The sequence below is a fragment of the Amblyraja radiata genome, chromosome 3, assembly GCF_010909765.2.
Source record: "Amblyraja radiata isolate CabotCenter1 chromosome 3, sAmbRad1.1.pri, whole genome shotgun sequence".
Taxonomy (NCBI): Eukaryota; Metazoa; Chordata; class Chondrichthyes; order Rajiformes; family Rajidae; genus Amblyraja; species Amblyraja radiata.
Window position 1 is genome coordinate 2,635,398 of NC_045958.1, and position 72,089 is coordinate 2,707,486.

A 72,089-nucleotide genomic window follows, 5' to 3' on the forward strand; every position below is an offset into this window, starting at 1 on the left:
TACAAGAATCCACATCAGAAGCACCATCAGTGATCACCGAGATCAAAACCATCCCAGAGAAAGTGGTTGTGACATCAACTGTGAAATCTCCAGCAACTGTGGAAACGGAGATAACAGAGAAAGTTTCAATCAAACTGCCACCTTCTCCTGAAGTTGAGAGTCCTGGTGAAGGGTTAATAACTTCCAAACCAATTGTTCAATTTGGTCCTGATTTTTCAACATTAGAAATGAGCTCTACTCTTTTACCAGTAACTAGTAAAACTCTGGTCGACACAAAAACTATTCAAAGCACTGTTTCTGTTACACGTGAGACTGAGGTGGAATTTTCTGGATCTGGTTCGTGGGAGGTACCAACAGAGAAGGATGGTTTGTTGGTTAAAGTGCACACACAGACCACAGACAAGTCTGCATCAACAGTCGTGGTTGGCGATAAGGAAACCAGATACACGTTAGCTCCAGTCACCAGTGAAATGGAAGAGATTTCTCCTCATGATACAGTTACACCAGTCATTGGAAAAGCTTCATCGGAAATACCATCAGTGATCACTGAGATCAAAACCATCGCAGGGAAAGTGGTTACAGCAGCTACTGTGAAATCTCCAGCAACTGTGGAATCGGGAATAACAGAGAAAGTTTCAGCCAAATTACCTCCTCCTACAGAATTTGAGGGTTCTGGGAAAGAACTGATTACTGCCGAAAAAATAGTTCGATTCCACCCCACTATTTCAACGATAGAAATTAGCTCTACTCTTTTACCAGTGACTAGTAAAACTCTAGTGGATGTGGATGTGGAAGCTCTCCAGAGCACTACTACAGTTGAGCGTGAGACTGTGGAGGATTTCTCTGGCTCTGGCTTGCCTGAGGCACACACAGAGTTGGATGGTTTGCTCGTCACAGTGCACACACAGGCGGCAGATCAGTCTGCTTCAACAGTCGCTTTTGGTGATAAGGAAACCACATACACATTTGCCCCAGACACCACTGTAATCGATGAGATGTATCCATCTACTTCAATGACACCTGCAATTGAAAGGCAGTCTCAGGGATCTACAACAGAAGCACAATCTGCAATCGCTGAGATCCAAACCATTTCGCAGAAAGTTATTGAGGAACCATCTGTGGAACATCAAGCAACAGACGTATCTGTATCTGGAATAACGAAGAAGGACCTGGAAGACTTTGTGAGTTCGGGCGTGGAGATGTTTACAGATAAGCAACCAATTCAGTGGTCCTCTCCAAAAATGAGCAGCCAAACGTTTTTGGATGAGGAAGTTACAGCCACACCTGGGATAGGCAAAGGAATTTTCACACTTGGGCCCAGGACCCACACCGAGGCAGAGGATCTGCTGGTGAAAACATATTCACAACCGGACGATAAGTTTCCGACGCGTGGTTTAGAGAGCGAAGGTAGGTTTATGTCACTTTCAGTCGCAGGGGAAATGGTGGATGGCGTTCGCCTTGAAACCGTCACGCCATCATTTGAACTAAAGTCTCAAAAATCCACATCAGAAGCAACAGCAGCAAGTGCAGTGTTGGAAAGCAGGCCGGGAACCACGGCGACAGAGTCTTCTGAGAGATCTCCAGTGATTAGATTACCCACTGCAACAGACCAGCATTCACAGGAGCCATCACCATTTTCAGTCGTGAAGAGTTTTGATGAAGAAACATTTGGCACTGAATCATCTGCCAAAGATGTTACGGAGATTTCGGTTTCAAAATTGAGTGGCACTGTGACATTCTTAAGTACAAGTGTTCTCCATGCTGATGTTACTCCAGCAGAGGAGGAAGGCATGTCTGCTAAATCAGAGATATCTGTAAAATCCACAACTGAAGGATCCACTCCAACAATGATAAAGACAGCCTCCGAGATTCAGGCTGGGGAAGATGAAAGTTCAGGGAAAGACATTTTTACTATTACAACTCTGCCATTAGTCACGGGCATCTCTGATGAAGATAGCAAGGCTAAGGAAGGTACTTTGATATCAGAGGCCACCCAGCAAATTTCAGTGACACAAAAACCAGCAGTGATACCATCCACAGATTCCTTAGTTAAAATTGCAAATATGAGCAAGAAAGCAATGATTGAGCGGAAGCCTGAGATGGTTACGCCAACATTGGTGTCAGAAGAAAGTACTGAAGGAGTGGAAGGTGGACTCAGCCAGACTTCAGAATCAGAACACTCTGAAGAAGGAGCGGATAGTACAAGTGAAGAAGACTCAACTGAGAGGACAGTGCTGATAACTAAAGATTCGATGGAAGTAAGCTCAAGCACAATTGTCCCATTACGTGTCCCATTACGTGAACAGGTTCAGCCAACCATTTTCACTGCAGGACCACAAGAGAAAACTGAACTTTCTAGTGAACCAAAATTGCAAGCAACTGAAGGTTACTACAGGCAGTCAACATCTCCCAAGGAGCAATTGAGGGCTGTTCATGAGGGAAGCAGAGAAACAGTCGTCTTTTTTACCGAGGAAACGAGTTCTTCTAATTTAACAGAGGTAAAGTCTGACATCCAACCTGCTACTACTTATGTCCCTGATCTGACCGGTGAAGTGATTTTATCAAAGGAACCTCCAATAGTTGTTAGCGGTATTCACGTCAACCAAACAGCGGAAATTACTGAAACTCCTGTCCTAACAGTAAGTGGAAAAGATGGTTTTCAGCCTCGGGTGGTTCATGGGGTAAGCGTCCAAGATGGCGGTCATTTAAATTACACACAAATCATTCAGAGCATTGAGATTGGTCAGATAGATCGTACGAAATATGGCCATATACGACGCAATGGTAAAGAAAAACTGACAGAGGATCAACAGGGTACAATGGAATCTGCAGTTGAGACACCAGGGTCACCAACAATTTCCAGCGATGATGTAGATGAACTGCCGGGAGATGAAAGTACTGATGGTCCTCATGAATATATTAGTGTCATTTATATTAATGGGAAGGACAGTGGGTTGAGCATTCTGGACCAACAGGAAATCAGAACCACCACAAAATCAGATGATATCATTGATGCTGATCGAAATTTAGAGGATGTTAGAGAGGAAATTGAAGTAAAAATTGTGTCTCCAACTCATCTACCAATGGATAATGTGTCGCAAAGTTTGGAAAAGATCAAAACTGAGGAAGTGAAGTACAATGACACTGAAGACTGGAGTAAATTCATTAAGACAGACGCTGATGGATCAGGAGATCTGTCTACACCTTTAATGACAGTAACACAGGAACAAACACAAACAGTCAGTACAATGGCTTCCTTTGATAAAATCAGACCAAGTGTGCATGAACTTCATACAGAGAAGGATACCTTGATGGGCACAATTGTACCAGGAAGAGTTGCAGACACCTCTCAAGAAATAGTGTCCACTTCATTCATTGAAGATACAAAGGAGAATGTTTCACAAGCCGTTTCTGGTAAAGAAGAGATGCTCGCAGCAACTGTGAGGACTACTCTGAAGGATGGAGATGGTCCAAGTACATTTTCAGAAACCTCAACATACTTAATGGTCAATGGTACAGAGTACTCAAGTGTTCGGCCCGCAACTGAGCAGGACATGCCCATTGAAGCCTTTGGTACATTCAAAGATGAATTTCATGGAGATAGCACTGTAAGAACTGAAGGTAAAATATTTAGTGACATGCCAGTTAAAGCTGCCACATCTACACCCACCTCATCTGCAATTGTTTTTGAAATGATTACTAGAAAAAGTCTGTCCATGAAATCGACTTCTGTGCCCACAGCTGAAGAGCAGTCGGTAATATTGACACACAGACCCAGAACACCTGTGGAGGTATCCACGGATAGTTTTATCTCATCGCCTGCTGAAGGTTTTGTTCGTGAACAAGAACATACAACAAAGAGGGTCTCTGACGAAAAGCCGGATGAAGAATTGAAAGGCACACAAGCCACAACACTGGGAATGAAAGTGGAAGAATCGGTAAGTTTGTCAACAAGTGAGGATACAGGAGCAAGTCAGATAATAACGCTGCCGACTATGATTCATGAAGCGGCTTCACAAATGGCAGGCAGCAGGACCGAGGAGGGGATAGATGATACAACAGCTTTATCCGAACTTGATGTGACATTGCAACAAATGGGAAGGTCAACAGAACACTCCATTCCCCTTGAAACATTTGAGAAAGAATCGCTCAGAACACAAACAACAGCCTATATGGTAACTGAGCAAGAAGTGTCTTTGCATGAAGCAAAGAGACCTGCTAAAGAACATGGTGTTGGAACAACAATCGATTCCCAAGGAGTCACACTTGAAGATGTAAAGGCTTCAACGACAGAAAAAGTCTATGTGGAGATCTCTAAAGAGACCGTGGTCAGTACTTCATCTTTACGGCCATCTACAGAACGTAAAGCTGAAAAGGATGTAATGGAAGCCGCCAGGGCCACAACAGTTCCCCCTTCTATATATCAGAGCTCGACAGGGAAGCTGAAGACATTGGAACAACAGGATCTCCAAAATACGACAGTCGTGTCACTTGATAGGCAAACAAAGTTAATGGAAATCCTGACTACCCCATCGTCATCACCGCCTGACAGATCAGAAGATCGGAGGTTAACACAAGCCCCTAAACTCTTGGCAAGAAGCACCGATGTCACTGAAACAGAATCTGACATCAAAATGACGGAACCAATGGTGGCATCAACAGTTCATCCGGCAATTATTTCTGATATTGATTATTGGGACTTTAATAAAACCGGTGAACATATACCTGGAAGCGGGCCGGACAATGGAGAGGCTGTTCATATTCCAGGTATGAAATATAACGTCGAATATTTTATTCTTCCGATTTTTAATACTAAATGGTGAGGCAGAGAAAATATGGTGTGGAATCTGTTATGAATAAATATCACTTTGCTTTTGTAGGTAGTTTATATTTCTTTGTGTTTTTAAAGGGCATTTTCCAAAAAGAGCCATTTCAGTGCAGAGCCTCATTCACCAGGAGTGGGGTATTTGGAAAAGACGGAAAATAGGAATTACATCACTATTTTCCTAATCAGTGCTCGCTGCAGGAAAGACTCTTGCTTCAGAATTTATTATACATTCACATCCCCATTTTGTTTTACAGAGAAACTTTAGTTTTGGTCTGGACCACTCTGCCAAATGAAATACTTAACAAAAATAGCACACAAGTAGAATTAGTTTTGTCTTACATAAGTACCTAATATAGTCTAGGTGTAACATTGATGGAAACTGCAGCAGAACCTATTAAGTGGACTTGCCTCTTAGAAATCATAGTTTGGGACTTTTAAGCTGGTTGCTTGTCTGATTTTTATACATGATGCCAATTATAGCTTTTGATTGTCCTATATAAACTGAATCACAGGGATTCATTTAACTGTTCACATACCAAAAATTCAGCTAAGTCTCAACATAGCAGACTGTGCAGAGTCAGGTAGGATCTATGGAGAAACAGAAGTCAGTGAGGTCTGACAAGTCTATCTCAGGACTGCAGGGTCCTGCAAAAAGGCCACCACTTAAAAAGGAACAGGACAGGGGAAAGATAAATGAATTATTTTTTTTAATTCACGCAGGAAAGTTATTAAAATTAGTGAAGTGCCTGGATGGGAATCATGGTGAGAAAGAAATGATTAAAGGAAGATGTACAGTTTTGGTCTCTGAGGAAAGACATTGTTGCCATAGAGGGAGTACAGAGAAGGTTCACCAGACTGATTCCTTGGATGGCAGGACTTTCATATGAAGAAAGACTGGATAGACTCGGCTTGTACTCGCTAGAATTTAGAAGATTGAGGGGGGATCTTATAGAATCTTACAAAATTCTTAAGGGGTTGGACAGGCTAGATGCAGGAAGATTGTTCCCGATGTTGGGGAAGTCCAGAACAAGGGGTCACAGTTTAAGGCTAAGGGGGAAGTCTTTTAGGACCGAGATGAGAATTTTTTTTTCCACACAGAGAGTGGTGAATCTGTGGAATTCTCTGCCACAGAAGGTAGTTGAGGCCAGTTCATTGGATATATTTAAGAGGGAGTTAGATGTGGCCCTATTGGCTAAAGGGATCAGGGGGTATGGAGAGAAGGCAGGTACAGGATATTGAGTTGGATGATCAGCCATGATCATATTGAATGGCGGTGCAGGCTTGAAGGGCCGAAAGGCCTACTCCTGCACCTATTTTCTATGTTCCTATGTCCAAGCTAGTGAATGTGTAAACTCAACATTGTTAGAGGTCTGGTGGCTCGGGATTTCAGAATTGATTCAACAGAGGCTTCCCAAACCAAAGATTAAACCAATGCCTTCCATCAAACCAAACCAGGAATACTGACACATTTCCCCCACACTGTTGGCACTTAATGCCGACAGAGAAATTTGAAAGTTGCCCTTTTTGGCAAATGTCCCTTAAAAACACAAAGAAAATTGTACAAACCTGACGGCTGCAAAAAGGCTGCTGGAAAGATGTGGTTCTGTGTCAGGAATATTACTGGACGTTATTTAGGAGCCGAAAATAGAAGATAGAAAAAGTGAGAGAATACTTTTGTAAAAAAGGAACATAGAAATATCGAAAATAGGTGCAGGAGTAGGTCATTCGGCCCTTCATGGCTGATCAACCTAAATCAGTACCACATTCCTGCTTTTTCTCCATATTCATTCATTCCGTTAGCCCTAAGAGCTCTATCTAACTCTCACTTGAAAACATCCAGTGAATCGGCCTCCACTGTCTTCTGTGGCAGAGAATTCCACAGATTCACAACACTCTGGGTGAAGACGTTTTTCCACATCTCAGTCCTGAATGGCCGACCCCTTATTCTTAAACTGTGACCCCTGGTTCTGGACTCCCCCAACATCTGGAACATTTTTCCTGCATCTGGCGTGTCCAATCCCTCAAGAATGTCATTTGTTTCTGTAGGATCCCCTCTCATCCTTCTAGATTCCAGTTAATGTGAAGCAAAAGGAATCTTCAAGTTACAAATTATTTATTTGATTTTTTAATGCCAAAGCTGATATCTTTTTTCTTTCACCATTTCTCTCTCGGTGCCTGAACTGAATTCACCCTCTACCTCAGTCATTTTTTCCCACTTTTTTACCATCTTCAAATCTCTTGAATCAATGTGGGATACTGACTATTCCTGTGTCATGATAAGCTTAAAATATTACTTCAGACAATCTACCTAAAAATTGGTCTCCAAAGTAGGAATTTTAGATAAAACCCATGCAAGTACAAATGCTTAAATACTTTAGCACTTAGTTCATTTAAATAAACATTTGCTGCTAATAGCTAGCCAACCTAAATTAAAACAAAAAACATTTGGTCAGTGCCTCTTGAAGAAAAGCCATGTAAAAAAAAAAGAATTTATTAACCCCTTGGTGTCAGGTTAATTAATACCAATTTGCCAAATTGATACTCCAGTAAATAGGAACTAGATCTGAGAAGCATTCTTACAAACAAATTCATTCATCGATTTTAATGCAATGTCAGTCCCTTTCTCCTCTCCCGTCCGGCAAAAGGTACAGAAGTGTGAAAAAGCACGCCTCTAGATTGAGGGACAGTTTCTTCCCAGCTGTTATCAGGCGACTGAACCATCCTACCACAACCAGAGAGCAGTCCTGAACTACTATCTACCTAATCGGACTCTTTAAGAAAGAACTGCAGATGCAGGAAAAATCGAAGGTAGACAAAAATGCAGGGGAAACTCAGCGGGTGGCAGCACCTATGGAGCGAAGGCTGAAGAAGGGTCTCGACCCGCAACGTCGCCTAATCCTTCGCTCCATCGATGCTGCCTCACCCGCTGAGTTTCTCCTGCATTTTAGTCTACCTTGGACCATCTTTTATCATACCTGCTGGCTTTACCTTGTACTAAACCTTATTCCCTTATCATGTATCTATACACTGTAAATGGCTCGATTGTAATCATGTATTGTCTTTCCACTGACTGGTTAGCACGCAACAAAAAGCTTTTCACTGTACCTCGGTACACGTTAGAATAAATGTAACTAAACTAACTAGTTTGTGACATGTCATTAGATTGTCATTTTTATTCGGATCTTTTAGTGAATTAGTTCGCTGGTTAAAATGTAACTGCACTTACTCATTTCTCAATATTTGCATTTGTCACAGCACATTTTAACCCATGTGAAGAAAGCCCCTGCCATCACGGAGGAAGTTGCTTCCCACGAGAGACAAGTTACATCTGTACCTGTTTGCCTGGATTTACTGGGGAACACTGTGAACTAGGTAAGAGCAACAGTAAACACCGCAATAGCTAAGTGATGCTCAATGTCGTGAAGCATTTTTATGAGAAAGGTTTAAGGAACATTTGGTTAGACAACGAGCAAGAATAGGAATGTTGTTTTAAACATACTTTCAGTAGGTATGCTCCAGACATTATGCAGCAATTGGATCCTCTTTCCAACAAAACAGGAGAAAAACTCCTAGTGCATTTAATGTAAATTCTATTAATATCACACGATTAATTTTTCTTCCTCATATGGAGATTGGATGCACAAATTGTGCTAAATGTTACAGACTTAGTTGTGCAAAATGATTACAAAATGTCTTGAAATTTAAAACGGGAAACAGAAGTATTTTTTTAAACATTACTTTAGAACTATGTACATACCTCAACCAGTAATTATTAATCTCACTTCCATGCTGAATAGATTTAAGAGTTCCCTGGCACTTGCATCCACATTCTGATCAGTGAAGGATAGGCAGGGGGTTAGCATAGCATAGAAAATAGGTGCATGAGGAGGCCACTCGAGTCAGCACCGCCATTCATTGTGATCATGGCTGATCGTCCCCAATCAATAACCCGTGCCTGCCTTCTCCCCGTATCCCTTGATTCCACTAGCCCCTAGAGCTCTATCTAACTCTCTCTTAAATCCATCCAGTGACTTGGCCTCCACTGCCCTCTGTGGCAGGGAATTCCATAAATTCACAACTCTCTGGGTGAAAAAGTTAATTGGCTATATTTAAGAGGGAGTTAGATGTGGCCCTTGTGGCTAAAGGGATCAGGGGGTATGGAGAGAAGGCAGGTACAGGATACTGAGTTGGATGATCAGCCATGATCATATTGAATGGCGGTGCTGGCTCGAAGGGCCGAATGGCCTACTCCTGCACCTATTTTCTATGTTTCTAAGTCACATATTTAAGTCAAAGTTTGAGACTATTGCTGTGTTACGAACTCAAACCGCATTTTATGTGCAAAGCTATGTTAGCTAATGGGGAATGCATTTTTACTACTTATAAAATACATTGCAAAGCAAAGTCTTTTTTCTTTGCAAACCAGCATCTGCAGCTCCTTGTGTCTCCATTACAAAGCAAGTACATTTGTGCATCATTTCTGCCCATGCCAAATTATTTTATGCACAAGTCATCTTTTTGTGCAGTATTTTCTTTGTTGGTTTTGCAAATAGACCTTTTACAGTCTGAGGTAGTATCAATTTTTTTCAAATGCTTCTTTTTGTTTATATGATCAGACTCGGGAGAGTCAGCCAAATTTTCCTGTCTGGACTGCCATCCTAATTAATTAGGGTTGCTTCTGGTTTTGAGGAAATTGGTCTAAATCTTCAAAGAAGCCACTTCCTGAGTCGTACTTTGAAGAAGTAGGTACAATGTGAATACTTTGATTAATGATATCATTTAGTAGGCTTAGCATGCCGTAGCGATTGTGACAGCATTGCTGTGTTTAATTAACCACGGACCAATATTACCAAATTATATTTCATTCAGATGTTGATGAGTGTCAGTCCAACCCTTGCCAGAATGGAGCCACGTGTATAGATGGCATCAATTGTTTCAGCTGCGTCTGCTTGCCAAGTTACGCTGGTGCTTTGTGCGAACAGGGTAAGTCAAAAAGTGTTATGAGTTAAACAATACCATTTTTTGCAGCGAGGCAACGGAACCAGAAGTTTGTGCATCTGTCAAAACTTGTCTATTTTCCATCTGCGACATATGGTGTTCGTGATGAAAGGCAGCATTCTCGTGTTGCCAAGAAGTGGGTGGGGCAGAAGGAAATACCAGCCAAGTGCAATTCATCATTTTAATTCTTAATCGTGATGTGTTCAACAATACCGTGGCAGTTTTTTGAAACAGGTTACAACATTACGCCTGAATGCTTGGCAAGCTCGTGTCAGGGACTTGGCCATCGACATTGTAATGAGCTTCATGCCACTTTAAAGTCTGGGACAGGTATTGTTATTTTTACGTGATAGAATTAACATGACAGAGGAGGTTGTTGAGGCAAATACAAAAAGAATTAAAAAAACACACTTGGACTGGGTTACGGATAGGAAAGGTTTAGAGGTATACAGGCCAAATGTAAGACAATGGGGGTAGGCTAGATGGGACATCTTGGTTGGCATGAACGGATTGGGCTAAAGGGCTTATTTCCATGATGCATAGCTCTATGACTCTAATTGTACAGTATATGAAGCCTCAGCTACAAAGGTCAAAATAGGATTTATGGATTTATGAAAGGCAGATCACATTTGACTAAGCTAAATGATTGCATTGATTAATTAATGGGCGAAGCTCTTGAAAAACTATATTTAAAGGAAACATTTGAAAAGCCTTTAAGTGTTTAAGAAGGAACTGCAGATGCTGGAAAATGGAAGGTACACAAAAGTGCTGGAGAAACTCAGCGGGTGCAGCAGCATCTATGGAGCGAAGGAAATAGGCAACGTTTCGGGCCGAAACCCTTCTTCAGACTGTGGCCCCCCCATCAGTCTGAAGGAGGGTTTTGGCCCGAAACGTTGCCTATTTCCTTCCCTCCATATATGTTGCTGCACCCGCTGAGTTTCTCCAGCATTTTTGTGTACCTACCATTTGAAAAGCCTTGTTAGCAACAGATCGAAGGAACTGGAGAGTGTCATCTTAGATTTTTTTAAATATAAACATAGAAACATTAAAAAAAAGGTGCAGCAGGAGGCCATTCGGCCCTTCGAGCCAGCACCGCCATTCATTGTGATCATGGCTGATCGTCCCTGGCTGAACGCGTGCCTGCCTTCTCCCCATATCCCTTGACTCCACTAGCCCCTAGAGCTCTAACTAACTCTCTCTTAAATCCATCCAGTGACTTGGCCTCCACTGCCCTCTGTGGCAGGGAATTCCATAAATTCACAACTCTCTGGGTGAAAAAGTTTTTTCTGACCTCAGTCTTAAATGACCTCCCCTTTATTCTAAGACTGTAGCCCCTGGTTCTGGACTCGCCCAACATTGGGAACATTTTTCCTGCATCTAGCTTGTCCAGTCCTTTTATAATTTTATATGTTTCTATAAGATTACCCCTCATCCTTCTAAACTCCAGTGAATACAAGCCTAGTCTTTTCAATCTTTCCTCATATGACAGTCCCGCCATCCCAGGGATCAATCTCGTGAACCTACGCTGCGCTCTCAATCACAAGGATGTCCTTCCTCAAATTAGGAGACCAAAACTGTACACAATACTCCAGATGTGGTCTCACCAGAGCCCTATACAACTGCAGAAGAACCTCTTTACTCCTATACTGAAATCCTCTTGTTATGAAGGCCAACATTCCATTAGCAAAATGGCTTCAGAAAAGCAAGGAGAAAGTTGTGGTAAATTATTACTTAACAACCCATTTGGAGATGAGAGTGTTGCTTCTTTCGGTGATATAATGATGTTTTCAAGGGACTGTACATTAGCCAGTAGGATGGTAGGGAGAGGGGGCCGAAATCCCTTGCGCTTCAGTCTGACCAGTGGGCCACGTTTCCAGACACAATGGAGGCCTCTCCGTAGTTCCCAGGTACTGCACTTACTGTACCTGCTGTTTCTGCGAACCTGCGCTGGAACGGGGATTCCCTCACATACGGCAGCTCCAGCTCTGTTGCTCCAGGAAGATCCTGCCCGTGTTTCCAGGTACAGTACCTGTGATCCCCAGTCGGGTCGGGGGTTCCCCAGCGATGGAGGGATTGCTTACAGTCGGGGGCTCCCACAGCTGTGGGAGATCGCGATATCGTGTGATTTGGAGAAGGTGGGGTTCTCCTGGGAGACATGGAGGTGTGATGAAAGATTTATAAGATTTAGGCAAATAAAGAAAATCTCCTCCCATTAGCTGTTGGTAGAAGGACTAGGAATCAGGAATGAATGTATTGTGCAACAGATACAGGGAGATGTGAGGGTCATGGCAATAGTACATAGAGGCCTGATTCATGGCTAAAACTGTTTTAGTTGGTCTTTCACAATAGATTAAATGAATGTAATGTACGTGCCGGGGACCTGAGCCAGTCAGACCCCTAGTTTTATCACCAGGGTTTGTTGCTGTAACTGATCTCAAGTGAGTGTCAGAGGGGTACTGTAATTTCCTTAGGGCCACTGTGCATGGAAAGAAAAAATAATCAATCTGGCTTCCTGCTACTGATTGTACTGAAGTGACCTTTCCAGAAGAGATGAATAGAAGTGTGGATCATGATCCTCACAATGTTGTTGAAGTATCCTGCAGTTCCATACTCTTAAAAACAAAGATTCGGTCTTCTAACGCCAGCGGCTCAAATCGTAAATGGACGGTATCACGGATATTTACCCCCAAAACATCAGTAAAGATGCTGAAATTCAACTGAACCTGAATTTATTCCGTTCACTAATCAGCACAAGTCGAGAGTCCTGGGACATTTGACCACATCCTTGCCAATATTTATCTCTTAATCAACATCTCAGAAACAGATTATCTGGTTGTTATCACGTCCCAGATTGAGGAAACTTGTACTTAAATTGGCTGCCGTGTTTCCTACATTACAACAGTGCCCGTACTTCAAAAGTACTTCATTGGTAGTAAAGTGCTTTGGGACATTTCGAGGTCATGAAAAGTACTTTATAAGTGCAAGACTTTTTCTCTTTTATGTTGCAGGCACTATGCAAATGAAAGCTGTTGTTTTTAATAACCAGTCCCAGCTGTGACATGCCCCCAAAATTGATTCATCTGCTGACACTCACAGTCTAGGCTTATGTTGGAAGGATGCCCAGCTCAACGGGGTTCTTAATCAGTGCCTATGAAAACCGAGTGAAAGATAAATCCAATAAATTATTTTCGAGACCAAAGCATTTTTGCCTTTGAATCTAAATGCTCCTATAATATTAACTGAGATTCAAACATTGCAATACAATCAGCCTTGTTGCATAATTTGTAACTGTTAACTAGTCTGCGGACTAATGGACAAATTTGCACCTAGCAATTTGCACCTAGTTATTCTCTCCAAAGGAATTAAAATTTGAAAATATATCGTGGTATTGCGAACACATGAGCCAAAATAGATAATAATTGCTGAACGTTAAAATCTACACTTAGCGATGATGTCCTGGCCATAAATTGAGCTACAATGTTTCCGCCTTATTATTCATATAAAGCAGGCCGTATAGTTTTGCTCAGTGAGTGAGAGAGAATATGTAGCAAACACATTGGCTCATAGGCTTGGATAGAATGGATGTGGAGAGGATGTTTCCACTAGTGGGAGAGTCTAGGACCAGAGGTCATAGCCTCAGAATTGAAGGACGATCCTTTAGGAAGGGGATGAGGAGGAATTTCTTTAGTCAGAAGGTGGTGAATCTGTGGAATTCTTTGCCACAGAAGGCTGTGGAGGCCAAGTCAATGTATATATTTTTAAGGTAGAGATAGATAGATTCTCGATTAGTATGGGTGTCAGGGGTGATGGGGAGAAGGCAGGAGAATGGGTTTAGGAGGGGGAGATAGATCAGCCATGATTGAATGGCAGAGTAGACATGATGGGCCGAATGGCCTGATTCTGCTCCAATCGCTTATGACCTTATGGTTGACAGCAAACTTGAAATATAGAAATAAATCTCTTGCTTCTGTGGAAATTCACCTGTAGTTTTAAACGCTTCCAGTTGTAAGCCTTTCCTCACCCACTACAACACATGTAGAAAAATCTGCACTTTTTTTCCTCCTCAGAGGCTTAAGCATTCCATTAAATTGGGTGATGCCGAAGACACAGTAATGTATCAGGGTTTCCATCTTTCCTTTGGGTGTGGTTGTAAATATTGGCAGGGAGACTAGGCCAACGAATGCAGTGCCTCTTCCCAGATTACAAAAGCACGCTTCTTAAAAAAATATATCATTATTGGTATCAATAGATACGGCTGAAAAATAAAACAGTGGAATTGAAACGCCACATTGCCCGTTTACAAGTGTCATATTTTGTACGCTTGTATTCTTTAATATACAACTGAACCTCTCACTTAAAAAGTTGCCTGTTTTCTCTATAATAAATTAAATGTGGGACTCTAAACCCAGTTAATAATTGCCAGCTTTGGGATATATAATAGCACAGACTTTAGGACCCAGCGGAACTCTTAGGGCAAAGCAATACATGCCAGATTTACACCACATCAGACAAAAATGTATTTCAAAGGACAGACATAACTGTCTGGTGTGAGAAGATGGCCACAGACGTGTAACTCATCAAATACAACAGATTCTATACCTCACCGCAAACACAGACGGTGATAGCTGGCCTTTGAAGGTTACGTTTCGAGGAGAAAATTAGGTTTCCGAATTTGAATTGTGTCTGTAGATTCTTATCTAAGAAACGCATGCCAAGCCTGTTTGTCACATGTGATTCAGAATTGGAAGAGCTGTTCTAAATATGTCAGAGTCCTTTTATGGCAGTGCTGTGGAAAGGCATTAGTTTTGACTGCTGGACTTCCTTTGTCCAAGATGACGGTTCACTAATCTTATAGGAGACGATAACACTACAGGCTGGCGATGATAATAAAACACCGCAGCTCACAGACACACATTTACAAATCTCACCACAGTTCACAGCCACACATCCCAAATCTCGTTGCACACATGTGCAATGACAATAAAAGATATTATTATTATTACAATATTAACATTTTGCAAATGTTTGTACTCAAGGGAGCTCTTTGATGGAATTCTGTTCAAAGACACCACCTGGATGATTAGTCCCAACCTTACGACCGTGTTAACGTATTTGTCCCTTCCAAAGCTGATAACAAGTTGTCTTGTTCTGGGATGATTCCTGGGATGTCAGGACTTTCATATGAATAAAGACTGAATAGACTCGGCTTGTACTCGCTTTCAGAAACTTACAAAATTCTGAAGGGGTTGGACAGGCTAGATGCAGGAAGATTGTTCCCGATGTTGGGGGAAGTCCAGAACAAGGGATCACAGTTTAAGGATAAGGGGGAAATCCTTCAGGACCGAGATGAGAAAAACATTTTTCACACAGTGAGTGGTGAATCTCTGGAACTCCCTGCCACAGAAAGTAGTTGAGGCCAGTTCATTGGCTATATTTAAGAGGGAGTTAGATGTGGCCCTTGTGGCTAAAGGGATCAGGGGGTATGGAGAGAAGGCAGGTAAGAAGGAGGGGGGTTAAGACCGAGATCTTGTGATCCTGTTTTTGAAGAGCAGGCGAGTTACCTCAATATCTATTCCTCAATTAACGCCACTAATTTCGATACTGCAATGCTGCTGTTTGGCTATAATTGAAAATGTATGTCAAAATCTTGTTGTTTTTTTAAGCATTGAGCTCTGAGGACCATATCACCTTGAAGTAGGCTGCATTCATCAAGCCTATCTTTCAAATGTACATTTCAGATTTTTCTTCAAAAAGAGCTGCTACTAGTTAGTATTAGTTCTTTTTTTAAATACTGTCTGTTTCAACTTGGATAATGAATTTCCTTTCTAACTTGATTGGACCCACATGGTCTGTCAGGCCACTTTTAAATCAGATGGTGGTCTTTAAGCTCTGCTCATTACCTTTGACAGGCTTGTGTGTGCAATAGGGAATTAAAAATGTTATTCATTTTAAAAGCATCATATCTCACAAGAGACTGCAGATGCTGGAATCTCCAGCAAAAGTCAATCTGCGAGAGAAACTCGGTAGGTCCAGCACCATTAGTCGGGGAGGGGCATGAAGGACATGTTGACCATTTCTTCCCTTCCCCACAAAATCTGCTCAAGCTGCTGAGCTCCCTGGCTGATTGTAGTATCATTTCACACTCATTTTAATTTGGGAGATGGTGTAGATTCAATAGGCCAAATTATTGTATTCAATGTCATACGAAAATAAGAGATACGAGATCTTGTTTACACAGGTACCAAGTCCTTTGGAATGTCTTGCAGTGTGAAAATGTGATATAAATGCAATTGTCCATTGACTTGACAACAAGAAGGCCCTCTGCCACAGAAGGTAGTTGAGGCCAGTTCATTGGCTATATTTAAGAGGGAGTTAGATGTGGCCCTTGTGGCTAAGGGGATCAGGGGGTATGGAGAGAAGGCATAGGATACTGAGTTGGATGATCAGCCATGATCATATTGAATGGCGGTGCAGGCTCGAAGGGCCGAATGGCCTACTCCTGCACCTATTGTCTATGTTTCTATGTTTCTATCAGCCATGATCATACTGAATGGCGGTGCAGGCTCGAAGGGCCGAATGGCCTCTACTCCTGCACCTATTGTCTATGTTTCTAAGACACAAAGGAGCTAGGTTCTGGCTGAATTTGCATCAATGTACACCCCAGCGATATGAACATTGACTCCTCTAATTTCAGATAGTCTTTGCTATCTCCTTCCTTCCTTTTCCCCTTCCCAGCTCTCCCACAAGCCTACTGTCTCCGACTCTTCCTTTCTTTTTCCCGCCCCACCCCCGACATCAGTCTGAAGAGGGGTCTCGACCCGAAACGTCGCATATTCCGTCTCTCCATAGAAGCTGCCTCACCCGCTGAGTTTCTCCAGCATTTTTGTCTATCTTTGCCTTATATATAAAGATAACATTAGATGCCTATTGGCAAGCACCAATTAATTGCAATAGCCAGGATCATTTGATACATTGGAAAGATCCAACCATACTGTAAAGCCACCCTAACAAGCACTGTGTTAACATGACCATATTGATGGAAATGATTATCTTGATGATATCAGGGTAAACTGCTCTTTGTAACCTGTTGAACAAGAAGTGGCAATCTGTTATGTTGCACTTTTAAATCCTCAAAATGCTTACAGCCAACAAAGTACTTTGGATGGGCATATGACGGCTGTGCTGTAGGAAACTTCCATAAGTGTATTAATAATCAACTTTAGTGATAGTGTTTAAGTGATAAGATATTTGCCAGGACTATGAGGCCAACATGCCTCTTCAATTACTGCTGTGTAATCTGCCACATCTATCTGAAAGAGTAGATGGAACTGAAGTTTAACAACCCATTACCTTATCAGCTTAACGTTTTGTGCTCAAGTCACTATGATGTGAAGATAGACACAAAATGCTGGAGTAACTCGGAGGGACAGGCAGCATCTCTGGTGAGGCCCAACACAAATTGGAGGAGCAACTCCTCAGATGTCGTTGGGGCAGCTTACACCCCAGTGGTATGAATATTGACTTCTCTAACTTCAAGTAACCCTTGCATTCCCACTCTCTCCATCCCTCCCCATTTCCAGTTCTCTGACCAGTCTGACTGTTCCTGATTACATTTTATCTCTGTTGTTGCCTTCTGCTCGTGAACAGTGATCTATGCTACATTTTCCCTTGATCTCCACCCCCTTTGTTGACTCGTTCTCACACCTTATACTTCCTTATCTTTGTATCTCACCCTCCCCTGACTCTCAGTCTGAAGCAGGGTCACCCATCCCTTCTCTCCATTGATGTTGCCTGTCCCGCTGCATTACTCCAGCATGTTATGTCTATCTTTGGTTTAAACCAGCATCTGCAATTCCTTTCTACACATTCCCTATGATGTGACTTTAACTCACAATATTCTGACTTATCATGAGTAGTTAAAGACCATTCCCTGTAGATGGATTTGCTCTTTCAACATGTAGAGTACTAAAATAAATGTCCCCGTTCACTTTCAATGCCTCCCAGTGCTGGAGACATGGGTTCAATTGTGACTACCTTTGTGATGTTTGCATATTCTCTCCATGAGTGTGTGGGTTTTTCCCTGCCTGCTCCGGTTTTCTCCCACATCCCAAAGACATAGAAACAGAGAAACATAGAAAATAGGTGCAGGAGGAGGCCATTTGCCTCCGAGCCAGCACCACCATTCATTGTGATCATGGCTGATCGTCCCCTATCAATAACCCGTGCCTGCCTTCTCCCCATATCCCTTGACTCCACTAGCCCCTAGAGCTCTATCTAACTCTCTCTTAAATCCATCCAGTGACTTGGCCTCCACTGCCCTCTGTGGCAGGGAATTCCACAAATTCACAACTCTCTGGGTGAAAAAGTTTTTCCTCACCTCAGTCTTAAATGACCTCCCCTTTATTCTAAGACTGTGGCCCCTGGTTCTGGACTCGACCAACATTGGGAACATTTTTCCTGCATCTAGCTTGACCAGTCCTTTTATAATTTTATATGTTTCTATAAGATACCCCCTCATCCTTCGGTGAATACAAGCCTAGTCTTTTCAATCTTTCCTCATATGACAGTCCCGCCATCCCAGGGATCAATCTCATGAACCTACGCTGCACTGCCTCAATCACAAGGATGTCCTTCCTCAAATTAGGAGACCAAAACTGTACACAATACTCCAGATGTGGTCTCACCAGAGCCCTATACAACTGCAGAAGAACCTCTTTACTCCTATACTGAAATCCTCTTGTTATGAAGGCCAACATTCCATTAGCTTTCTTCGCATGTGGGTTTGTAGGTTAATTGGCCTCTGTACATTGCCCCGAGTGTGCAGGAAACGAAAGTGGGATAACATGGAACCAGTGTGAACAGGAGATTGATGGTCAGTGTGGACTCGGTGGGCTGAAGGGCCTGTTTCCATATCATTCAATCAATCGGGACTAATATAAATTCATTCCTTATCAATGGGATATTAGTTTAATATTTTATTTGGATTTATTCTGTATGCTATCTAATTCTTAAAATTCAGCCCAAATGTTTTAATTTCCATCCGATCTATTTATTTTTCATTTTAAATAATCTAGAACATGATGTTCTGAAAAGATTTAAACATTTATCATAAAAACAATATTTAGCCTGCCTCCTTTCTCCAGTGCATAGCAGGTAACTAGCTCTCTCTGGACACGACTTATGGTTTCTTAGACTTACCACAGGCTTTATTGTTACACTCCACTTCCTTCCTGTGGGATGATGGAGAGGTCCCTAACTGGGGCCAGGCTATAAATCTCAGCTCTGGAGGGGGGGGGGGGGGAGTGCTCTGTTCTCAGGAACCACTTTGTGCTTCGAGATAAAAGAGCAGGCCGTCACAAATGCATTGGGAAATGTTTCATTTGGGAAGCAGAGACTTGTTCCCAAAATATCCTTCCACTAAACCTGATATGCCTAAAATCAAGAGCTCGAGGAAATTAGGAATCCCCTATTGAGGGAAAACTTACAAAACACAGTACAAGCAAAAAACACATATTTACCTGGTTCACAATTTCTTATTTTGTTACACAACTAACTACCTTTTAAAAAAAAAAAATAACCTTCCGGTGAACTTTACTGATTCTCCTTTCACTGGTGTTGAGTTATTAAAGGTTTGTGTCGACGTGGGGGAGGTGCACTATATCCTTCTCTGCTTCACTAATTGGGAAGGCACGCTGCCAGCTTTGATATTTAGTTCAACTTTATTACAGCCTGGAAACAGATTTATTTGTATTAAAACCCCTCTTAATTTGCAAGGTTTTTTGTTACATAAGCTTACTTTACTGGAAGTGCAGCTCACGATTTGGATAGGGCTGAAGAGGTAGATTTTTAGCAGTGACCGTGGGTGAAGCTGGTGGTGCCGATTGTATGCCAAACACCAGTTGCCGGCACAGGAGTCAGATCCAGATCACAGGTTTCACACCCAATGGAACATAGAAACACAGAAAATAGGTGCAGGAGTAGGCCATTCGGCCCTTCGAGCCTGCACCGCCATTCAATATGATCATGGCTGATCATCCAACTCAGTATCCTGTACCTGCTTTCTCTCCATACCCCCTGATCCCTTTAGCCACAAGGGCCACATTTAATTCCCTCTTAAATATGGCCAATAAACTGGCCTCAACTACCTTCTGTGGCAGAGAATTCCAGAGATTCACCACTCTGTGTGTGAAAAATGTTTTCCTCATCTCGGTCCTAAAAGACTTCCCCCTTATCCTTAAACTGTGACCCCTTGTTCTGGACTTCCCCAACATCGGGAACAATCTTCCTGCACCTAGCCTGTCCAACCCCTTAAGAATTTTGTAAGTAATTATTGGACAGGCTAGATGCAGGAACCTGAATCTACTGCTGTGGTTCAGTCTATGCATTGCATTGGATATTGACTTAGTTTAGATTAGTGTATTTTCACATGTACCGAGGTACAGTGAAACGTTTTTGTTGCATGCTAACCAGTCAGCGAAAAGAAAATACAAGATTACAATTGAGCCATTCATGGTGTACAGATATATGTTAAAAGGGAATTACATGAATGATGTTTAGTGCAAGATAAAGTCCAGTAAAGTCTGATCAAAGACAGTCCGAGGGTCTCCAAAGAAGTTCAGGACAGCTCTCCTAGTTGTTAGTTGGATGGTTCAATTGCCCTGGGAAGAAACTGTCCCTGAATCTGAAAGTGTGCGTATTCACAGAAAGGTGAAGAGGGCGTGGTGGGTGTGCGATCGCCCTTGATTATGCTGCTGGCCTTGCCGGGGCAGCGTGAGGTATAAATGGAGTCAATGGAAGGGGAGGTCATTTGTGTGATAATCTGGGCTGTGTCCACAAAGGTCTTTGCAATTTTTTGTGGTCTTGGATGGAGCTCCTCCCCAAACCATGCTGTGATGCAGCCCGATAAAATGCTTTCTTTGGTGTATTTGTGGAAATTGGTGAGAGTTGATTGGGACATGCCAAACTTCCTAAGCCTTCTAAGGAAGTAAGGGCGTTCCAAAATTGTTACTGTCTTTCAACTGCTCTGGCAGGTACAATCTAACTGAGCTCAGAACCTGGGAAAGACCTGCAGTGGGATATCTATTCATTTAAAGAGAAAATTAAACTGGCCTTTGCATCAAGATAGCTGCCAGGAAGAGTGATGGCTTTGACAAGGTTAATTCCCAGGATGGCGGGACTGTCATATGCTGAGAGAATGGAGCAGCTGGGCTTGTACACTCTGGAGTTTAGAAGGATGAGAGAGGATCTCATTGAAACATATAAGATTGTTAAGGGCTTGGACACGCTAGAGGCAGGAAACATGTTCCCGATGTTGGGGGAGTCCAGAACCGGGGGCCACAGTTTAAGAATAAGGAGTAAGCCATTTAGAACAGAGACGAGGAAACACTTTTTCTCACAGGGCTCTTAAAGATAGTGGAGTCAGGGGATAAGGGGAGAAGGCAGAAACAGGGTACTGATTGGGGATGATAAGCCATGATCACATTGAATGGTGGTGCTGGCTCGAAGGGCCGAATGGCCTCCTCCTGCACCTATTGTCTATTGTCTATTGACTAGAATTTTGCAGCAAGGACAAAAGTCATAGTTTCAAACTTCTCAATATTCACTTGGAGTAAATGTCTGCCCTTCCAGTTGTGGGACAGCAGATTAACATTTTAGAGATGGTGATTGTATTGAGGTGGCAATGAGCTATGTGCTACCACCCCACATATTGAAATCTATGCCATGTCTTTCAATGATCTCCCCAAGGGGAGGTATCCTGGGGCACCAGAGTCAAAACAGCCACCAGTAGTATCGACACTACTTCCACTAGCAAAGATCACCACACAAATGAAGATAGACACAAAAAGATGGAGTAACTCAGTCGGACAGGCAGCATCTCTGGAGAGAAGGAATGGGTGACGTTTTGGGTCGAGTCCTTTCTTCAGCTACACACAAATGATTGGTTTTACAGTTGAGCGATGAGATGAATGTTCAAATTTAAGTTTTGTTAAGAACTTTGTCTTGAAAAAGTTAACTAGAAAAGTTACATAGTTGGATGCTCGAAAGAGACAGATTAGATAATTTAACCTGATGACTCCTCCATTAACACTGACATGATAAAAGGATTTCTGTGTTGGTTCTGCAATGCTTTGGCTTGTGTTCCTCCTTGCTGGCACTGGTTCTCATACAAATCTATATTTGAATTTAATGCCAATGGCCTATTATTGCTAGTTACAGCCTTGCATTCACAAGTAGCATATTTAGACCATCACCTACCTCAGAAGTAAGGTTTCACTTCTTGCATTTCAAAAATCAGTCACTTCAGTTTTATCCTGAGCTAAATTTCCTAGTGTTATGTGAATATTAGCACATAGATAAACTGGTTAACACTCCATTTAAATTAACGGAGCAAAGAACCAAATATTATTGTGTTAGGTTATATGCACAGATGTTAAAATATAATTTGAGGCCAACTTCTTTTATGAATTCATCAACTTGGCAGTTTGCTTGTTTTTCTTAAAATGAATATTTTAACTGCATTAGCTAAAGTTGATTGTGATAAAATAACGAGCGAACCCATCATTTTATGGTGAAACTTAGAAATGGATCATGCTCTATCTCAAATGCCAGTTTTCCCTTGCTGTTTTTGTTTCAAGTGCACAGTTCTCCTGACTACCCGAAGACAGTAGACACAAGAACTTACAGATGCCAGTTTACAAGAAAAGACACAAAATTGCTGGCATAACTCAACGTGTAAGGCAGCATACCTGGAGAATGTGGATAGGTGATGTTTTTCGGGATGGAACCATTCATCAGCGTCTAAAGAAGGGTCCCGACCCGAAGATTTGCCTATCCATGTCCTGCAGAGATGCTGCCTGACCTGTTGAGTTACTCTAGTACTTTTTGTCTTGTGTTGCCGGAAGACTCAGCTTCTTTTGACATTTGACCACAGCTGTAGAAGACTGTGGGCTAATTGAGGAAATAGAATTATTTAAATTTCACCTTAACCTTATTTCATTATTGGACGGTTGTGTGATTTCTTCAAGCATGTTACCACAAATGTTGCTCATTTAAATGAGTGTTCTCTGTGTCTATACTTGACGAGGAAAGATTGGCGATGGAGTGTCCAGTGAATTCATGGATCTGTTGATTTGATTGCCAGATACGGAGGACTGTGATTTTGGATGGCACAAATTCCAAGGACATTGCTACAAATACTTTGGCCACCGACGGACCTGGGAGGATGCGGAGAAGGAATGTCGTCTGCAGGGGGCTCACCTGTCCAGCATCCTCACACACGAGGAGCAACTTTTCGTGAACCGTACGTACTTTTGACTATTCGGAAACAGTTATGGTGTCATAGAGTGATACAGTTTGGAAACAGGCCCTTCGGCCCAACTTGCCCACACTGGCCAACATGTCCCAGCTACACTAGTCCCACCTGCCCGCATTGGGTCTAAATCCCTACAAACCTGTCCTATCCATTTACCTGTCCAACTGCTTCTTAAACGTTGGGATAGTCCCAAACTCAATTACCTCCTCTGGCAACTTGTATCATACACCCACCACCTTTTGTGTGAAAATATTGCCCTTCAGATTCCTATATTAAATCTTTTCCCCTTCACCTTGAACCTATGTCCTCTGGTCCTCGATTCCCCTACTCTGGGCAAGAGATTCTGTGCATCTAACTGATTCTATTCCTCTCATGATTTTTTCAGAGTATTTTCACCCTCTACCATAAGTCATACATAGAAACCTAGAAATATAGAAAATAGGTGCAGGAGTAGGCCATTCGGCCCTTCGAGCCTGCACTGCCATTCAATATGATCATGGCTAATCATCCAACTCAGTATCCTGTACCTGCCTTCTCTCCTGATACCTTTAGTCACAAGGGCCACATCTAACTCCCTCTTAAATATAGCCAATGAACTGGCCTCAACTATCTTCATACAATGAGTGAATGCACAAACAGTGATTTCCAAACCATGAATTCAGATGTTAGTACACGTAATTGCAGGAATCAAATCAACTGATTTTGAATGTTTATGATAGGAAAGAGCAAATTGAAATAAAAGTTTAGTCTTGCAAATGGAAGGATGCATACACTTAGCTTCTAAAACTTATTCTAGTATTTAGTATTGTCATGGCTAATCTGTGACCTACATGATCAACTTAACTAAAGTCTATGTTCCCAAACTCAAGGTTAATAAATGACCAGGCATCATTTCCACTCTGAGGAATGGAGTTCCAAATGTCTACCCTACTTTGAATGTGGAAGTGTTACCCAAGTTTACTCTTGAAAGGCCTGGGTCCAATTTTTAAACTATTTCTGCTAGTCATGAGGATGGAGAGGGGAAATTGGAATTGATAGGTTTGCTTTACAAAGAGCAAAGATAGTTTAAATCTATCTAATTAATATCTTAAGCTTAATGCCTTACAAATATCCTTCATGCCTTGAACGACAATATTTGAGAGAATACAATGCTAGTTTATGTAAACCCTTCTAATCAAATGGTTAAAATCACAGAACTAAGATATATCAGCTCTTTGTTAAGCAAACCTGCCAATTCCACTTCCCCTCTCTAACCACAAGTGCCCACATATTATTTCTTCTCGTGCCTATCCAATTTCCTTTTGAAAGCCCTGATTAACTTTTGTCCCGACCACTCTTACAGGCAGTGAGTTATTTTGCTACATAACATTTTTTTTTCCAAAGCCAATTTATCTTCCCTAAGATTTTGCTTGGAAGTACTCACAAGATTCTTGGTGTGGTCTAATGAGAGCTTTGCACTACTGCAGAATAATTTCAATCCCCAGTGGTTTAGTCCTCTAGATATAAAGTCAAGCATTCCATTAGTCTTGCTATTTGCATACTGCACCTGCCCATGACATTTTAATGATCCATGTACATGGACCCTTCATCTCTCCACCCACATATTGCCTGTAGCATTTTACTATTGCCAATTCCAACCCTTTTAACTCCAAAGTGGAAAAGCTCACATTACATTTTATTACCATTAATAAATATATTAAGATTGCAGTTTCTGTGTGCACTATGTACCACATCACCTGTAATCTGCAACATTGATTTTTATCCTTTTTCTCCCATCACCCAAGTTGTATTAAAAAATATTTCAAAAATAAAATTTGACCCCAACATGGGTCTTGCAGTCATTGCTATTCATGTCTTGCTGATCTGCCCATTAACCTCGGGAGGGTAATAGCAGAAGGGCCTCGATCTGAAACGTCACCCATTCCTTCTCTCCAGAGATGCTGCCTGTCCTGCTGAGTTACTTCAGCATTTTGTATCTATCTTCAGTTTAAACCAGCATCTGCAGTTCATTCCTGCCCATTAACGTTCTTCTCTTTCACCAGCCACCTCGAAATGTTTTACTCTACCAATAATTTCCACACGTTACTACTTTAGATAAAAATCTGGATTGAGGGACCTTATCAAGTGTCTTCTAAATGAAATATACAGAGACCTTCTCCATTAATTTAGGCACATCTTTAAAAAGACTAAACACGTTAGCCAAGCATAGTATACATTTTACAAGTTTGTACTGGCTCTGCCTGACCTGCTGAAAATATTGAAGGCGTTCAGTACCTCCCAGCCTAATTATCGACTCCAGCAATTTCCCCAAAATAAATATGAGGCCAAAGGGTCCAAGACATCTTGGGTTCCTTGTATTGCCTTCCTTAGAGCAAGATATACAATTTAAACAGTTGGAGCATCAGTTCTGAAAACTTCGGGTCTTCAGTAGTATAAATAAAACAGGAAAATATATAGCAGATTGATTAATGATAGGAAGAATGAGAATGATCTGGGGTATTATGCAAAAATGGATCCTCTTCTTCATACAGGATAGATATTTACAATGTTTTCTTCTCCTTATTTAAAAATTGATTTGGTTTTAGTCCCGACAAGATAAACGAGTAATGAGAGCAGATATAACCATTTTTAAGGGTACAAAATTGTCTTGACTTTCATGCACTGAAATTGCAATCAAGGTCTTGGTCTTGATAGATTTCAAATGTAAAGGAGAGAGTAGAGGGTTGAACCATGTAAAGCTGTCTTACAGATCTGTATCTGTGTACTGTAACTGTCTGACAGTTCATCTTTGTAAGGATTCCTATTTTTAAAGAGAACAGCCAGCTGCAAAATTCACCTTCCATCACTCCAGTTAAGCTGCTTTGGGTCACTGGCTTCTTCTAGTCTGCTGTCACTGCAACGCCTTTGTTAGCCAGCAGGATGTGGGATTGAAGTTGGGCCGGATGGATCATGTCATTGATCTTTAGTCCCTCAGATGAAGCATCACACTTGCACATATGTTCCATCTGGCAGCTCAGTGCAGAACTGACAAAACGCAAACCCATTGAGTTCAACTCATCTGAGTAGTCAGCAGCTCTGACTCAAATCATCAGAGGATCTGAATGCATTTCACGTGGAGAAATTAACCAGTCCTTGTCTTTGGGAGAATATTTTTGTATTTCATTGCGAATGTGAGAGGGTTGAAATTTCCGTGAAAACTGCATTAGTACACCAGTTATAAATTTCATAAATAATATTCTTAAGAAATATAACCTTAGTAACAATAGTAATAATAGTAATAATAATTTTAGTTGTTACTTAAGTTATGATGTCGGATGGAAGCTGCATACCCAAATCTCGTTGAACTTATGTGCAATGACAATAAAATATATGATTATTATTATTATTATTATTATTATTATTATTATTATTATTATTATTATTATTATTATTATTATTATTATTATTATTATTATGATGTGGTGGCAGTGGTGCAGCTGGTAGAACGGTTGCCTCACGGCGCCAAAGACCCAATTCTGATCTCAGGTGCTGTCTGTGTGGAATGTGCAGGTTCTCTCTCTGTGTGTGTGTGTGTGTGTGTGTGTGTGTGTGTGTGTGTGGTGTGTGTGGTGTGTGTGGTGTGTGTGGTGTGTGTGGTGTGTGTGGGTGGTGTGGGTGGTGTGGGTGGTGTGGGTGGTGTGGGTGGTGCGTGCGTGCGTGCGTGGGTGTGTGTGGATGCAAACCTTCTGTTTTACAAGATGAATCATTGTCTTACATGAGATTGGTATTGAATCCATCCTTCCTTATTTTGTTTGCCCCATAGGTATTGGCCAGGACTACCAATGGATTGGTCTAAATGACAAAATGTTCGAACAGGATTTCCGCTGGACAGATGGAAGCCCCCTGGTTAGTCCTTGCTAGATATGTTCACTTTTACACCTTGCAGGTGGAACCTTCCTGAGGGAGTTATAAAGATGCATTGTGGACTAACTACAAGATTCTGTTCTAGAGTTGCTACTGTAAAATATAATTATTAAGAATTCTGTATTGCCAGTTAAACCACTGCACTAGGAGTTAGGGGATCCAATAATAAGGAGCACACAATATAATTTCTAATGAGTACACAAAAACCCATTTATACAGTAATCACCAGACTACTGCAGCCAAGGAAATCAGTTCATGTAGTCCCAACCTTTGGTTTTGATTTTATTTTGTCTGATTAGAAATCTAGGTTACCCAAATGGAGAGGAATTAATTTTAAGATTGCATTCAGAAGTTGATACATCAAGAACTGGCACATCTCCCGAAGGAGACAGGCTGCACTTTCTGAATCCGTTGCCGATACAGAAAACTGACTTTATTCCTTGTGGTTGAGGTAGATGTTACCGATAGCATGTCCCTGCTTCAGAACAAGCTAATAATAGAATAGATTGCTGTAAAATGATCATAATTATTGCATGTACATGCAGAAAGAGATGCATAACTACTCTTCCACTTAAGTGTGTCCAGCATGAACTGATCACTACCGTGGCCACTGCAGACCATTGATGATTGAAGATTTTACGTTGTGTCCTTGGGCAAGACACTTCACCCACCTTTGCCTGTGTGTGAATGTGTGTGAGTGATTGGTGGTGGTCGGAGGGGCCGTAGGCGCAGATTGGCAGCCACGCTTCCGTCAGTCTGCCCCAGGGCAGCTGTGGCTACAGAAGTAGCTTACCACCACCGAGTGTGACTGAGGAGTGAATGAATAATGCGATGTAAAGCGCCTTGAGTATTAGAAAGGCGCTATATAAATCCAGAGTAATTCCCATGCAATAGAGACTAGGATAAATGCCTCTAGGAAAAAAAGAATCACATTTTAAAGGGTGGCACGGTGGCATAGTGGTAACACCATCGACCCGGGTTCGATCCTGACTGTGGGTACTATCTGTACAAAGTTTCTACACTTCTCCCCGTGACCTGCGTGGGTTTTCTCCAAGATCTTCGGTTTCCTCCCATACTCCAAAAACCAGGGGCGGAAAACCCGGGGGGGACACGTCCCCTCCATGTTTTGAGAGGTGGGGGACACCCCCCCCCCCCCAAGTTTTTGTAATCCGGATTAAAAAGTCCGGTGATCGAGGGCGCCGATTGGAGGAGAGAGAAGTCGGTCGGCAGGCAATTGGGGTGGGACATGATTCAGCGCGATTATTGGAGGAGGGAGACATGGCACAGACCTGCAGCTTCAGCCGCAGCCAGGATCGATCCTGGCCGGCTCTCCGGCGATGTCCTTTCCACTCCCAAGTACCCCCCCCCCCCGCCCGCGGGTGGCCAGAGAGATCGGCAGCAAAGATCCTTCGCTATAGGATCTTTGGTCGGGAATCAGCCGGGCCAGCGCAGAGAAACAGCGCTAAACCCAGCTCAACTCTGCCCTGTCCCTCCCACCAGGTGAGGCCCCTACAGCTTTCCTGGGCTTGCGGGAAATATGGCCAGCGCGGAGAAGCAGCGCTGGTATCCTGTCAGTCCAGACAGGGCTGTAGTTAACCCAGTGAGACAGGCAGAGTTGAGCTGCATTTAGCGCTGGATTGAGCCTCTGAAGCCTCGCGCGCTTGTGTGTGAGTGCGTGTGTGTGTGTGTGAGTGCGTGTGCGTGTGTGTGTGTGTGTGCGCGCCTGCGCGCGTGGCCGCCAAAAAATTGTGTCCCCCGTCCCCTCCATGTTTTGATAGCGAGTTCCGCTCTTGCCAAATACGTATGTTAGTTGGCTTGGTATAAATGTATAATGGACCCTAGTGTGTGCAGGGCAGTGTTGGCGTGCGGGGATTGCTGGTCATTGCGGACTTGGTGGACCGAAACTCTAAACTAAACTAAACTAAATTACTTTGGAAAGCCTCTTGTTGGATCATCTTGTCATGCATGTTCCTGACTGCAAAGCTGCGCTGTTGGCTTGAGTTCAGCATCATTAATGTCAATCATACTAGTCTCCATAGCAGTTAATTCCACAATCTGATAAACAAACTAATGATTTCCAAATTAAAAGACGTAGTTTTATTCTCTAATGAAATGACAATGCCACAGTTGAAGCATGTGGCTAATAAAGGGGCTTCTTATTAAGGGGCAGGTCAAATCATCAAATTATTCCAATTACTAAAGAATTGGCCAACATGTTTACAACACAATTCTTTCCTTGCAGATTGTTAGTGGCACTTTCATACGAAATTCTGACATTGTGTGCTTTGCCGATTGAAATATTAGCATTGTTTGACTATATAAGGCATTGTAAAACAAAAGCTACTTCTGCTTTCAAATCTTTTTCCTGAGTGCATCCCAAGAAATGTTTTATGCATGCAGCCAAGTGCTGTTGGTGAACTGGCAAAAATATGTGAAAGCTTTCTGCAGTAAGCCATTGCCATGATCTGTTGCTGAGCTAGAAGCAGTGGCTGATATAATTGAGCTTTTGTGTAGAGGTGAGTCACTTCCACATGTGGCAAAGCATTTTAAAACACCATTTTTTGCGAGCGTAAATTGAGACACTAAACTGCGCTGACATTGACCAGATCTGGCAAGTTTGACGGCATTACCTCAATGAAGCTGAACTTACTGGGAAAAGTTATCAGCTGGTTTATTTTGAGGCAAGAAAAAACTCTTGATAGTATATTTGTTGTTGATGTAGCACAATTAGCCTTGTGTGGTTGGCCAGTCTGTTTTGTGTAAAATTGACTATGGAAAATTCATAGACACCTTCCACTACTGAGTCATTGATGGGAAGGGATACATTGGCTGTTAAAACCGTTGCTAGATCCATGTTTCCTTCTTCCTTCTATCAATCTCACGTTAGTGTTGCTATACTATAGACATTTTATTATTTAACAGGCTGTGATTCATTATCTCAACGTTGTGTTTCTATTTAGTTTAGTTTAGTTTAGTTTACAAATGCAGCGCGGAAACAGGCCCTTTGGCCCCTCTGAGTTGGCACCGACCAGCGATCCCCGCACATTAACACTATCCTACACACACTAGGGACAATTTACATTTAGACCAAGCCAATTAACCCACAAACCTGTACTTCTTTGGAGTGTGGGAGGAAACTGAAGATCTCGGAGAAAACCCACGTAGGTCACAGTGAGAACATACAAACTCTGTACAGACAGCACCCGTAATCAGGCCGCAACTCTACCGCTGTGGCATGGTGCTGCCTGTGATTGTTAAGCTTTTTTAACCATTGGTGTCTAACAAGCTCTCACCTGACACTGTTTAGTTAGTGAGTTGGGATGATACATTTAATGGGCATTTAGGATGATTTATACAATCCTAGTCTTTACTTGCCAAATTTCTGCCGCTGCCCAGCAAAGAAAAAGAAAAATGCCACATAACATAAAAACATAGAAACATAGAGAATAGGTGCAGGAGGAGGCCATTCGGCCCTTTAAGCCTTGTGATCATGGCTGATCGTCCCCAATCAATAACCCGTGCCTGCCTTCTCCCCATATCCCTTGACTCCACTAGCCCCTAGAGCTCTATCTAACTCTCTCTTAAATCCATCCAGTGACTTGGCCTCCACTGCCCTCTGTGGCAGGGAATTCCACAAATTCACAACTCTCTGGGTGAAAACTTTTTTCTCACCTCAGTCTTAAATGGCCTCCCCTTTATTCTAAGACTGTGGCCCCTGGTTCTGGACTCGCCCAACATTGGGAACATTTTTCCTGCATCTAGCTTGTCCAGTCCTTTTATAATTTTATATGTTTCTATAAGAGCCCCCTCCAGAGAATACTAGCCTAGTCTTTTCAATCTTTCCTCATATGACAGTCCCGCCATCCCAGGGATCAATCTCATGAACCTACGCTGCCCTGCCTCAATCACAAGGATGTCGTTCCTCAAATTAGTAGACCAAAACTGTACACAATACTCCCGATGTGGTCTCACCAGAGCCCTATACAACTGCAGAAGAACCTTTACTCCTATACTGAAATCCTCTTGTTATGAAGGCCAACATTCCATTAGCTTTCTTCACTGCCTGCTGTACCTGTAAGCCAACTTTCAGTGACTGGTATACAAGGACATCCAGGTCTCGCTGCACCTCCCCCTTACCTAACCTAACCCCGTTTGAGATAATAATCTGCCCCCTTATTGTTGCCGCCAAAGTGGATAACCTCATATTTATCTATATTATACTGCATCTGCCACGCATCTGCCCACTCACTCAACCTGTCCAGGTCACCCTGCAACCTCTTAACATCCTCTTCACAGTTCACACTGCCACCCAGCTTTGTGTCATCTGCAAATCTGCTAGTGTTGCTCCTAATTCCCTCTTCCAAATCATGAATATATATGGTAAACAGTTGTGGCCCCAACACCGAGCCTTGCGGCACTCCACTCGCCACTGCCTGCCACTCTGAAAAGGATCCGTTCACTCCTACTCTTTGCTTCCTGTCTGCCAACCAATTTTCTATCCATGTCAACACCCTACCCCCAATACCATGTGCTCTAATTTTAGTCACCAGTCTCCCGTACGGGACCTTATCAAAGGCTTTCTGAAAGTCTAGATACACTACATCCACTGGCACCCCTTCATCCATTTTATGTCACATCATCAAAAAATTCCAGAAGATTAGTCAAGCATGATTTCCCTTTCATAAATCCATGCTGACTTGGACTAATCCTTTTACTGCTATCCAAATGCCCCATTATTACCTCTTTAATAATTGACTCCAGCATCTTTCCCACCACCGAAGTCAGGCTAACTGGTCTGTAATTCCCCGTTTTCTCTCTCGCTCCTTTCTTGAAAAGTGGGATAACATTAGCTATCCTCCAATCCACAGGAACTGATCCTGATCTATTGAACATTGGAAACTGATCACCAATGCGTCCACTATTTCTAGAGCCAACTCCCTGAGGACCCTGGGATGCAGACCATCAGGCCCAGGGGATTTATCATCCTTCAGTCCCATTAGCCTACCCAATACTATTTCTCGCCTAATGAAAATTTCTTTCAGTTCCTCTACCCCCTTAGATCCTCTGTCCTCCAGTACATCTGGGAGATTGTTTGTGTCTTCCTTAGTGAAGACAGATCCGAAGTACCTATTCAACTCTTCCGCTATTTCCTTGTTGCCCATAATAAATTCACCCGTGTCTGCCTTCAAGGGACCCACATTTGACTTTGCTACTCTTTTTCCCTTAACATATCTAAAGAAGAATTTACTGTCCTTTATATTCCTGGCCAGCTTCCCTTCGTACTACATCTTTTCAGCCCATATTGCCCGTTTTGTTTCCTTCTGTTGTCCTATGAAAGTTTCCCAATCCTCTGGCTTCCGGCTACTCTTTGCTGTGTTATACATCTTTTCTTTTAGTTTTATTCTATCCCTAACTTCTCTTGTCAGCCACGGTTGCCTCCTGCTCCCCTTAGAATCTTTCTTCCTTTTTGGAGTGAAATTATCCAAAATAAGTAATGCTTTTTTAGACGCCAAAAGATGGGTGATATTACTTGTGAAAGCCTGTGTTATCCAGATTTGGGCAGCAATAGCCTGGAAGGTTCTGGTTTATACATGGTTTGAATGATTTTATAAACCAATCTCAGTAATAATTTCTCCAGGAATATCACATTATTATAACACGGCATTATTTTCTTCTTAAATTAATATCGCAGACAATTAAAAGTGCTTGCAAAACATGCATTAAGCATTGAATACGACGTCAATATTAAAATATACTCAAATATAGCAATAAAAGCATCCTTGGTCATGGCGAAAACTAAAATCGAGGATCATTTGTCAATGTTCAGCTATAATCAGTGTCCACAGCAGCAGTTATATTATATTTCCAATGTTCCTCCCTAGTTTCTATCTACCACAGGCCTGACCCTGGGTGGGTTTATTTTGCAGTGTCAGCACATTTCTGAGTTTTGGCTCAGTTGAGAAAGCATCAAAATATTTGGCTTAAAGATCGAGGGCAAGGAGGTTATTTAATAGTGAGGGGATTGTGGCTTAATCTGTCTCATATTCCTCCAGTCTTCTTGTTACGGTTAACATTCAGAAGCAGACACCTTTTTTTTTTAAACTAACAGTTCAGCTGCCCATTGTCAGAGAGCCCATCAGAATACACCGACTTCAGATCCACGCATTTGGTCTGCAAGGTTCGGTCGGTATCATCCCACACTTTGCCCTAGATTTTCATTCACTTATGTTCCAGAGACTGTCCCAGCCATGGTAAATCAACCTCTCCAGGGATGAGAATAGCCATTTGAACTTCAGTCCAATCTTGAACGAAATTGGATGATAATTTTAGGTGTCCTTCCACCTGTTTACTGATGCTGGGAACTGTGGCCATGTTCTAATTATATTTGTCAATTGCCGTAATCTTCACTGCAATCATACTTTGATTAAACTAATGTCTTCAAGCAAGCGATAATCTTCATGAGATTATGCCACTTGGTTGAAATTGAGAGATATAGGGATCGCAGGGGGGTCAAGGATAGTGGGACTCAAACCAGCAATGATTTTATGAAAAGATGGTGCAGGCTCAAGTGATCATATTCCTTACTCCTGATCCCAGATCTTATGTTCTTATAACTGTACAGTGCATATTTTCCATTTGAGTATTATCTTCTGAGTAGTGTTCAACAGTAAATTGGACACAGCCCACCAAAATGGCTTACAATATTCACCTGACGTGCTCATGAAGTGTTGGTATGTAGCCCGACATGGTGGACCCAGTCAATAATGCATCACTATAAAAGCTCATGGAACAACGAAACCTTTGCAAGAAGAATAACACCATCATTTATAGGCCAGCAAAGAAACGAAATAACATTTGGAATATTGTGAGCAATTTTGGGCACCGTATCTGAGGAAGGATGTGCTGGCTCTGGAGAGGGTCCAGAGGAGGTTTACAAGAATGATCCCAGGAATGAGTAGGTTAACCTATGATGAGCATTTGTCACCACAGGGCCTGTACTCGCTGGAGTTTAGAAGATTGAGGGGGGACCTCATTGAAACATACAGAATAGTGAAAGGCTTGGATAGAGTGGATGTGGAGAGGATGTTTCCACTTGTGGGAGAGTTTAGGACTAGACGTCGTAGCCTCAGAATAAAAGGACGTTCTTTTAGGAAGGAGATGATGAGAAATTTCTTTAGTCAGAGGGTGGTGAATCTGTGGAATTCTTCACCACGGAAGGCTGTAAAGCCCAAGTCAGTGGGTATTTTTAAGGCAGATAGATAAATTCTATATTAGTACAGGTGACAGAGGTAATGGGGAGAAGGCAGGAGAATGGGGTTAGGAGGGAGATATAGATCAGCCATGATTGAATGGCAGAGTAGACTTGATGGGCCGAATGGCAGAGTAGACTTGATGGGCCGAATCTACTACTATCACATGACCTTATGACCATTAATAGCAAGGAAAAGGTTTTGCCTGCCAAGCACAGAACATCTCGGACTAAAGTAGCTGTAGAAGCAAGGAACTGCAGATGCTGGCTTGATCAAAAGGACACAGAGTGCTGGAGTAACTCAACAGGTCAGGCAGCATCTGTGGAGAACATGGATAGGCGATGTTTTGGGATGGGAGCCTCAAGTTGAGTTTAGTTTATTGTCAGGTGTACCAAGGCACAGTGAAAGTCTTGTTGACGTGTCCTGATCAGTCAGCAGAAAGACAATGCATGATTACAATTGAACCATCCACAGTGTACAGATACATGATAAAGAGAATAACATGAATAACGTTTACTGCAAGATAAAGCTAGTAACATCTGATCAAAGATAGTTCAAGGTTCTCCAGTGAGGTAATGTCTCCACTGAGGTAGTCCACCCTTCTTCAGTTGGGTCAGAAGAAGTCTGAAGAAGGGTCGCAACCCTAAATGTCACCCATCCATGTTCTCCAGATAACCTGACCTGCCGAGTCACTCCAGCACTTTGTGTCCTTTAACGGCCTGTCCCACTTGTGTGCGACTGCATGCGTTTGGCGCGACCAAATGTGGTCGCTTGAGGCGTACGGGCACCGTATGGCCGTGCAGGGCCGGTCCCATGTAGAAGCGCGGAGTTGTGCGGGTCAGGTCCCGACATCGCGCGGGGCTCCGAAAATCGGACAATGTCCGAAATCTTTGCGCGCCAACGGCCTGTCGGCACGCAGGCGCATTGCGGTCGTACGCAGCGTCTTGATGGCATACGCAGCGTCTTGGTGGCGTACGCCTAGCGCATGGCGTTGCATGATGACGTCACCGCCCGACGCAGTGCGATGCCCAAATTCAGTCGGCCTGCCTCCTGCCCAGCTGATTGGTAAGTATGACGCAAATTATATCACGCGCGAACTCCGCTTCCGTTTGGTCGCGCCAAACGCACGCAATCGCATGCAAGTGGGACAGGCCCTTAAGACTGAAACAGCTTTCCAGTATAGGAACAATTGTTTTGATGTGAATGTATGAAAGGGAAGCTGGTGAATGTGTACTATATCCTCTCGATAAACATTTCATGAACAAGCCCATCCTTAATTTCAAAATACCACATCCATCTATAAAATTATATAGGTAGACCTGTCATAAAATCAAACGCCTTAGGGAGGTACAATCCCTGAGGCAGTTAATTTTATTCAGCTTGACACAGATAAAATACTATGGCAGGCTGCTGCACTGTTCCAGTGGTTAAGATATTGTAATATTATCTATGTGGATTCCACTTATCCTTATCCCCTTCTAACAAGAATAATTTCCTTCCACTTTGGACAGTGAACAATAGAAACACTAGCAGCAGAGCCAAATATCTATGTTCTGGAAATGGGGGAGTGGAGTCATGTGCCAGGGAGAATGTAGAGCAGCACAAAGCTTCCTATGCCTGAGGCAAAATGGCCTCAACTGTTAGGTAACAAGGCCAAGAGACACAGCGCATGCTGTACAAGATTTCATTACCTTTCTTCCTGGTTTGGTGAATGGGGTGAGGAAATGAGGGTGACCTGGTGGCGTATCGGTAGAGCTACTGCCTTACAGCGCTGGGTCGATCCTGACTACGGGTGCTGTCTGTACGGAGTTTGTACGTTCTCCCAGTGACCTGCGTGGGTTTTCTCTGAGATCTTCGGTTTCCTCCCACACTCCAAAGACGAACATGTTTGTAGGTTCATTGGCTTGCCATAAATGTAAATTATCCCTAGTGTGTGTGTAGGGTAGTGTTAGCGTGCGAGGATCGCTGGTCGGTGCGTACTCGGTGGGGCCGAAGGGCCTGTTTCCGCGCTGTATCTCTAAACTAAACTAAACTGGTTTCAGTATTGCCACTTTGTCCATCAGGAGATGTACTAGCAGCAAAAGAGTGATGTCAGCCCTCACTTCCTAATGGATCGACCACATTCTCAATGCACTGTCCCAGCAACACAACTGTGAGCTCAGGCATTCTAACAGGGACCCGCAAACATCAGTGACTGGCAGCTCTGTAGCACACTCCTGTCAACATCTGCCTGCAAAGCCAGCAAATAGCATTGACAGGGTCTCCCTAGAGGATATTACTCACTGCAAAGGACAGAGGTGCATAATTAAATTGCAAATGGTAGCTGGTGTCTCGAAAAAAATGATTGCCCCTAATTAATGTTCACTCCCGAGTAGGAATAGGTGTTAGCAGGAGAGATGATATTGTGGCAGGATCTCATTAATGAGGCAGGACCCTTCTTATTCAAGCCGCTGCTGTTACAACCTCGTATCAATTACAAACACTATGCAGTTGTTCAAATTGATTTAAATGAAGCATTTATCTGCAGTTTTCTGTTGCCACCCAGATCCATCGTAATGCTTAATCAGTGAACACACTGCAATTTATTTTTTATTTTCTTCTCTCAATTAAAATAAAATGTCTTCCCCTTTTCCTGTATTTTGTGTAGTTTAGTGTAGAGATACAGTGTGGTAACAGGCCCTTCGGCCCACCGAGTCTATGCCGACCAGCAATTACCACATACTAACAGTATCCAACACACCCTAGGGACAATTTACAATTATACCAAGGCAATTGACCTACAAACCCGCACGTCTTTGGAGTGTGTGGGGAGACCGAAGATCTCGGAGAAAACCCACGCAGGTCATAGAAACATAGAAAATAGGCGCAGGAGGAGGCCATTCGGCCCTTCGAGCCAGCACCGCCATTCATTGTGATCATGGCTGATCGTCCCCTATCAATAACCCATGCCTGCCTTCTCCCCAAATCCCTTGACTCCACTGGCCTCTAGAGCTCTATCTAACTCTCTCTTAAATCCATCCAGTGACTTGGCCTCCACTGCCCTCTGTGGCAGGGGAAACGTACAAACTCCATACAGACAGCACCCATAGGATTGAACCCGGGTATCACGCACTGTAAGGCAGCAAATCTACCACTGTGCCTCCATGCCTAATGATGTATATTAAGCAACAATGATCCTTTTTACCCAAGTAGAAGAAAAGGTAATTTTACTGAAGAAAGTTTGTTTGGATTATTCACAAATGCCAAGTGACTTACTAATCCAATCTTCAAATCATATTGTCAAGTGCTGAGTGTTTCCAATCTAAATAAAACCGGGTTATTAACTAACACAGACAAAGCAATCATTGCCCTCTCCTGAGAATCCTACTATTTAAAATGTGTGTGGCACTGTGGCGCAGCAGTAGAGGTGTTGCCTTACACCGTCAAAGGCCAGGGTTCGATCCTGACTGCTGGTGCTGTGTGTACGGAGTTTGTACGTAATCCCCATGACCTGCGTGGGTTTTCCACAGGAGCTCTGGCTTCCTTCCACATTCTAAAAAGGTACAGGTTTGTAGTAAAATTGTAGATTGTCCCTAGTGTGTGTAGGATAGCGTTAATGCACAGGGGTCGCTGGCTGGAGCAGACTCAGTGTGTAGAACGGCCTGTTTCCACACTACATCTCTAAAGTCTTAAGTGAAGTCTAAAAAGATGTTGTTGAAGCAGGTAATATAATATAATTTAAGAAACATTTGGACAGGTACAAGAATAGGATAGGTTTGAAGGGTTTTGGGCCAAGCGTGGGCAGGTGCGACTAGTACAGTGGGTCATGTTGGTCGGCATGGGTAAGTTGGGCCGAAGGGCCCATTTCCACACTGTATCAGTCTATGATTCTAAGATGTAAGCAGTTGATGTCCAACAGAAGAGACAGGACATAGAACAATACAGCACAGGGAACTAGCCATTGGTGAGTGTGTCAAACAGGGTGCCAAATTAAACTGATATTTTCTGGCCCTGCCCAAATTCCATGTCCCTCCATCTATCTAAAAGCTTCTGAGACACCACTATTGCATCTGTTTCCAGCACCTCCCCTGCACAGGTTCCAGTCACCTACTGCTCGTATCAATGGCACCGCACAAAGTATAGGTTGTCAATAGTTGATGTTTGATGTTAATGGTTGTTTGATACCTACTCCCTCTCTCACCTTAGTATTTGAAATGTGCACTTTGTAAATAAAGACTCTGGCTGTCTACCCTGTCTGTGCCACTCCTAATGTTATAAACATCCAGTAGATGGTTCATAGACAAAGGCATGACATATCTGGGGAACTTTGTGACATTAGGGAGATGGGCGATCAGGGGTGTGTGCTGTCATTTTAAATGAGATAAGATGAGATTCCTCCACGCTGATTTTTGAGGGGAAGTGGCAGGCCAGGTGATCAGAGTGTGGTGCTCAGGGGATTGTAGGCAGAGGAGGAATGGTGGATTGACGGGTTGGTGTTGGGTCATAGGTGATAATGGGCCTAGTGGGCCAGGTGGAGATTGGGATTATCATAAGTGATATGAGTAGCATTAGGCCATTCGGCCCATCAAGTCTACTCCACCATTCAATCATGGCTGATCCATTTCTCCCTCCTAACCCCATTCACCTACCTTCCCCCCCCATAACCTCTGACACCCACACTAATCAAGAATCTATCTATCTCTGCCTTAAAAATATCCACTGAATTGGCCTCCACAGCCTTCTGTGACAGAGAATTCCACAGATTCACCACCCTCTGACTGAATAAATTCCTCCTCATCTTCTTCCTAAAAGAACACCCTTTAATTCTGAGGCTATGACCTCCAGTCCTAGACTCTCCCACTAGGAAACATCCTCTCCACATCCACTCTAGGATGTGTGCAACTTTGAGATGTTGCAAGTTAAAAAAGCTTAATTATTTGTCAACAGACACATACAGTATGCATTTAACTTCAATTTGAATAAAATGCCTGCTTGGTCAAAAATCTATGACCAAGCAGGCGTAAAAGACCATGTTGTATCCATGCCTCATTTACATTGACAATGTACTCAGGTGCTAATGAGTCATATTTTCGGCAAGATTCAGAAGCCAAGACAGAGAAGCTAATGTTAAAAGGTGTTTGAGTCAATAGAGAGATAGAGAATGGAAACAGGTCCTTTGACCCACTGAATCCACAGCAACCGTTAACAACCTATATATTGGTAAACTGCTGCTTTGAAATTATGAGATTTCATAGAATATACAGCACAGAACAGCCCGAGGTTTGATCTAGTGCATGATTTACATTTGCTTCCGCTCACCATTAGTCATCTCTGTACCCTGACAACGTGTCATCTCTTTTCTGCGCATGCACGGACATTGGCCTCCTTCAGATCTTGAGACAGTTTTAAGAGTTAACTGCGGTGTATTTTTTGCTTAATTGTTAACTGAGGACAGATACGAACATGTGACCTAATCTGACCCTGTCAGATAGTTTAGTTTGGCTTAATTTCAATGCGTGAGTCATTGTAGGAAATATCAAGGCACTTGAGAAGATCGGATCTGTTTTGATAGCTTTATTAATGTTATGGCTGCAGACACTACTTTCCAATTCTTGCTCGAAGATCTGCGATGATAGTATTTCCAGAGTGCTTTTGGATAGGAAATCGAAAGTTTCCGACTTAGTAATGAAGAAAGAAGGACTGTTTTTCCAAGTCAGGATCGATGGCCTGCAATTTGAATGAGAAGGTTTAGTTTAGTTTAGTTTAGTTTAGAGATACAGCACAGAAACGAACCCCTTGTCCCATCCAGTCCATGCCGACCAGCAGTCTCCATACACTAGCACTATCCTAGGGACAAATGACAATTTGAACCAATGCCAAATAACATATGTACTTAGAGTATGGGAGGAAACCAGAGCACCTGGGGAAACCCATGCGGTCACAGGGAGAATGTACAAACTCCACAAAGAAAGCACCCATAGTCAGGATCGAACCCAGGTCTCTGGCGCTGTAAGGGAGCAACTCCACCGCTGTGTAATCGTGCCGCCACAAGGTGGAGGTAGTGCTCCTAGCGTCTCCCTGCTGCCAGTACCTTTTAGATGAAAAATATCCGAGGCTTAGGAAGAAAGTAGTTTGATTCCAAAATATGTAATTTTTATAACTATGCATTTGCAAAAGCTGGGATTAGGTTTTGATGGAAATATTTAATTCTCAAATACTTAATAAGTATTCTTTCTATATTTTACATTTTCAAATGTTGAAGTTCTTTACTTTGGAAAGCACTAGGTTAATTTCAACCAGCGAGCACTCCACGTTCTGGAAGTATTCAAAGCACATTTTGTAGTCCCTTCCATCTGGGACAGTGGATAAAGCCTGTGTAGGAATCTAGGGTGACATGCCAGGGCAGTAATGGACAAGTGTTGCTCTTCTGGATTAAAGTTATGCCATGTATAATCCAAAGTAGTTATAAGATCTCATATCACTATATTACCAATAGAAATGTTAGTCTTTGTGTCTTGGCCAATATTTATCTGCGGGTCAACGCTAAAACAGATTGTCTGATTATTTTCACATTGCTGTTTATGAGGTGTTTTTTCTATACAGCTTGGCTGTTGTATCTCTCATAATGCATGAAAGCCCTATTTTAAAATGTGAATGCAGAAGACAGGGCTGAAGTGCAGAGGATATAATCCATTTAACCTTCTTCCCGAGATCCCCACTGTCCTCGGCCAATTTGATTCACTCCACACGATATCAAGAAATGGCTAAGTCCACCGGATATAGGACCAGACAACAATGACGCCAAGTGGCATCTTACTGACTAATAACACGCTTCCTAATGCATAGTTTAAGTTTCTTCAGGATCACTCAACTCCAGACCTCATCATTGTCTTGGTCCACATGTAGACCAAAGCGCTGAATTGCGCAGGTGTGATGAGAATGGCTGTCCTTGACGCCAAGGCTACATTTGACCGAGTGTGGCATCAATGAATTCTGATAAATCTCAAGAAAAGTAGGCAAGAAGAGGAAAATAAAGTTGTGCCTCATACAAAAGAAGGTTTCTGGAGATCATTCACCTAAGCCCAACTATCTTCCTGCTGTCATAAGGTCAGAAGTAGGGACGTTTGCTGATGACTAGATAACATTCAATTCCATTTGCAACTTCTCAGCAAGTAAGGTAGGCCCATGTCTGCATACAGCAAGACCTAGGTTATACTTTGCAACAACTAGTAAGAAATGCACACATGATCATAGGCTATCTGTGGTGATATGCTACCTGTGCCTTGATTTTGATTGCTACCCACTTTGAACACAATCCTTTTAGAGGGTTTCTATGTAAGATTCAGTATAATCAACCATTGTCACCAGCCCGCAGGCAAAGAGCTACCGCAAGTTAATCTGATCAGGCTCAGTAGTGGTAAAATAAACGATATTATTTGAAACTATCTATATTTAGTCATTTAATAATGCATTTCACTAGATAAGCATAATAAAGGAATAGTTCAGAATTACAGTACATTCCATTTATAGATCAGGGCAGAATATCGTTTGATTGATTTGAAAGATCCAACATGGCCCGCCGAGTCCATGCCGACCATTGATCACACATTCACGCTAGTTCTATTTTATCCCACTTTTGCAACCACTCCCAATTTACAGAGGCCAATTAACTTAAAACCTGTACTGCATGAAATATTTTCTCAATAGAGTGTGCACATAAAATGGTGCGAATCTAAGAAGGAAAGTTATGTTGAATCCTACATTTTATCCATATAAATGATTCCGACAGCACAATTTTGCCCAATGTAAGCAACTTGGTGGGAATAGTCATCTTGATGGATTTGTTTATCAGATTTGGCTCAATTTAGACAAGGCATTACAGTCTGATTCAATGTCTTGGCACTTAAAACAGTCTCACAATAGCCACACAATGCACCACTGCCAAAATCACTTCAAAACCCACATTTGAAATATAACTCTAAAATCCCAACGTTCTCAGAAACAATGTGCTCATTTTAGAGTTGCATCTCCACACAATAAATAACATTTTGTGTGCTCATTAAAACTAGTAGCCAGAGTGAATGAAATAAGTCTCGGATGTGAGGCTTGACTTGCAACAAATGTCACTTACGTACTATCCTTAATCTAATAACTATCCCTCGTGGGGAACAGAACTTTTGTCGATACAGGGGTGGGATGAGGTGAAGAAGATTGTGAGAATTTGTATTGATCAACACTGGATGGATTTTACAAGAACACTTACTTCCCGAGTCCTAACATCTGTAGACTTAAGGGCCTGTCTCACTTGGGCGTTATTCGCGCGACATTTACGCTACATCATTTACGCGTTATGACACGTGCGCATGGTGCGTGGTGAGACGTGGCGACGTAGGCAGTGACACACGGCACCCCAGGATTTTGGGATTCTCAAAATCCTCACGCGCCACTTACGTAACACACAAATAACGCCCACGTGGGACAGGCCCTTCACATCCCATTGACCCTGTCTTCACCACATACTCTTAATCTTGATACAAAAGAGCTATTGTGCATTTACTGATTCTTTCATCCCTATTCGAATTGCTTCCACAATATGGCATGGCTTACATGGAAGTTTCCGTCTGATGATACTGAACACAATTTGTGTGTGACGGGTGGGAGCTTGTACACTGGAGACTGGAGTCATGAGGGGGAGTGGGGGGTAGTTCATGCAGTGTTGCGGGATTGCAGAGACAGGACACAGAAGCTGGGGAATTGAAATTCCAAGTTAGCAAGTCAAATGTGAAACCAGCCCAAAATATTACCATCAAATCACCAGAATGCAATTAAAAACCCATTTAATTCCATCATGCTTTAATCTGTTTATGACTCCAGAGTTATTGATGTGGTTGATTCTTAATCCTCAATGCTCCAAGCACTGGAAATACATGCTGTCAGCAATGAGCAGTGGAAGAATATTTTCCAATCAATATCATGCAGATTTGCAAATCAATCGATTCTTGATAAATTACTTTAAGTAATCTTCCGACCAGGTTGCACTTTTAAATCTCTATAAAGCACTTTATGGCTGAATGCAAGTCACAAGATATGACATGGAGGTGAAATTCATAAATGGACTATAAAGTGAACATTTGAGTGTTGATATTTCTTGACAAATTTTAAGGCCAATTAATAAAAAGCTGAAAAACTGCTGGAAGAAATATTATCTTTTTTTTTTTTTTGGTGATTGTTATTTCTGTTATTTATTAAAGTAATTATTTTGTTTTCAGACATGAGGTCAGATATGTAAATCAATGCAATTATTTTGCCTTTTGCTGGGGCGTGGAATGTTTTTTTCTAAATTCCATTACGGTCCTGGGTAATGTTTCGAGTGAATTCTATCCTTTTTATTTGATTCTCAACACTTAATTACAAATTAAATATTTTTTTTCGAAAAATAAAACTCACACTCCTGTCGGTAAGGCTCAAAATTTGGGGTATGTCAAAATGGGTAAAAACAGATCAGTAATTTTTGACAGCTTAAGAAGGTATTTTATTTGACCAAGTGAAACAGAACAAAACGCAGCCTTGCCAATGCAAGCAAGAGGAAAATAATTCAGGCCAAAGTATTCGAGCAAATTGTTCCCTTTGGAACATACACACTTTGTCTATTTTATTAACTTTCTTTCTAAGGTGAAAACTGGCACATTCGATCATGATCTTAAGAAAAGTTATTTAAAAAATGTTAATATGAAATTGAATTTTCCCAATATCATTCATTTAGCAAAATGATTGTTTCAATTTGTTATTTGAAATATATATATTTAGTGCCTTGACTATGGTTCCAGACTATGGCTCACAATCACTGGACTCAGATGAGGAAAAGCATTCCTAAAATGTGTGATCACTTAGCCCGTTAGAAACATGGACCATAACTGTCAGTTAGATCTTAAGTCCTTTTTGTGCTAAAATATGAGAATTCGGGATCTATATCCTGTGGCACTGATTTTTAGAACACATTTATTTTAGCTCCATTCCCTTAGAGAGTGAAATATAAAGCCTTATAGTATAAGATAGACACAAAAAGCTGGAGTGGCTCAGAGAGTCATAGAGTGATATAGTGTAGAAACAGGCCCTGCGGCCCAACTTGCCCACACCGGCCAACATGTCCCAGCTACACTAGTCCCACTTGCCTGCGCTTGGTCCATATCCCTCCAAATCTGTCCTATCCATGTTCTTAATGATGGGATAGTTCCAGCCTCAACTGCCTCCACCGGCAACTTGTTCCATACACCCACCACCCTTTGTGTGAAAAAGTTACCCCGCGGATTCCTATTAAATCTATTCCCCTTCACCTTGAACCTATGTCCTCTGATTCTCGGTTCCCCTACTCTGGGCAAGAGACTCTGTGCATCTACCCGATCTATTCCTCTCATGATTTTGTACACGCACTCAGCGAGTCAGACAGCATCTCTGGAGAAAAGGAATAGGTGACATTTCGGGTCGAGACCCTTCTTCAGACTGCAGTTCTTTCCTACACAGGTCTTTCAGCACAAGTACATTGAGCAGACAGGCTGCAGCAGAGATCTATGGAATAATCAAGTCCTCAACCTATTTTGCAAGGTTATCCATATTTCAAATGCACTAACTTTCAAAACAAATGTTAACATGAGGATTTCCATATGCATATAATTTCAGCATTCACTGCAACAGTTTATACCAATTAGCACATAATTATATAAAAATTAAATGTGTGAATTCTGGAATCAAAGTCACAGCAATCAAAGTTCATTAAGTGTATGTTAATCTAATTGTAAGTTTTGTTGTGACTGTTTTAGATTCAGTGACCTGTGAATATTTTTGATATGGATTAATTAACCAATTTATTGTAACACGTCTTTCCTGTATTCTGCACAGCAATATGAAAACTGGCGACCACACCAGCCTGATAGCTTCTTCTCTTCTGGCGAAGACTGCGTAGTTATGATCTGGCATGAGGATGGCCAATGGAATGATGTTCCATGTAACTACCACCTTACCTACACATGTAAAAAGGGCACAGGTAAGCATGGTGTTCACTGTCTTCATCAGGCCTCATTAGAAAAGCCTTTCAGTAAAAACACATCGCAGTGGGTTGTAGGGTGACTGCCACAAATAACAAATATGTACATGGTCTAATTGCAGCTTACATAGAAAACATAGAAAATAGGTGCAGGAGTAGGACATTCGGCCCTTCGAGCCTGCACCGCCATTCAATATGATCATGGCTGATCATCCAACTCAGTATCCTGTACCTGCCTTCTCTCCATACCCCCTGACCCCTTTAGCCACAAGGGCCACATCTAACTCCCTCTTAAATATAGCCAATGAACTGGCCTCAACTACCTTATGTGGCAGAGAATTCCACAGATTCACCACTCTCTGTGTAAAAAATGATTTTCTCATCTCGGTCCTAAAAGACTTCCCCCTTATCCTTAAACTGTGACCCCTTGTTCTGGACTTCCCCAACATTGGGAATAATCTTCCTGCATCTAGCCTGTCCAACCCCTTAAGAATTTTGTAAGTTTCTATAAGACCCCCCCTCAATCTTCTAAATTCTAGCGAATACAAGCCGAGTCTATCCAGTCTTTCGTCATATGAAAGTCTTGACATCCTAGGAATCAGTCTGGTGAACCTTCTCTGTACTCCCTCTTCTGCGCTGTCAATGTATAGAGAGTGTGCTGCTTCTGTTCTCTAGTTTAGCTGATAGCAAGTCGTGGTTTAGGTATCCTTATTATATGCTGTACACTTCGATTATGTCCCTGGACACAGTACAACATTCTTCCATTTCTGCCTGAAGTCATTCAGTCTTGTTGCAAAATGCTTGCCTGTGTCTCCAGTAGTCATTAAGCTATCTCATCCAGCTGTCTGTTGAACATCTGTTGAACCAAGACAGATGTTCTAAGTTAATCAGCTGCAAGAGAGTGTTGCATCTGATCCAGTGTTGTTATGCAACCTTCCACTGGGAAATGAGTAAATACAAGAGCAGTATTGTTTTTGGATTGTTGTTACTTGTCTTCTGGATAATGTCAGTCTCTATGTTACAGACTACTCTCAGTGCTAAGCCCTTGCTGCCTAGTAATTACAGAGTGTTTTCACAGGATTTGTAAGGGAAGTGTTATCAGATGTCCAGTGGAAAGGACAAAGGGGGTTCTTGGAGCCTCCTTGACATAAATGCAGCATCTCACCAACTCCTCCTGGCCCCACTACTGCTTAAAGTGGAAGAAGCACATTCAGAATGACAATGAGGATATTGGGTCAATTTGAGGAAGTACAGCGAAGCCTAGCAGGAAGTGTAGAAGGAGCACACATTCTCACAAACTATTCACCAGCCTATTTGGTCAGATGCTTGCTGCTCCATTGATGGTGTAGTCTTGAGTTCCACATTGACCTCATCAGTCACCGCAGAAGCTGAAATCGGCTTGTACTCGCTACAATTTAGAAGATTGAGGGGGGATCTTATAGAAACTTACAAAATTCTTAAGGGGTTGGACAGGCTAGATGCAGGAAGATTGTTCCCGATGTTGGGGAAGTCCAGAACAAGGGGTCACCGTTTAAGGATAAGGGGGAAATCTTTTAGGACCGAGATGAGAAAAAGATTTTTCTCACAGAGAGTGGTGAATCTGTGGAACTCTCTGCCACAGAAGGTAGTTGAGGCCAGTTCATTGACTATATTTAAGAGGGAGTTAGATGTGACCCTTGTGGCTAAAGGGATCAGGGGGTATGGAGAGAAGGCAGGTACAGGATACTGAGTTGGATGATCAGCCATAGAAACATAGAAAATAGGTGCAGGAGTAGAGGCCATTCGGCCCTTCGAGCCTGCACCGCCATTCAATATGATATTGAATGGCGGTGCAGGCTCGAAGGGCCGAATGGCCTACTCCTGCACCTATTTTCTATGTTTCTATGAAATGGAAACGTTCTAGTCAATCCCAAGCAATACCCCCAAAAGCAGTTGGTGCTTTGGATGCCCAAACATATTACTGTATTCACTTCAGTTATTGGTCGTGGCATGTGTCTCAATGATTTCAAAATTAATTAAATGGCACCATTTAAAACTTTGTATTTTAACTTTAAAGGTTAAATGGCCATTTGCTTTCATTAGAGTAGAAGGAGGTTTAGAAATAATTTTGCATTTTACAGTCACTATTTATATAGTGGAATGTATGAGCACATTAATCAACAAACAAACAAGAATAGGTTATTTAACTCTCAAATCTGCACTAACTTCTTCCCCACATTTAATAAGAGGTGGGCAGATCTGACTGTACCTCAACTCTGCATTTCCATCCATATGAAATGCCTCTTCCCCTTATCAACAAGCTTTCTATGCCCGTTTAAAACATATGCAAAGACTCTGCTACCTCCATTCATTGAGGGGGGGAGTTTCAAAGACCCACGATTTCTGAGAAAAATATTCACTTCAGATGTACTCAAGAGAGAGTTAGATATAGCTCATCTGGCTAACAGAATCAAGGGATATGGGGAAAAAGCAGGAACAGGGTACTGATTCTGGATGATCAGCTGGCTCGAAGGGCCGAATGGCCTACTCCTGTACCTACTTTCTATGTTTCTCTGTTTCAATTGTGTCTTAAGTGGGCGTTTTTTAAATTTTTAAACTGTTTTGGTATTGGGTTGGTCAACATACAAAAGTCACCATGTTCCAGTGTCAACTTTAGTCCTTTGTTTTACAGCAATGGGAGTTGTCCTATGATATGGCATTTTCCAGTGTATTTCTTCTCAGCCTCTCTTGAAACATTTCAGTAAAGCATTAGTGGAAAGAGCACGATAAGATATGAATTAAAAATAGAACCTACTATTAAGCCTAATTTAGTTTTGTCATAGAGTCTCTGAGTCACGCTCCCACTCAATATCAAGGTCCAGAAATGTTTCCCCTCCCTGCATATCAAAACACAGGCTAAAAATAAGCCTAACCTATCTATCTTTAGACCAATCCACTGGAGTTATGGAAAACTGTTTCCCTAGGAGTGGAATTCAAAAAATACATTCTCACAATGGGAATTAAAAGTAGTTGTGAAATTTCAGAAGCTGTGATGCATGAAAGAGTGTGGTTGCTAAATTATTCCTTTCAACTATGCACAGAGATATATCACACAGAGAGTTGTGAGTCTGTGGAATTCTCTGCCTCGGCGGTGGAGGCTGGTTCTGTGGATACTTTCAAGAGAGAGCTAGATAGGACTCTTAAAGATAGTGGAGTCAGGGGATATGGGGAGAAGGCAGGAACAGGGTACTGATTGTGGATGATCAGCCATGATCACATTGAATGGTGGTGCTGGCTCGAAGGGCGAATGGCCTACACCTGCACCTATTGTCTATTTTACTTTCTGTGAGGCCCTTCATTATCATTCAGGGAACATTTTATTTATTGTCTGTTATTGCTTGGCCTTTCAATTTATAGTGGAACGCATTGCCACGTGCAGACGATTTCTTATTTTATGCTTCAAATGCTATCAAACGCCTCAATATCTAATGCAGCCCACACCAGGGATATGTATTTATGACCACTACCACAGCCACGTTTGTTTTCTTGGTTTATACAATATATCTACTGCTGCCTGTCCCGCTGAGGTACTCCAGCATTTTGTGTCTATCTTTGGTTTGAACCAGCATCTGCAGTTCCTTCATACACATTGGTATTTATGTATTTAGATATACAGTATGGAAACGGGCCCATCAGCCCACCGAGTCCACGCTGACCATCAATCTCACTGGTTCAATGCTATTCCACTTTCTCATCCACTCCCTACACATTTGGGGTAATTTACAGCAATTAACCTACAAACCTGCATTTCCTTAGGATGAGCTCGCTGGAAAATGATTTTCCACGCACCTAGTATCTTTGCCCCGCATGACAGCCGTCGCCGACACGAAACGTTGCGTTCCTTTTCTCCAGAGATGCTGCCTGACCCGCGGAGTTACTCCAGTTTTTTGTGTCTATCTTCGGTATAAACCAAGTTGCCAAGCCGGGCAAAATGACTCGCCGTCTAGGTTGCCCGGCGGATCTTTGGGTGGTCAGTGGCACCCGGGCAACCGCTAATTTCGAGCCCTGGTGTATTGTGTGTTCTTTTTAAGTGTATCGCTGCTGGCAAATTCATTTCACTGCACCTTCGGGTGCATGTGATGAATGAAATTGACTTAGACTTTTTGTTTACACTGAGAGTGATGGGGGCCTGGTGCACACCTGGTGGAGGCAGGTATGATAATGGTGATTAAGAAGCTTTTAGTTAGGCACATAGAGAACAGAGTGATATGGATCATCTTGCAGGCAGATGAGATCGGTTTAACAAGGCATCATGTACAGCACAAATAATGTGGACCAAAAGGCCCATTGCTGTGGTTTACTGTTCTATGTTCTATGAAACCTGAGCACCCAGAAAAAAAACATGCAGTCCCAGGGGGAATGTGCAAACATTCCACAACAATAGTTTGCGCAATACAGAGGGAAATTAGTTAGATGTGTTCACCACATGAATCAGAGCAGCACAGTGGTCCATGTTCAATCCTGACTACGGGTGCTGCCTGTACGGAGTTTGTACGTTCTCCCTGAGACCACCTGGGTTTTCTCCAGGTGCTCCGGTTTCCTCCCACATTCCAAAGACATGCAGGTTTGTAATTTGTAAGCTTGTAAGCCTTCTGTAAATTGTCCCTAGTTTGTAGGATAGAACTAGTGTATGGGTGATGGTTGTGCGGCACTGGCTCGGTGGGCTGAAGAGCCTCATTCCATGCTGTATCTCCAAAAACCAAATTCATCATCAATGTTAACATGTAAACTATTTGTCTTTGTGCAGTTGCCTGCGGCCAGCCACCAGTTGTGAAAAATGCTCGAACGTTTGGGAAGCTGAAGCCTCGATATGAAATAAATTCCATGATAAGATACCATTGCAGCCGTGGCTTTATCCAACGCCATTTCCCAATCATAAAGTGTCGAACGAATGGATACTGGGACAAGCCAAAAGTTGCCTGTTTAACGCGTAAGTTGGACCATGATTTTGTCAGCGATTGTCGAGAGGGAGACAAAAAACAGACATCCCCAAACTGTGCACAAATTATTGATTACAATATTTCTGAATACATTTTTCCTGCCAAGGAAAGATCCTTGATTGAAGTTCATGTTCATAAGCTCTATGAGCAGTATTAGGCCATTCGGCTCATCAAGGCTACTCTGCCATTGAATCAAGCCTGATCTATCTCCATATCCCCTGACTCCGCTACCTTTAAGAGCTCTATCTAACTCTCTTGAAAGTATCCAGAGAACCAGCCTCCACCGCCTTCTGAGGCAGAGAATTCCACAGATTCACAACTCTCTGGGTGAAAAAGGTTTTCCTCGTCTCCGTTCTAAATGGCTTACCCCTTATTCTTAAACTGTGGCCCCTGATTCTGCATGCCCCCAACATTGGGAACATGTTTACTTCCTCTAGCATGTCCAATCTCTTAATAATCTTATATGTTTCAATAAGATTCCCTCACATCCTTCTAAATTCCAGTGTACACAAGCACAGCCGCTCCATTCTTTCAACATATGACAGTCCAGCCATCCTGGTAATTAACCTTGTGAACCTACGCTGCACTCCCTCAATAGCAAGAATGTCCTTCCTTAAGTTTGGAGACCAAAACTGTACACAATACTCCAGGTGTGGTCTCACTAGGGCCAGATACAGCTGCAGAAGTACCTCTTTGCTCCTATATACAACTCCTATTGTTATGAAGGCTATTAGCTTTCTTCACTGCCTGCTGTACCTGCATGCTTACTTTGACTGATGAACAAGGACACCCAGATCTCATTGTACTTCCCCTTTTCCTAACCTTACACCAATCAGATAACAATCTGCCTTCCTGTTCTTGCCACCAAAGTGAATAACCTCACATTTATCCACATTAAACTGCATCTGCCATGCATCTGCCCACTCACCCAACCTGTTGGGTGAGTGGGCAGATGGACATGATCTTGGTGAGACTACACCTGGAGTATTGCGTACAGTTTTGGTCTCCTAATCTGAGGAAGGACATTCGTGCCATGGAGGGAGTACAGAGAAGGTTCACCAGACTGATTCCTGGGATGTCAGGACTTTCATATGAAGAAAGACTGGATAGACTCGGCTTGTACTCGCTAGAATTAAGAAGATTGAGGGGGGGATCATAAAGAAATTTACAAAATTCTTAAGGGTTTGGACAGGCTAGATGCAAGGAGATTGTTCCCGATGTTGGGGAAGTCCAGAACAAGGGGTCACAGTTTAAGGATAAAGGGGAAATATTTTAGGACTGGGATGAGAAAAAACAATTTTTACCCAAGGAGTGGTGAATCTCTGGAATTCTCTGCCACAGAATGTAGTTGAGGCCAGTTCATTGGCTATATTTAAGAGGGAGTTAGATGTGGCCCTTGTGGCTAAAGGGATCAGGGGGTATGGAGAGAAGGCAGGTACAGGATACTGAGTTGGATGATCAGCCATGATCATATTGAATGGCGGTGCAGGCTCGAAGGGCCGAATGGCCTATTCCTGCACCTATTTTCTATGTTTTTATGTCTATGTCCAAGTCACCCTGCATCCTCCTAGCATCCTCCTCACCGTTCACACTGCCACCCAGTTTCTTTTAATCTGCAAATTTGCTAATGTTACTTTTAATCCCTTCATCTAAATCATTAATCATTAATGATTAGGATAAGTTTGGAGGGATATGGACCAAGCGCATCAGGTGGGATTAGTGTAGCTAGGACATGTAGGCCAAATGGCCTACTCCTGCACCTATTGCCTATTGGTGTGTGCAAGTTGGACCGAAGGGCCTGTTTCAACACTCTATGACTCTATGATTCTATATTTGGATCACTCATTCTTGTGGAAACAGAGAGGTTAGTCAATGTCTAGCTTCCCTGACATTGACTCGAAACAAATATCAATGTCATTGCAGTCACCCCTGGCCAATGTCAATGTTTCCAGGAGTGTTGAACACTGTCTATGTGCATTAGATTGTGTTAAACCTTGTTCACAGTTACCATTGGATCATAGTGGGATCAAATAATTTGACCGATTGCTTAGAACCACCAAGCCCATAGTCACCAATTAATTTGGCCTTTTATTAATTTTTTGTTAATTCATAATGAAGTGTTTAATTACACATGGCCACAATTCACCGATTAAAGTTTCAAATATAACTTAACTTTGAAGTTTAAAAAGTAGGTCACACTTGTCTCATCGTTTTCAGAAAGTACTGCATCTTTTATGGTCTAGATGGAGAAATTACAAAAGACAAATCAGTCTGAAGAAGGGTTTTGACCCAAAACGTCACCAATCCATGTTCTCCAGCGATGCTGCCTGACCCGCTAATCCAGCACTTTGTGTCCTTGTGTGAAGACAAATTACAGTCATAGAATAAAACAGCGTTGAAACAAGCCCATTGGCCCAACTTGCCTACGCCGACAAACATGTCCCATCTACACTTGTCCCACTTGCTGCCAGCATTTGGCCCATATCCCTCTAAACCTATCCTGTCCAAGTACCTGTCTAAATGGTTCATAAATGTTGCAAATTGCTAAACATGTTCAAAATACTTGATAAATACCAATAAATACTGCTGTTTTAAGAAGGAATTCTCCTGCCCATGGAAGTATTCTTTGTAGGTAACAGCTATTGTTGGCATCACAGCATAATTGAATCCTTGTCTGTATTGTTGTTCCATCCTTATCTTTATTTTTTTAAGGGCTGACGGCAAAGTAATGTAATCCGTCACTGTTGTTTAGAAGATTGTGGTCAGTACCTTCCTTGAAGCTGCAGAACCTGCACATCTCTTCCCAATGTGCATTAGGTTGCGTTAAATCTTGCTTACCGTTATAGAGTCATAGTGTGGAAACAGGCCTTTCGGCCCAACTTGCCCACTCCGGCCAACATGTCCCAGCTACATTAGTCCTACCTGCCTGCGCTTGGTCCATATCCCTCCAAACCTGTCCTGTCCATTGGATCATAGTGGGATCAAATAATTTGACCGATTGCTTAGAACCACCAAGCCCACAGTCATCATCCCAGCTATTCCATAGGCTCACTACTAAACTCATGATTTGGTCTCTGAAGCTTCGTAACGCAGCACAGTGTAAGTTCACCTTCTAGATGCTGAATTAGGCCATTTTTTATGACTGTAAGGGAAATCCATTTTGTTGTCTCTTATGAGACAATGACAATAAATTGAATCCAATCCAATCCAATCCAATCCAATCCAATTCAGCCATGAGGTTTCGGCCCGAAACATTGCCTATTTCCTTCGCTCCATAGATGCTACCTCACCCGCTGAATTTCTCCAGCATTTTTGTCCACCTTCGATTTTCCTGCATCTGCAGTTCCTTCTTAAACATTCAGCCATGATGTCTACTCTGCCATTCTATCATGGCTAATCTATCTTTCCCCCTCAATCTCATTCTCCTGCTTCATCTCATAACCCCTGATACCCATACTAATCAAGAATCTGTCAATCTCTGCCATAAAAATATCCATTGACTTGGCCTCCACGGCGTTGTGTGGCAATGAATTCCACAGATTCACCACCCTCTGACTAGAGAAATTCCTCCTCGTCTCTTTTCTAAAGGCATGTCCTTATATTCTGAGGCTATGACCTCTGGTCCTAGAAACATTGAAACATATATTCAGTCCTAGACTCTCCCACTAGTGGAAACATCCTCTCTGCATTCTCTCTATCCACGCCTTTCACTAAACTTCCTCAAAAAAAGACATTTGGCCCGGCAAATAGATAGGAATAGTTTAGATGGATATGGACCAAACAATGGCCTAATAGAACGAGTTGAGATGGAGCATCTTGGTCAGCATGGATGAGCTGAGCTGAACTGAAGGTCCTGGTTCTGTGATGTATGACAATGAAGCATCTGCTTTTTGATTTGTTAATATTTTGAAACTCAGCTTATGGTATGCAGAGTACTTTAGGGTTTTCCACCAATATACAATTGTTTTAGTGTTATGTCTTGGTTTAGTTTAGTTGAGAGATACAGTGCGGAAATTTGCCCTTCAGCCCACTGGGCCCGCGTCGACCAGCAATCCCCGCACATTATCCTACACATACTAGGGACAATTTTTTACACATTCGCCAAGCCAATTAACCTACAAACCTGAACATATTTGGCGTGGGAGGACACCGAAGATCTCGGAGAAAACCGACGCGGTCATGGGAAGAACGTGCAAACTCTGTACAGACAGCACCCGTAGTCGGGATCGAACCCGGTTCTCTGGCGCTGCGAGCGCTGTAAAGTTGCAACTCTACCGTTGCACCACCGTGCCGCTCATTAATTGTATTTTTTTCTCTCTCTCTCTTGACAGCTTCCATATATCAACAGAACGCCCCTCGGTATATTCACGGGCTATATCGGAAAGGATCGAAAAGTTCATATGGCCGTGTCAGACACCACCATCGCTGGATCAGCAAATTCCATTCAAGACACTGACTACACCACTGAATGGTGGGAAAACTAACTGTTCCTTGCAATTCGAGCCAAACCTGTTCCAAACAGTGCCTAGAGTAACACATTTGGGGAAGGGGAGGGTGGGGTATTTGGGTGGGGTTGGGGTTGATTTTATTTTATTTGATGAAACAAAACATTTGGGAGAGACCAAGCCACAGTTTCTTTGAATGTGCTTTTTTAAAAAAGGACTGCAAAATATTTCATTTCAAAGACGATTTGAGGCAAGTAAATTCAAACGGAACTACAGTCCACTTGCATGTTTGTCCATTTCACGGTTCAAATACTACGGCAGCCATTTGACGATTCTTGGCAGTCAGTTAATTCGCTTTGCAAATATTGGACAAACTTATTTATGTGTGCACAAATCTGCACATCTTTCTGCAGGAGTACTTTAACGGTTTAAAGCATATAGAGCATTTTTGCACCTTTATCCCATCATTAGTTTTTCTTTAACGTGCAGGAGTAGTTACAGTCATAATAGCAGTTTGCCAACCAATCGCAAATTGACATTAAAGTAATCTTTTTCACTTTGCCAAGCTAACTTCTGAAGTATATGTTTAAAATTAAGAAGTCAATTTTCATTATTGCATTCATTCAGTTATATTTCTGTCACCTGGTGGATATTTTAATTTACCTTCGTGCTACATTTGACTGTATTGCAATGAGCTCCATATGGAGAAAAATCCATGGCACAATTTAGTTGCAATAATCCAGAGATTGCCTGAGGACCGTTTAAATTTTTGTCCTAGATACACTATTCTGATCTCTATAATAAGCAGTGTTAAGTCTACAGAGACTGAATAAGGATTACGGTGCATTAATGTGAGAAAAAAAACTATTTTTGTAGAATGTGAATGATTAAATGTCTGATTCACACGTATTCAGCAACTCCCTTCCTCAAAACAGTCTTTCACTTCTACAGCTACAAGACCCTGTGTAGTGTAAATCTAAAGGATGCAAGGTGGGAACAAGCCCAGAGGCTGCATTGTGAAGCTGCTCTTTAACTCACCTGGATACAAGCAATCAAAATGGCAAATGCAAAAAGGACGCTATGTTACCTTTGCAAGGACCAATTGGGTCTTTCCGAGGTTGAAGTGCTAATATATTAACTTTCTCAGATATGGCAGCTTTTTGCAGCCCTCACTAACCACACCACAATATGGAGCTGCCTTTTGTTAAAAGGGTGAATATAAACCTACATTTTTTTGTAAAAAAACTCAAAAAAAATAAATTAATTTTTGTATATATAATCATCTTAGTGCATTTTTTTGAAAAATGAATGTTTATGACTGAATGTGGCAGCTGTATAGCATATGTTGATGACGTATGGCCATTTTGTTTAATTCTTGGGATTTTATTCATTTGCTTTAAGGAATTGGATAGAGAAGCAACAGACGATATATTTTTGTAACATTCTGCCATTAACCCTTGGGGCATCTGTATAATGCAGCATGTGCTTTTTTCAATTATCTCCATGGAAAAAGATCTAAATATTTCATTTTGAGTCAAATTCCAAGGGGGAAAAAATATATATATTCTCATTCAAATCTGTGGGTTCCGGTGGAAATTTTCAATTAAAACTATTTACATATTGTAACGAGAAGAATCAAACCTCATTGATTTATGTTTACCTGTGGAGAAATGAGAGTTAATGAAGAATATATTTGTAATTCCAAGGGTGGTCAGAGCAAAAAAGAATGTCCGAAAATTAAAACAGGTCTGGCCAGCAGATGAAAAATAAAAATGTTTTGCAGTAAATTCATTTCTAAAAAAGAAAATATCCTGGTTGCTTCATCCATTTCTGTCTCATTTTGCTTTTTATGAACAGCAACTACAAATTACTCTGTTTGAACATTTCCCTTTACAATGCACATAGACCAATACTGTATTTATATTTTAAATTGTATAGTGTATAATGTGAATGTTTGGATTTTTGTGACTGAAATACTGAAAATATTTGTTACTTTTTTTTACATATGTGTTTCACCAAAGAAACCAAATCAAATCCTGGTCATGTTGTTTCTATTTTCATGCATTAGTCCTACTGATAGAACTGACTTGAAAACCATTATTAAAGAAAATATTGAAGCCTCTGGTTGTACTGCAGTTTGGAGATACAGCATAGCTTGTTTATTTTCTTTGCATACTTAAGGCTTTTCAGAACTCGAGAATGGGCTTGGAATCTGCAAGAAATTTTAAGATCATTCTCCAGGATACTGCTGTTAGCATTCTAGAAGAAAAGTAAGAAGGGATTTTTTTTCTTTTTCAAATTGTCTGTATCTCTTCACCTTTCTTGAAATCTATGTGCAAAAAAAAAAATGGCAATTTTAAAATGAAGCCTTAAAACGGCAAAATCCATCCTTTTGGATAAGGAAGGGTTAATTTTCCAGTTATGAGTGAAGGGTTGCACTGTGATAGGAAGAGAGAATTATTTATGATAAACCCTCGAGGAGTTCGCCCAAGCAGATAAGCAACTATTATTTACGTTATCGTGGATTGAAATAAGAATCATCCATTTCCCTCATATAGTTCACACGTTTGATAGCAACAACAGAGCCTACATTAATATAACAACCATATAACCATATAACAATTACAGCACGGAAACAGGCCATCTCGGCCCTACAAGTCCGTGCTGAACTATTTTTTTCCCTTAGTCCCACCTGCCTGCACTCATACCATAACCCTCCATTCCCTTCTCATCCATATGCCTATCCAATTTATTCTTAAATGATACCAACGAACCTGCCGCCACCACTTCCACTGGAAGCTCATTCCACACTGCTACCACTCTCTGAGTAAAGAAGTTCCCCCTCATGTTACCCCTAAACTTCTGTCCCTTAATTCTGAAGTCATGTCCTCTTGTTTGAATCTTCCCTATTCTCAAAGGGAAAAGCTTGATCACATCAACTCTGTCTATCCCTCTCATCATTTTAAAGACCTCTATCAAGTCTCCCCTTAACCTTCTATGCTCCAGAGAATAAAGACCTAACTTATTTAACTTATTTATAAAGGCTAGCATACCAAAAGCTTTCTTTACCACCCTATCTATATGAGATTCCACCTTCAAGGAACTATGCACGGTTATTCCCAGATCCCTCTGTTCAACTGTATTCTTCAATTCCCTACCATTTATCATGTACGTCCTATTTTGATTTGTCCTGCCAAGGTGTAACACCTCACATTTATCAGCATTAAACTCCATCTGCCATCTTTCAGCCCATTTTTCCAAATGGCCTAAATCACTCTGTAGACTTTGGAAATCCTCTACATTACCCACAACTTGGTATACCCTATCTTGGTATCATCTGCATACTTACTAATCCAATTTACCATCCCTTAATAGTTGGCAAATAACTCAAAAATCCATCCAAATGCATTATGATCAACCAGCCTGGGTACAAATCAATATTAAATAGATGTATCAAACCTTCGACTGAAACCACACATTCCATCTTGCAGCTAGTCTTCATTAGAAATTCTAATAAAAATCTTTGTTTAAGCACTCTTTTTTGAAATATATCTAGTTCTTAGATTCGAAACACCTCATGACAACCACATGGCATTTTTCTTCTTAGTTTCGGAACTCAAATTGTTTAAGTAACATACCAAGGATATCAACCTACCTTGATCAGCCTGAGCGATGTTTATTTCACGCAGTCATTCAAATGAATTGATACAACTTGCTTAGGTTTCCTGTTGAAGGAAAAATTATCACCTTATTTTACATATGTGGCAAAGCCTAAGTGATTTACTAAAAACTCAAATATGGCTGCAAGATTAGCCAATAAAGTTCCTGCACTACTGTCCAATAAGTTATCCGCTTAATGGCCCTGTCCCACGGTACGAGTTAATTCCAAGAGCTCTCCCGAGTTTAAAAAAATCAAACTCGTGGTAAGCACGGAGAATGAACGTAGCGGGTACGTCGGAGCTCGAGGACGTCTCTTAGCGGCTCGTAACGCTAACGGCAGGTATGCGGGAAGACTCGCTAACGGCAGGTAAGGTCGAGAAGACTCGTAAAGATTTTTCAACATGTTGAAAAATGTCCACGAGAGCCCCGAGTACCGACGAGCGGCCATTACCGTAAATCTCCGAGGTCGAATCAGGGCAAACTCAGGGGAGCTCTTGGAATGAACTCGTACAGTGGGACAGGGCCATAAGATGTATTTTCTTTTCAACTGGAAGGACTTTGACAGTTATGTGCTGTATGAAAGTATGAAAGTGAAAGTATCCTTTATTGTCATTCAGACATTTCAGTCTGAACGAAATTGTGAGCCTTGCAGTCATAACATAGAATAAGATAACAAAACACACACTTAACACAAATTTAACATCCACCACAGTGAGTCCACCAGGCACCTCCTCACTGTGATGGAAGGCAAAAGTCTTAAAGTTCTTGTCTCTCCCCTCCTTGTTCTCCCTCTGCGCCAAGGCGATCCAGGCTTCCGATGTTGTGACCCCGCCGGGTGATGGTAAGTCCCGCGGCCGAATCCGAGCTCCGCGAACGGGCCGGTTCAAACTCCGTGGCCCGGGGCGGTCGAAGCTGTTGCTGCGGGAGCTCCAGAAAAACAGGTCACCAACCTGGGACCTGCGAGCGCCCAACGTTGTCGTCCACTGGGCCCGCGGCCGAGCCTTCGAGGCACCGAAGTCGGGCTGCCACCGCCTCAACGCCGCCACAGCTCCGAAGTCGGCCAGCCTCGCGTTGGAAAGTCCTGGCTCTGCCTCCGGAGCCTCGAGGTCGGTCCAAGTTGGAGGTCGCCAGGTCCGCGTTAGGTCTCAGCGCAGACGGACATGGATACGGGGGAAACGACAAGAAAAGGTCGCATCCCCCCCCCGAAGGAAGAGGCTAAAAACAAGTTTCTCCAACCCCCACCCCCCCCTCCCACACACATACACAACCAAAATAAACTGAAGGGACAAAAAGAAAAGACAAAACGGACTGCCGCGAGCCGCAGCTGCAGGCAGCGCCACCACTTCAGTATCATGTGCTTTGTCCTGGATTTCAAGGTCAGCTACTGTTTTGTCAGTTCAAAATCTATATCAGGATAGAAGTCCGACCCAGGAAAACAAAATACGTTGAGGATTACCGTAGAATCCACTTACGTTGTATATAGAAACACAGAACTAAACTTTCAACCAAGTCAGTTCATTGGAGTTTCTGCTCCAGTAAAGTCCCATCCCAACCCTTGAGTGGTCAATGTAGATCGATGATGAAATGGACGGGTCAGTTACCTGATAACAATGCATCTGTTCATGACAGTGTTGCTAAGGATTTGAGTATAGGAGCAGGGAGGTTCTACTGCAGTTGTACAGGGTCTTGGTGAGACCACACCTGGAGTATTGCGTACAGTTTTGGTCTCCAAATCTGAGGAAAGACATTATTGCCATAGAGTCAGAGAAGGTTCACCAGACTGATTCCTGGGATGGCAGGACTTTCATATGAAGAAAGACTGGATACTTGGCTTGTACTCGCTAGAATTTAGGAGATTGAGGGGGGAACTTATAGAAACTTACAAAATTCTTAAGGGGTTGGACAGACTAGATGCAGGAAGATTGTTCCCGATGTTGGGGAAGTCCAGGACAAGGGGTCACAGTTTAAGGATAAAGGGGAAATCCTTTAGGACCGAGATGAGAAAAACATTTTTCACAAAGAGAGTGGTGAATCTCTGGAACTCTCTGCCACAGAAGGTAGTTGAGGCCAGTTCATTGGCTATATTTAAGAGGGAGTTAGATGTGGCCCTTGTGGCTAAAGGGATCAGGGGGTATGGAGAGAAGGCAGGTACAGGATACTGAGTTGGATGATCAGCCATGATCATATTGAATGGTGGTGCAGGCTCGAAGGGCTGAATGGCCTACTCCTGCACTTATTTTCTATGTTTCTAGAGGTAATCTATGGGTGGTCGGCACAGATTCAGTGCTGTGGGCCAAGCATGTTCCAGTGGTGTAACTCTACAACATATTAGACATTAGAAATGGATTATGTTCATTTAGCCATGTCTAATTCATGAGTTCAAAGTTCTGCATTCTTGTCAAATTAAGTTAAACAACTAGAGGACAAGGATCCAAAATATCCAAGTGCTAGGGAATGGGATTTATATAGAAGGGTGCTTACTGGTTGGCATGAGCGAGTTGGGCCAAATGGTATGTTTTTATCATAAGGGATTTTGCCATAAAGTAAATCGCCGAGCAATACACAAAACCCTGACTACAGGGGTTTCTATGTTTCTATGTCTATGTTTCTACATATTGGCTGCAAGCTGCAGCATTGCACTCCAGAGCCAACAGTGCTCCTTACCACAAATTCCCAGCACAACCACAACAATGGCATCTTCACAGAGTGAAACATTACTTTGGCATGTCCTGATCCAATATACGGGACAAATTCAACCTGAACAAAGTGATGGAAGGCTTTTTGCAAAGTGCTGTCTGATAGTATTTCCTCATCAATAACATGATTGTCAATGTCACGTGGGTTTCTACCGGGACCATTCAGCCCCAGACGTCAAAGCAGAATACCAGAGATGAAGAGAGACTGACTGCGTCTGACATCAAGCAGCAGCTGACTGAGTGCCCAGGTAAAATCAAAGTTGGTGGTAATCGGAAAGATATCATAACCGGAACAAAGGAAGTTTCTGTTGGTTTTGGGTAGACAATCATCTCAGCCTCAGGACTTTACTGCAGGAGATGCTCACTTGAGTATCCTACACCAATCATCTTCAATTGCTTCATCATTGCTTATGGCAACAGTGGCAAAACAGTTGCTACCTCACACCTCTTACAGTGCCGGAGACCCGGGTTCGATCCCGACTACGGGTGCTGCCTGTACGGAGTGTGTACGTTCTCTCCATGACCACGTGAGTCTTCTCAGATCATCAGTTTTCTCCCACACTCCAAAGACGTACAGGTATGTAGGTTAATTGGCTGGTATAATGTGTAAACTGTCCCTAGTGTGTGTAGGATAATGTTAATGTGCAGGGTCTCAATGGCCAAAGGGCCTGTATCTGCGTTGTATCTCTAAACTGAACTAAATAATGGCCATACTTTTATCATCACTTCAGACATTACGACATTTCCTGTTGATTACAAAACCTTCAGATCTATTTACATCTCCTCAGATAACAATATTTCTTCCCATTTGCCGCAAGAACAGATGATTGAGGAAAGACATAAAATGCTGGATTAACTCAACGGGTCAGGTGCCTGCCTGATGCTACCTGTCCCGCTGAGTTACACCAGCATTTTGTGTCTATCTTTGGTGTAAACCAGCATCTGCAGTTCCTTCATACATAGATGATTGAGGTTTTGGATGATGGCATCTGCAGCACATAAGTGCCGGGTAAGTGTCCAATAATAGAGCCACTCCTAACAACATTCCCAGTACAGGGTTTCCCTAACATTAATGACCCAGTGGTCATTATTAAACAGAAACTTTTTAACAGATTGACTCTGAAAATATCTGTGGCAAGATATTCGTTTGCCCCCGGGGCAAGGAACAGGAGTCTGAAGGAATGCTCCACAGTTTTCTGAGTGACTGCAGCTCCAATAATACCAAAAGCCTTGCCACACTCCAGGATAAAGCTGTCCACACAACCAGCTAGGCATCAAAGCATGTCCATTCTTTCTACTACAAACAGCATACAGTTGTGGAAAGTTTCAGCTGGTAGGTGCGCAGCTGGTACCCATCCATGTGCCATCTCATTCCAGGCTGGGATGCCAGACATTGACAACAATGGAGTTTGCTGTGAGCAAATGCAGAGCTGGTCAAAATGTGCTGACCATCTTTCATTGCTTCCTGGCAGAGAGCTTTGGCAAGAATAGGCACATGGTTGTGTGAGGATTAAGGCATCAGTATGGTGCAGAGTGCTATAGATCGGCATGCATTTCATTTTCCAAGTTGCGCATGTCAACCCGGCTTGTACTCGCTAGAATTTAGAAGATTGAAGGGGGATCTTATAGAAACGTACAAAATTCTTAAGGGGTTGGACAGGCTAGATGCAGGAAGATTGTTCCCGATGTTGGGGAAGTCCAGGACAAGGGGTCACAGTTTAAGGATAAAGGGAAATCTTTTAGGACTGAGATGAAAAAAACATTTTTTTACACAGAGAGTGGTGAATCTGTGGAATTCTCTGCCACAGAAGGTAGTTGAGGCCAGTTCATTGGCTATATTTAAGAGGGAGTTAGATGTGGCCCTTGTGGCTAAAGGGATCAGGGGGTATGGAGAGAAGGCAGGTACAGGATACTGAGTTGGATGATCAGCCATGATCATATTGAATGGCGGTGCAGGCTCGAAGGGCCGAATGGCCTACTCCTGCACCTATTTTCTATATTTCTATGTTTAACCCCTGAAGTTCACCACAACCAATAAAGTGATTCTATTCCCTCAATACGCTGCCAAGGTACGAACAAAGGAAACAAATTAAAGGAAACTAAGTTTATGAGGACGTTGCCAGGACCCGAGGGCCTGAGCTACAGGGAGAAGTGAAGCAGGCTTGGACTCTATTCCTTGGAGCACTGGAGGATCGGGGGTGATGTTACAGAGGTACACAAAATCATAAGGGGAATAGATTGTGTAGACACACCAAGCCTCTTGCCCAGAGTAGGTGAATCGAGAACCAGAGGACATAGGTTTAAGGTGAAGGGGAAAGGAGTTAATCAGAATCTGAAGGGTTACTTTTTCACACAAAGGGTGGTTAGTGTGTGGAACAAGCTGCCAGAGGAGGTAGTTGAGGCAGGGACTACCCCAACATTTAAGAAATAGTTATAGACAGGTACATGGATAGGACAGGTTTTGAGGGATATGCCCACCAAACACAGGCAGGTGGGACTAGTATAGTGGGGCATGTTGGCATGTTTGGGCCAAAGGCTTGTTCCCACACTGTATCACCATGATTCCAGGTATATTTATGCAGAACTTGATATTCTTTCACTCTTCTGAACTATCAGTACATGTTACAGGCTGGGTGAAAGGTGACAAAGGCTGATTACATGGCCCTGAATCTGCTATGTAGACCCTCGATATCTCAGTAGCATGCCTCCAAGTACCTGCATAAATGCTACTTTTCCAAGGCAGCGTGGTGTTGATGGTGGGAAGTCTGATCTGCGTGCCGGACTGGGCTACATCTACAACTCTCTGGAATTTCTCGCAGCCTTGGGCAGAGCAGTTCCCAAAGAAATCTGTGATGAAACTCAACAGGTTGCTTTCTATGGTGTATCTAGAAGTTTGTCAAGTCAAGAGGGTTTTATTGTCATGTGTCCCGGATGGAAGAATGAAATCCTTACTTGCAGCAGCACAACAGAATGTGTAAACATAGTACTCTGTAAACAATATAATAAACGAGAGGGAAAAACAGTTCAGTGTGTATATACTGTATACACATACCCACAAGCACACACACACACACACACACATATATAAACGTATATACACATACTCAAAAAACAAACAAACAATAGTAGTGTCAGGGGACATGCTGAATTTCCTCTATCTCCTCAGGAAGTAGAGGCATTGATGTACTTTCTTCACTATAACATCAAAGTGGTTGTACAAGATCATTGGAAATATTAATGCCATGGAATTTGAAGCTCTCAACCATTTCCTTTTCCGCTCCATTGATGCCGATTGGGGCATGTACACGACTATGGTTCCTGAAGTCAATAACTAGCTCGTTCGTCTTGCTGAATCAGGTGGGAGAGGGTGGGATAGAAATAACAACAGAAGATGCCAAGTGGAGGCAACAAAGGGCTACAGATGATAGAATCTGATGGGAAAGAAAGATGAAGCATGGATTGAAATATAAGAGAGTTGGAATGGTCAGCTCAGACCTGGGCTGAGTGGGGAGGGGGGAAGACAGCCCAGTGGGAGGCATGTATATATGATGGACAAATGGAGTGGTTGGGGAAGGGAAAGAAACTGGGTGCTAGGAGCTGGTGGTAGGGTTGTACAGAGGGCATGTGTGAGAGGACCCAAGTAAATCAGAAGGAGAGAGGAATGGACTGAGGGGCAAACAGATCATCTGAATCTGAAGAACTCACTGTTCGAGCCTTTGGGTTGTAGCCTGACCTTGGTAGCAGAGGAGGCAAAGGACATACAGTCGTCGTGGGAATGAGAAGATGAATTAAAGTGGGTTGCAACTGAAAGCTCCAGGTGGCAATGACAGATCGGAATGCAGGTGCATTACTGAAGAAAAACCGAGTCAGTGAAAGCTCTGTTTCTCTTCGCACTCATGCGATTGACCTACTGAGCATTTCCTGAATTTTGCTTTTTTAATTTTGTTTTAGATTTCCAGCATTGACATATTCTGTTGATTTTCACCAATACATAACATTTTAAGAAACACCTGGACAGATAAGTAAAGTATCCTTTATTGCCATTCAGACCTTTCGGTCTGAACGAAATGTTGTGCCTTGCAGTCATACATATAATAAAATAACACAAATTTAACATCCACCACAGTGAGTTTACCAGGCACCTCCTCACTGTGAGGGAAGGCAAAAGTCTTAAAGTCTTTGTCTCTTCCCTCCTTGTTCCCCCTCTGCGCTGAGGCGATCCAGGCTTCCGATGTGGTGACCCCGCCAGGTGATGGTAAGTCTCGCGGCCGTATCCGAACTCCGCGAACGGGCCGATTCAAACTCCGCGGCCTGGGGTGGTCGAAGGTGCCACCCTCCAGTCCAGCGGACGCAGCTGCTGTTGCGGGAGCCCCGAAAAAGCAGGCCACCAACCTGTGACCTGCGAGCGGCCCGCGGCCGAGCCTCCAAGGTCGGATCGCCGCCACCGGAACGCCGCTACATGGATACATGGATAGGATAGGGTGAGAGGTGTTTGGGCCAAACACAGGCAGGCGGGACTAGTGTAGATGAGGCATGTTGGTCAAGTTGGGCTGAAGGACCCTTTTCCACACTATATGACTATGACTAAACTGCCTGCATCAAAGCGACCAGTGAATGACACATTGTTCCCCAACTGAGCTTCCAAAGTACTCACGACAGATTACGTGGTGCATAAAACTTGTACATTACTCCCTCAACATAATGAACATCTCACATTTCAGAGTATGGTGCGTACATCCATATGTGGGATGGCGATTGAAGAAGCTGATGAACATAAGGTTTACTGGAGCATGAAACAAAGGAGATCAAAGCACAAACCTATCTTTAGAAGTAGGAATAGGATAGACTAGAGATATTGACCTAGGAACATGATAGCCAAACCTGCAGTTACCAAAATGGCACCTTGCTAAATTGAATTCAATAAATCTGGCCATTTAAAAGCACAAAAATGCAGTTACTTGAAATTTGATCTCGAAGCAGAAAAGCTGGGAACATTCATCAGACTGATTCCTGGGATGTCAGGACTTTCATATGAAGAAAGACTGGATAGACTCGGCTTGTACTCGCTAGAATTTAGAAGATTGAGGGGGGATCTTATAGAAACTTACAAAATTCTTAAGGGGTTGGACAGGTTAGATGCAGGAAGATTGTTCCCGATGTTGGGGAAGTCCAGGACAAGGGGTCACAGTTTAAGGATCAGGGAAGTCTTTTAGGACCGAGATGAGGAAAACATTTTTCACACAGAGAGTGGTGAATCTCTGGAACTCTCTACCACAGAAGGTAGTTGAGGCCAGTTCATTGGCTATATTTAAGAGGGAGTTAGATGTGGCCCTTGTGGCTAAAGGGATCAGGGGGTATGGAGAGAAGGCAGGTACAGGATACTGAGTTGGATGATCAGCCATGATCATATTGAATGGCGGTGCAGGCTCGAAGAGCGAATGGTCTTCTCCTGCACCTATTTTCTATGTTTCTATTCCGCAAATCAGGTAGCATTTGTAGGGAGAGGAACTGGCAACATTTCAGAATGATGGTCTTTGATAAAATCTGGAAATTGATGGAAATTAAACAACCTGCTGCCAACAGTCTCAGTTGGTGTGGTTGTGGTGGTGCAGAGGAGGATTAGAGAACTAAGAGAAAGAGACCTGAAGAGAATTAATGGCACACGGATCCCAATCTGGCCCCCGCCATAACCAGGTCATGGGGAAAAGCTCGTAAGTTGTAAGTTGATACTAAAAATAAATTCACCCAAGAACTGATGAATATCACGGGAATCATTTTCTTGAGCAGTTTTAGAATTGTAAGTGAACCTATATATGTAAGATCTCTTCCATAACATACAGGTTCACAAAGTAATCAAGAAATATTGCCTCATAGAAACATAGAAAATAGGTGCAGGAGTAGGCCATTCAGCCCTTCGAGCCTGCTCCTGCACCTATTTTCCATTCAATATGATCATGGCTGATCATCCAACTCAGTATCCTGTACCTGCCTTCTCTCCATACCCCCTGATCCCTTTAGCCACAAGGGCCACATCTAACTCCCTCTTAAATATAGCCAATGAACTGGCTTCAACTACCTTCTGTGGCAGAGAATTCCAGAGATTCACCACTCTCTGTGTGAAAAATGTTTTTCTCATCTCGGCCCTAAAAGATTTCCCCCTTATCCTTAAACTGTGTTTCCTTGTTCTGGACTTCCCCAACATCGGGAACAATCTTCCTGCACCCAGCCTGTCCAACCCCTTAAGAATGTTGTAAGTTTCTATAAGATCCCCCCTCAATCTTCTAAATTCTAGCGAGTACAAGCCGATTTTATACATCTCCATTTATACATCATGAATATACATATTAATGAGGGGGGGGGCCTCATTGAAAAGTACTGAATAATAAAAGGCCTGGATAGAGTGGATGTGGAGAGGGTGTTTCCACTAGTGGGAGAGTCCGTGAGCAGAGGTTACAGTCTCAGAATAAAAGGACGGACCTTTCAAAAGGAATTAATTAATTAATTAATGAATGAATAAGTTTATTGACCAAGGATTCACATACAAGGAATTTGCCTTGATGCTCCACCCACAAGTGACTACATGACCTGAAGTGACAGTTAAGAAAAGGAGATGAAGAGGAATTTCTTTAGTCTGAGGGTGGTGAATCTGTGGATGCCAAGTCAATTGATATTTTTAATGCGGAGATTGATAGATTCTTGATTCGTGCTGGTGCCAAGGGTTATGGGGAGAAGGCAGAGGAATGAGGTTGAGAGGGAAAGACAGATCGGCTGATTAAATAGCGGAGTAGATTGATGGGCTGAGTGCCCTAATTCTGCTCTTATAACCTATGAACTTATGAAGTTATAACACTATGCATATTTTCACTGTAACCTTTCTTTAAGATTCTCTGCAGATCTTTGAACCCTAATTTTGAGAGTGGATTTGAGGGGAAATGTTTCTATTTACTCCAACACATTGTATCTTTTTTTGTAAACCAGCATCTGCAGTTTCTTATCGCATTCCACTCTCTAGGCCCTCACGCCCTCATCTTCACCATGGACGTCCAGTCACTCTACGCCTCCATCCCCCACCAGGATGGCCTCAAAGCCCTCCGGTTCTTCCTCGACCAGAGGAGCAACCTAGCCACTGACACCCTCCTCCGCCTAGCGGAGTTGGTCCTCACCCTCAACAACTTTACGTTTGACTCCTCCCATTTCCACCAAACACAAGGCGTAGCTATGGGCACACACATGGGCCCCAGCTACGCCTGCCTCTTTGTCGGGTACGTTGAACAATCCTTGTTCAATACGTACCAGGGCCCCATCCCCGACCTCTACCTCCGTTACATTGACGACTGCTTTGGGGCCACCTCCTGCACCCACACACAACTGACTGACTTCATCCACTTCACCACCAACTTCCATCCGGTACTCCAATACACCTGGACCATTTCCGACACTTCCCTACCATTCCTTGACCTCACCATCTCCATCGCAGGGGACAGACTTCTGACCGACATACACTACAAACCAACTGACTCACATGGCTATCTGGACTACACGTCTCCCCACCCTGCCCCCTGTAAAGACTCCATCCCCTACTCCCAATTCCTCCGCCTACGCCGCATCTGCTCCCAGGATGAGACGTTCCACACCAGGGCATCGGAAATGTCCTCGCTCTTCAGGGAACGGGGATTCCCCTCCGCCACCATAGATGAGGCTCGCACCAGGGTCTCTTCCATACCCCGCAACACTGCTCTCTCTCCCCATCCCCGCACTCGCAACAAGGGCAGAGTCCCCCTAGTCCTCACCTTTCACCCCACCGGCCGGCAAATACAACAAATAATCCTCCGCCATTTCCGCCACCTCCAACGTGACCCCACCACTCGCCACATCTACCCATCTCCCCCCATGTCTGCCTTCCGCAAAGACCGCTCCCTCCGCAACTCCCTCGTCAATTCTTCCCTTCCCTCCCGTACCACCCCCTCCCCGGGCACTTTCCGTTGCAACCGCAAGAAATGCAACACCTGTCCCTTCACCTCCCCCCTCGACTCCATTCAAGGTCCCAAGCAGTCGTTCCAGGTGCGACAAAGGTTCACTTGTATCTCCTCCAACCTCATCTACTGCATTCGCCGCTCTAGATGTCAGCTGATTTACATCGGGGAGACTATGCGGAGGTTGGGCGATCGTTTCGCCGAACACCTCCGCTCAGTCCGCAATAACCTACCTGAACTCCCGGTGGCTCAGCACTTCAACTCCCCCTCCCATTCCCAATCCGACCTCTCTGTCCTGGGTCTCCTCCATTGCCAGAGTGAGCAACACCGGAAATTGGAGGAATAGCACCTCATATTCCGCCTGGGTTGCTTGCGTCCGGATGGCATGAACATTGAATTCTCCCAATTTTGCTAGCCCTTGCTGTCTCCTCCCCTTCCTTGACCCTCGAGCTGTCTCCTCCCATCCCCCCGCCCTCGGGCTCCTTCTCCTCCCTTTTTTCCTTCCTTCTCCCCCCCCACCCCTCATCAGTCTGAAGAAGGGTTTCGGCCCGAAACGTCGCCTATTTCCTTCGCTCCATAGATGCTACTGCACCCGCTGAGTTTCTCCAGCATTTTTGTGTACCTTCTGCAGTTTCTTATGTCTCTAGGGATGCTGTCAGACCCACTGAGTTACTCCACGACTTTGTGTTTCTTTTGGGTCTTATTTTAATATATGTTGATATCAAACTGGGTGTCAGAGGAGCAGATATAATCAGTTGCAATCATAAAGTTTGAGTCTTTTGGAAAGTCACTTGAATTGGCTCCCCGTTGGATTGCAACCTTGTTGTGGTCGGGGCGCTTGTGTGTCTCAGTCACCCCTAGAGCTAGGCCAGCGGGTGATTTGTCTCCTATTAGGGTCTCCCATGCTGGACAGGTCGAAGGTTAGAGGCGAGACAAAGAGCGCCTGGTCCACTGGTCCTCCAGGTTGGAGGTTGAGCTCAGGACTAACAACCCTGTCCCGTAAAACACATATGTTACTGAAACAGCAACTGAAGGAATCAACATTACTGAGTGGAAGACCTTCGTTGATGCCCGACATTCCAGGAGGCATAATAGGCAGTAAGTAAGTAAGTAAGTAAGTAAGTAAGTAAGTACTTGAATAGGCAAGGCATAGAAGGATAGACACAAAGCGCTGGTATAAATCAGCGGGTCAGACTGAACAAGTGTCCCGACCTGAAACGTTATCCATCGTTTTCTCCAGAGGCAGCCTGACCTGCTGAGTTACTCCAGTACTCTGCATCTCTCTTTGGTCTAAACCAGCATGCAGTTCTTTGTTTCTACATAAAGCCATAGAAGGATATGGACCTAATGTGAGCATATAATAATAATAATGGATGGGATTTATATAGCGCCTTTCTAATACTCAAGGCGCTTTACATGGCATTATTCGTTCACTCCTCAGTCACACTCGGTGGTGGTAAGCTACTTCTGTAGCCACAGCTGCCCTGGGGCAGACTGACGGAAGCGTGGCTGACAATCTGCGCCTACCGCCCCTCCGACCACCACCAATCACTCACACACATTCACACACATTCACACACAGGCAAAGCATATGAGATTAGTGTGCTTGGGCAAAAATGTCAGCATGGATCTGTTGGGCCAAAGGATTAATCTCTGTGCTGTACAACTCTCTGACTTTATAATTTCTTCCAAATCTATAAAAATCCAACTAAGGTCAGATTTTCCTGAAATCTGAATTTCCTGAAATTAGGAATCCCACAATTAATGATTTATCACATAGATGTCAATGATTCAAACTCTAGAATTTCCTTCATTTAAACTTCATCCCATTTTTTTTTATCATTTGTGTCTTTAAGTAAATTGATGTTGAACAGAAATTAGTAGAAACTACATCTTAAACTTTATTGTGGGGATGATATTTTAAAATCAGCAGGGTTTTGCTCATTAATAGTTAGTAGATATACATGTAACCTTTGTGTTCCCTCTCTCTCCACCCCCCCCCCCAATCTATTTCTCCAACCAGTTCTACTGTCCTGATTAAATATTACTGATTGCATGCCACGTTGTCACCTTCCCCTCAGCTAACAATGAACTATTCTACAATTCCTTATCAGCATCTGCTTTGATCTGTCATTTTCACACCTTACCCTTCCATATGTGGTCGATTAGGAAAAGGGGAGACCTGGGTGTCATGGTACACCAGTCATTGAAAGTGGGCATGCAGGTGCAGCAGGCAGTGAAGAAAGCAAATGGTATGTTAGCATTCATAGCAAAAGGATTTGTGTATAGGAGCAGGGAGGTTCTACTGCAGTTGTACAGGGTCTTGGTGAGACCACACCTGGAGTATTGCGTACAGTTTTGGTCTCCAAATCTGAGGAAAGCCATTCTTGCCATAGAGAGAGTACAGAGAAGGTTCACCAGACTGATTCCTGGGATGTCAGGACTTTCATATGAAGAAAGACTGGATAGACTTGGCTTGTACTCGCTAGAATTTAGAAGATTGAGGGGAGATCTTATAGAAACATACAAAATTCTTAAGAGGTTGGACAGGCTAGATGCAGGAAGATTGTTCCCGATGTTGGGGAAGTCCAGGACAAGGGGGTCACAGTTTAAGGATAAGGGGGAAATATTTTAGGACCGAGATGAGAAAAACATTTTTCACACAGAGAGTGGTGAATCTGTGGAATTCTCTGCCACAGAAGGTAGTTGAGGCCAGTATATTGGCTATATTTAAGAGGGAGTTAGATGTGGCCCTTGTGGCTAAAGGGATCCGGGGGTATGGAGAGAAGGCAGGTACAGGATACTGAGTTGGGTGATCAGCCATGATCATATTGAATGGCGGTGCAGGCTCGAAGGGCCGAATGGCCTACTCCTGCACCTATTTTCTATGTTTCTATGTTTCTATATCTCCAGACCCTCTCCCCTGACTCTCACTCTGAAGAAGGGTCTCGAACCGAAACGTCACCCATTCCTTCTCTCCAGATATGTTGTCTGACCCGCTGAGTTACTCCAGCGTTTTGCGTCT

The 72,089-nt window shown here is 42.8% G+C and overlaps 1 protein-coding gene across 1 annotated transcript; it reads left to right on the forward strand.

The window, feature by feature from the left end:
- Positions 1-2,252: 2,252 nt before the first annotated feature.
- Positions 2,253-56,857, forward strand: LOC116970738 (versican core protein-like). The gene is made up of 8 exons (XM_033017214.1): positions 2,253-4,767; positions 8,084-8,200; positions 9,698-9,811; positions 22,968-23,126; positions 26,941-27,023; positions 45,167-45,311; positions 50,098-50,280; positions 54,622-56,857. Exons 1-8 carry the CDS (start codon positions 2,253-2,255, stop codon positions 54,744-54,746), a joined length of 3,441 nt encoding a protein of 1,146 aa, XP_032873105.1. The 3' UTR covers positions 54,747-56,857.
- The last annotated feature ends 15,232 nt before the right edge of the window (positions 56,858-72,089 follow it).

Bases quoted from the DNA above. Each gene is read 5' to 3' on its own strand.
- LOC116970738 (XM_033017214.1), top strand. From the start codon at position 2,253: ATGGAAGTAAGCTCAAGCACAATTGTCCCATTACGTGTCCCATTACGT. The intron at 9,812-22,967 runs GTAAGTCAAAAA...TTTGATTGCCAG, and splicing joins TGGTGCTTTGTGCGAACAGG to ATACGGAGGACTGTGATTTT. The intron at 23,127-26,940 runs GTACGTACTTTT...TTTGCCCCATAG, and splicing joins GGAGCAACTTTTCGTGAACC to GTATTGGCCAGGACTACCAA.